At 42.1% G+C, this 72,089-nt stretch overlaps 2 protein-coding genes and 1 pseudogene across 4 annotated transcripts in view; 2 read left to right on the top strand and 1 right to left on the bottom strand.

Moving 5' to 3' along the window:
• Positions 1-22,680: 22,680 nt before the first annotated feature.
• Positions 22,681-49,571, bottom strand: LOC113907876 (phosphatidylcholine transfer protein). Of its 3 annotated transcripts, none has more exons than XM_027567585.1 (6): positions 49,340-49,550; positions 32,280-32,397; positions 29,569-29,648; positions 26,248-26,419; positions 25,024-25,091; positions 22,681-23,919 (listed from the first exon to the last, which is right to left on the bottom strand). In XM_027567585.1, exons 1-6 carry the CDS (start codon positions 49,478-49,480, stop codon positions 23,854-23,856), a joined length of 645 nt encoding a protein of 214 aa, XP_027423386.1. In that variant the 5' UTR covers positions 49,481-49,550; the 3' UTR covers positions 22,681-23,853. The 3 variants fall into 3 exon arrangements, with proteins under 3 accessions (XP_027423386.1, XP_027423388.1, XP_027423387.1); XM_027567587.1 differs by having other exon boundaries at positions 23,640-23,919; positions 32,280-32,394; positions 49,406-49,571; XM_027567586.2 differs by having other exon boundaries at positions 23,640-23,919; positions 32,280-32,394; positions 49,340-49,566.
• LOC113907877 lies at positions 40,495-40,999 on the top strand (annotated as a pseudogene).
• A 21,483-nt stretch (positions 49,572-71,054) lies between the features above and the next one.
• TMEM100 (transmembrane protein 100) overlaps positions 71,055-72,089 on the top strand; it is a 6,200-nt gene continuing 5,165 nt past the window's right edge. Inside the window, exon 1 of the mRNA XM_027624445.2 lies at positions 71,055-71,260. The gene's annotated coding sequence lies outside the window, so the exon portion shown is untranslated. The remainder of the gene's footprint in view (positions 71,261-72,089) is intronic.

Raw genomic sequence — 72,089 nt, forward strand, 5'->3', positions numbered from 1 at the left:
CCCACTCTTTAGAAGCAAGTCATTAGGTTTAGTTCACATACAGGGCAGGGGGGGAGGATTACACAAAGGTGTGACTACCAGGAGGTAGTGATCATTGGGAGCCATGTCAAAAAGCTGCCAACCATGGGCAGAGCACTGTATACAGATCTGGGGGAACAGCATTCCAGATGTTGGGAATAGCAATGCAAAGACCAAGGCAAATTTGAGGTGGAGAGAGAAGGCTGGAGAGAAATAAGAAAAGGAGGTAGAGCTTGAAAAGCAGGCAGGGGCCAGTTCCTAGGTCACATGGAACTGTTCAGGTCTTGGCAGTCTGGATTCAGCTATGAGCGGTAAAGAAAATTCCTTGGAGAGATTTGAGAAGAGGTTAAACTAACCTTTCTTTTATGAAATCGTGGTGGTAGTAAATGGCACATTCTATTCACTTATTTGTTTGGTTTGATTTACTTTTAACGACCTTTCTGAGGGGAAGCTGGCAATACCATGTCAGTTGGTTTCTATATTAAAAAATTATTTTATTGGTTCCTAACCACCCCGAATCTGACAAACTGGTGATCTATAAGATGATTCAAAATCATAACTTTTCTGGCACGTGAGCTCCTCTTTGCTGCATCTGGGGAAGGAGGATGCATTAATTTATTATTATCATCATTATTTACTATGATTCTGTGATTATTCACTGCAATCAACTGAGCCTGTCCCACTGCAACTTCAAGCAGAAGTCAGGGAACACAGGGAGTCGGAGGAGGAGCGGTACAGTGGAGGTGATCCGGACTGTGTATGTGGAGCCACGGGGGCAGTCCACCCACGGCCCCTGAGCGTTCAAGGAATGGAGGGTCTACTTCCTCCCAGAGAACGAACACACGTAAATTGCTGATTCCTTCTCCCGAGTCATCTGGGTCAGTTAATCCCAGCACAGGGCTGCCAGCTGAGCTCTTCCCTGGCCAAGCTGCTCCGCTTTGAAATTCTCCCCCAGGCTACCTCGCCCAGTGATGTCAGCCAGGGTGAGCGCCCTGCCAGGCCTCCCCTCTTACAAGATGATGTGCAAGGGGAAATGCACACTGTTTGTGCTCCGGAAACATCTGGTTGATCCGCTAGTCCTCAAGCGGGTCCCTGGCTGTTTTATAAGTTAGGGGAACAGAATAGGATGGGAAGACATGGAGCTTCAGTGATTACCCAACCCCGACAGTGAGTTACAAGCTGAAAGGAGATGTGAGGAAACGGCCTCCCTGGCAGGCCCTCTCCAGGGACCCGGCACCATTGCCGCACAGTCACATTTCCTAGCTTGTAATGGAAAACAAATGCTGTTTACAAGAGCTTAAAGTAGCTGAAATGGGAATGTGAGCCAAGGGGTATATGGAGGGTGAACTTCTACTTGAAAGCTTTCAGCAGTCCAGTAATTATTCAGTACCAGGCCTGAAATACAGGCTCCTGATGAGGACATTATTCTCTTTCCCTTGGAAAATGAAACACCACATTCATTGGTAAGCAGAATCCATGACCACTTAAAAACAGATCCAGCCCCTTGTAAGCTGTCTGACAGAAAACAAAAGTTGCTGTATGTCCTTCACTGAGCTCTATACCGTTTTTGTCCTGCTTGGTATCCAATGGCTTTTTCTCAGTTTATGAACCACTAGAGAAATCAGGTAAAATAGATAGGAGAAAATGGACTTGGTGTGCTGCCCCTTCCCCCCAACCAACCTCCATACCTGTCCCTGGGGGAATACAGTTTTTCTGAACATTCAAGATTCTGGCCTGCAAATGAAAAGCTCCTCTCTTCTCCTTCTGCTTTACCTCCTGCCTCTCCCCCCACCCCCCAGTTCAATCATTAAGACCTTTCCAGTGCGTGGACTTTCAGATAGTATAAGTCCTTCAAGGGTGTTGAATCCAAATGGGTAGCAAAAGGGATTTTTTTTTTAAATTTTAAGTAATAAAGCAAAAAACAAAAATAACCCTGAAAGACAAAACAATTCTAGCTTTAAAAAATTTCTGAAAGTTCATTTTTTCTCAAAGCCCACACTTCGGTGAGAATTAGGTGGAACACAGGATTAAGCATAAATTTTTTGGTGCCCTTCTTTCTGGCATAGTGGTCAGACTGAGATCATGGGGCTTTAGGGTTGTTGCTCCACCACGGATTCATTCATTCCTTCAGCAGAGGCTGAGTAATTTTTGCATTCTGTATATTGAGAATATAGTTGGGAACAAGACAAGGTTCCCTGCTCTCCAGTCTTTATACATGAACAAAGGTGAAATGATCTAATGTATGCAAAGTGCTACGCCTGTGCCTGACATTTCATAAGCGGTCAATAAATGGTAGCCCTTATTAGCTAATACCCCCAATTGCCCATATCTATCTGTTTCTCACTCCCTGGCCTCTGCTTTTGTCTGTGAAGAAAATCCTCACTAAGTTTTGTCAAATTTCTGTCCAAATGCAAGATTTATTGTAAGAAATTGGCTCACATGATAAGGTAGGCTGAGCTGTCCCAAGAAAATTCTGGAAACTAATTTTAAGTAGACATATCATAAAATATAGTTATTGTAGAAAAGCTCACTTATAAACTTCTGTCTTACTTAAATATACTTAATCTACTTGTTCATCACAATTATGTTTAGATTACTCATGAAAATTTCAGGAGACATGAAACAGCTAACCATCTAAAGTTACCTTTCTTGCTGACAAATGCTGTGACAGAATTTGATGTGAATTTAACATGAGCCTATTTGACTCTTAGTAAACTGAGGTGGAATAAAAGTATTATACTTAATACTGATAACTCTGAAGACATTCCTGTTTTAATTAAGCCAATAAACTTAAACTAGCTTTTATTTCCTGAGGGCTGTCCTAGATCATGTGAACTTGCAAAATATTTGAGTTAGTTTCTATATTTCTGAGAGTATATTTATATAACGCCTATTGTCTTTAAACCAATTAAGTTGAACTCTTTACAAATTAAATTTGGCAGGTCAAAAACAGAACTACCCTACAATCCAGCAATTACACCACTAGGTATTTACCCAAAAGGATACATGCACCCCGAGGTTTATAGCAACACTATCTACAATAGCCAAATTATGGAAATAGCCCAAGTGTCCACTGACTGATGAATGCATAAAGAAGATGTAGTATATATACACACGGACTATTACTCGGCTATAAAAAAGAATGAAATTTTCCCATTTGCAATGACATGGATAGGGCTACAGAGTATCAGGCTAAGCGAAATAAGTCAGTCAGAGAAAGACTAATACCATAAGATTTCACTCATACGTGGAATTTAAGAAACAAATGAGCAAGGGGGTAAAAAAGAGAGAGAGAGGCAAACCAAGAAACAAGACTCAACTCGAGATAACACACTGATGGTTACCAGAGGGGAGGGAGGTGGGGGGATGGGGAAGATAGGAGATGGGGATTAAGGAGTGCACTTATGATGAGCATTGGGTTATGTGTGCAAGTGTTGAATCACTATAATGGATGCCTGAAACTAACATCACACTGCATGTTAACTGGAATTTAAATAAAAACTTTTTTAAAAAACTAAGTTTGGCGATACCCATCAGAGGTACAAAAAAAAAAAAAACCTGCCCATGTATCTATAGCATACATATATAACTAGACATAAATACACAAATAGTTTGAACAGATCCTACAGCTTTCATTTTAAAATTTTAGCCATGAGACAGGTATCAAACGCAAAAGTTTATGAAAGGACACGGTTTATAAAAGGACAGCTGGATCCAAATGGTGTTTCTGGCAGATGGAATAAGCTTACCTGCTCAGCTAGCTTTTTATTTAATATGAAAGAGACTTTTAAGATTTTTCATAGATCTAGCTTTCAAAATAGCCTTTTCTTTTTTCCTCTCCTGATAAAAATTGTCTTGGTTCCTGGAAAAAACTGCCTAAAATACTTACATCACAATAGGCACAGAGGAAAAATGCAAGTTCCATCCAGACGGATTCTTGTTCCCTAAGTCCAGATCTTTTACAATATCTGCAAGCCTTTTGAGATGAATACAGGAGGTTTAGGGACTGGTAAAAAAGATAAGTGGATTTTGAATTGTTTTCGGAACCACATTTTTGTTCTGATAAAGACTCATTTGTAAGATAAGCAAAACTCCTTTTAATTCCTCAAAGAACTGAGTTGCATCCTGAATGATATGGAGACTGCTCCACCCATCCAACTACATTATCCTCAATTTGCATCTTTATTTCAGGGAGAAGACTTTCAACGAAGGTGAAAATCAAAAGATCCCTATGTTCTAGATTCAGAGCTGTGTGTCTTTGAAATGTTCTAGTGAGTCCTCACACAAGGTTCCAGAATGTTCTTCATTCTTTCTGGGTCCATAGTTTCATTTACCATAGGGAGAAGGCCTAAAACACATTTCCTGTCAGGCTTTGAATACCAGCTTCCAGTTTGGCCAATGTCTGACCACAGGACTACTTAAAATAGAAGAAAAATGAAAAAGGAATCCCTTTGAAGATCTTGTCAAGTTTCAGCATTGGATAGGCAATAAATTTTCCCAGCACTAATGAACAACCCCATAGGGACAAGAGGCAAGGTACTACCTTCCAAGATCCACAGCCACGCCTGGCGGAGCAAGATGGTGGAGGAGTAGAGACCTGGGTTTCGTCTGGTTTCAGGAATTCAGCTGAATAGGGATCAAACCATTCTGAACACCTACGAACTCAACAGGAGATCGAAGATAAGAAGAGTAACAACACTGTGAACAGAAAAGCGACCACTTACTGGAAGGTAGGACGTGCGGACAAGTGAATCCGAGGCGATATTCAGGAGGATAGACGGCGGGGGAGGGGGCCTCCGTCGGCTGCTTCTGGCAAGTGATAGAGCCTCGGAGCACAAAATCGGAAATTTTAGAAGCTGGCTCCACTGAGGAACGTCGCTCCAGTGGCTAAGCGGGGGGGTGGAACCCTCGCGGGACAGTGAGGTCTCAGGACCCTTGGGGTCACAGAAAGACCGGGGGTGCCTGAGTGCAGCAGACCTCCCAGGTATTGGAGCGGGGAAGCCGGGTGCAGAGACGGAGCTGAGGTGCGGGCTCTCAGCTGGGGGTCGCCATAAACTGTGATCTGCGGCCGAGTCGGGCTACTGTTCCTCCAGCAGGGACCCAACAAGCAGCAGAGACAGGGAGACTCCCCTTCCTCGCCCAGGAGGAGTGGCACGGGAGCACACCGCAGGGATCTGCTGGGTTTGGAGACTCCACACGGGGTTGGGTGCCAGAGATACAAACGCTCGATCACAGGTCGGGTGAGCACGGAGTGCAGCTGGAGACCGGGGAGACAGGAGGGACTGCTTTTCTCTGGGGGCACACTGAGGAACGGGGCCCCGAGTTCTCAGCTCCTCCGGGCGGAGATTGGGAGGTCACCATTTTCACCCTCATCCTCCAAAGCTGAACAGAGAGCTTGCAGGGAACAAAAACTCCTGAGAGCAAACCCGAGCAGATTGCTTAGCCCGCACACAGAAGGGCGGGGCAATTCCGCCTCCGGCAAAGATATTTGGGAACCACGGCAACAGGCCCCTCCCCCAGAAGATCAGCATGAACAGCCAGCAAGCCAAGACCAAGTTTACCGACCAAGGAGAATGGGACAACTCCAGCACTAGCGGAATACTGCACATAGAATTCATGGCTTTTTTACTATAATTCATTGGTTTTTCAAAGTTAATTTTTTTAAATGTTTTTTTTTAATTTTTCTTTTTCCCTTTTTCAAACAACATCTTATCAATCACTTTTTAAAAAAAAACATTTTTTATTTTTCAATTTTAGAGTCATATTTTTATCCCTTCATAGTAGTTACCCTTATTATTGGCATATATATATATATAAGTTGTTCTCTCTTTAAAATTTTGAGATACAATTTCTTCTAAGAGATCAAAATATACCCTAAATCACTAGTGTATGGCTTTGTTCTAGTCTCCTACCTGATCACATTCTCTCCCTTTTTTTTTCTTTTTTCTTTTTCTTTTTAAATCTTCTTTCCTTTTAAAAACAACTTCTTATCAATTCCTTCTATAAACTCTTTTATAATTTTCATCTTTATACTCATCTGCCATCCCTTCATTGTATCAACCCTTATTTTCTACATATATAAGTCTTTCTTCCTTTAAAATTTTAGCAGGCACTTTCTTCTAACAGACCAAAATATGCCCAATAGCTAGTGTGTGGCACTGCTCTATGCACTAGCCTTATCATATTTGATCATATTGTTTTCTTTTTTTGTTTTGTTCTGTTTTTGTTTGTTTTTATCTTTTTCTTTTTCCTTTTTTTTTTTTTTCTCTTCTTTCTTTCCCTCTCTTGCCCCTGGTTTCAGGTCTTTTCTGATTTGTATAGAGTATAATTGCTGGAGACGTTGTTAACCTGTTAGCATTCTGTTCTCTCATTCATCTGTTCTCTGGACAAAATGACAAGATGAAAAAAATCACCTCAGCAAAAAGAACAAGAGGTAGTACCGTCTGCCAGGGACCTACTCAATACTGACATTAGTATGATGTCAGACCTAGAGTTCAGAATCATGACTTTAAAGATACTAGCTGGGCTTGAAAAAACGGGGGAGTTATTAGAGACACCAGTCTGGAGAAATAAAAGAACTAAAATCTAACCAAGTCGAAATCAAAAAGGCTATTAATGAGGTGCAATAAAAAATGGGGGCAGTAACTGCTTGAATAAATGAGGCAGAAGAGAGAATCAGCAATATAGAAGACCAAATGATGGAAAATAAAGAAGCTGAGAAAAAGAGAAACAACTACAGGATCACGAGGGCAGAATTCGAGAGATAAGCGATACGATAAGACAAAACAACATTAGAATAATTGGGATCCCAGAAGAAGAAGAAAGAGAGAGAGGGGCAGAAGGTATATTGGAGCAAATAATAGCAGAGAACTTCCCTAATGTGAGGAAAGACACAGGCATCAAAATCCAGGAGACACAGAGAAACCCTCTCAAAATCCATAAAAATAGGTCAACACCCTGACATCTAATAGTAAAACTTACAAGTCTCAGAGACAAAGAGAAAATCCTGAAAGCAGCTCAGGAGAAGAGATCGGTAACCTACAATGGTAGAAATATTAGATTGGCAACAGACCTATCCACAGACACCTGGCAGGCCAGAAAGGACTGGCATGATATCTTCAGAGCACTAAGTGAGAAAAATATGCAGCCAAGAATACTATATCCAGCTAGGCTATCATTGAAAATAGAAGGAGAGATCAAAAGCTTCCAGGACAAACAAAAACTAAAGGAATTTGCAAACACAAAACCAGCCCTAAAAGAAATATTGAAAGAGGTCCTCAAAGCAAAAAGAGAGCCTAAAAGCAGCATAGATCAGAAAGGAGCACAGACAATATACAGTAACAGTCAACTTACAGGAATACAATGGCACTAAATTCATACCTTTCAATAGTTACCCTGAATGTAAATGGGCTAAATGCCCCAATCAAAAGACACAGCCTATCAGATTGGATTAAAAAACAAGACCCATCAATATGCTGTCTGTAAGAGACTCATTTTAGACCCAAAGACACCCCCAGATTGAAAGTGAGGGGGTGGAAAACCATTTACCATGCTAATGGACACCAAAAGAAAGCTGGGGTGGCAATCCTTAGATCAGACAAATTAGATTTTAAAACAAAGACTGTAATAAGAGATGAAGAAGGACACTATATCCTACTTAAAGGGTCTATCCACCAAGAAGATCTAACAATTGTAAATATCTATGCCCCTAACGTGGGAGCAGCCAATTATATAAGGCAATTAAAAACAAAAGCAAAGAAACACATTGACAAAAATACAATAATAGTGGGGGACTTTAACACCCCCCTAACTGAAATGGACAGATCATCTAAGCAAAAGATCAACAAGGAAATAAAGACTTTAAATGAAACACTGGACCAAATGGACTTCACAGACATATTCAGAATATTCCATCCCAAAGCAACAGAATACACATTCTTCTCTAGTGCCCATGGAACATTCTCCAGAATAGATCACATCCTAGGTCACAAATCAGGTCTCAACCGGTACCAAAAGATTCAGATTATTCCCTGCATACTTTCAGACCACAATGCTTTGAAACTAGACCTCAATCACAAGAGGAAAGTCGGAAAGAACTCAAATACATGGAAGCTAAAGAGCATCCTACTAAAGAGTGAATGGGTCAACCAGGAAATTAAAGGAGAATTAAAAAAATTCATGGAAACCAATGAAAATGAAAATACAACTGTTCAAAATCTTTGGGATACAGCAAAGGCAGTCCTGAGAGGGAAGTATATAGCAATACAAGCCTTTCTCAAGAAACAAGAAAGGTCTCAAATACACAACCTAACCCTACACCTAAAGGAGCCGGAGAAAGAACAGCAAATAAAGCCTAAAACCCAGCAGGAGAAGAGATATAATCGAGATCAGAGCAGAAATCAATGAACTAGAAACCAAAAGAACAGTAGAACAGATCAACAAAACTAGGAGCTCGTTCTTTGAAAGAATTAACAAGATTGATAAACCCCTGGCCAGACTTATCAAAAAGAAAAGAGAAATGACCCAAATCAACAAAATCATGAAAGAAAGAGGAGAGATCACAACCAACACCAAAGAAATACAAACAATTATAAGAACATATTATGAGCAACTCTATGCCAGCAAATTAGATAACCTGGAAGAAATGGGTGCATTCCTAGAGATGTATCAACTACCAAAATTGAACCAGGAAGAAATAGAAAACCTGAACAGACCTATAACCACTAAGGAAATTGAAGCAGTCATCAAAAATCTCCCAACAAACAAAAGCCCAGGGCCAGATGGCTTCCCAGGGGAATTCTATCAGACACTTAAAGAAGAATTAATACCTATTCTTCTGAAACTGTTCCAAAAAATAGAAATGGAAGGAAAACTTCCAAACTCATTTTATGAGGCCAGCATTACCTTGATCCCAAAACCAGATAAAGACCCCATCCAAAAGGAGAATTACAGACCAATATCCTTGATGAACATGGATGCAAAAATTCTCACCAAAATACTAGCCAATAGGATCCAACAGTACATTAAAAGGCTTATTCACCATGACCAAGTGGGATTTATCCCTGGGCTGCAAGGCTGGTTCAACATCTGCAAATCAATCAACGTGATACAATACATTAACAAAAGAAAGAACAAGAATCATATGATCCTCTCAATACATGCAGAAAAAGCATTTGACAAAGTACAGCGTCCTTTCTTGATCAAAACTCTTCAGAGTAGAGGGATAGAGGGTACATACCTCAATATCATAAAAGTCATCTATGAAAAACCTACAGCGAATATCATTCTCAATAGGGAAAAGCTGAGAGCTTTTTCCCTAAGGTCAGGAACGCGGCAGGGATATCCACTCTCACCACTGCTATTCAACATAGTATTCGAAGTCCTAGCCACAGCAATCAGACAACAAAAAGAAATCAAAGGCATCCAAATCGGCAAAGAGGAAGTCCAACTCTCACTCTTTGCAGATGATATGATACTGTATGTGGAAAACCCAAAAGACTCCACCCCAAAACTGCTAGAACTCATACAGGAATTCAGTCAAGTAGCAGGCTATAAAATCAATGCACAGAAATCAGTGGCATTCCTATACACCAACAACAAGACAGAAGAGAGACAAATCAAGGAGTCGATCCCATTTACAATGGCACCCAAAACCATAAGAGACCTAGGAATAAATTTAACCAAAGAGGCAAAGGGGATCTGTACTCAGAAAACTATAAAATACTCATGAAAGAAATTGAAGAAGCCACAAAGAAATGGAAAAACGTTCCATGCTCATGGATTGGAAGAACAAACATTGTGAAGATGTCAGTGCTACCTAGAGCAATCTACACATTCAATGCAATCCCCATCAAAATACCATCCACCTTTTTCATAGAAATGGAACAAATAATCCTAAAATCTGTATGGAACCAGAAGAGACCCCGAATAGCCAGAGGAATCTTGAAAAAGAAAAGCAAAGCTGGCGGCATCACAATTCCGGACTTCCAGCTCTATACAAAGCTGTCATCATCAAGACAGTATGGTACTGGCACAAAAACAGACACATAGATCAATGGAACAGAATCGAGAGCCCAGAAATGGACCCTCAACTCTATGGTCAACTCATCTTTGACAAGGCAGGAAAGAATATCCAATGGAAAAAAGACAGTCTCTTCAACAAATGGTGTTGGGAAAATTGGACAGCCACATGCACAAGAATGAAACTGGACCATTTCCTTACACCACACACAAAAATAGACTCCAAATGGTTGAAAGACCTAAACGTGAGACAGGAGTCCATCCAAATCCTAAAGGAGAATACAGGCAGCAACCTCTTCCACCTCAACCACAGCAACTTCTTCCTAGAAACATCGCCAAAAGCAAGGGAAGCCAGGGCAGAAATGAACTATTGGGATTTCATCAAGATAAAAAGCTTTTGCACAGCAAAAGAAACAGTCCACAAAACCAAAAGACAACCGACAGAATGGGAGAAAATAGTTGCAAATGACACATCAGATAAAGGGCTAGTATCCAAAATCTATAAAGAACTTATCAAACTCAACACCCAAAGAACAAATAATCCAATCAAGAAATGGGCAGAAGACATGAACAGACATTTTTCCAAAGAAGACATCCAAATGGCCAACAGACACATGAAAAAGTGCTCAACATCGCTCGGCATCAGGGAAATCCAAATCAAAACCTCCATGAGATACCACCTCACACCCGTCAGAATGGCTAAAATTAACAAGTCAGGAAACGACAGATGTTGGCGAGGATGTGGAGAAAGGGGAACCCTCCTACACTGTTGGTGGGAATGCAAGCTGGTGCAACCCCGCTGGAAAACAGTATGGAGGTTCCTCAAACAGTTGAAAATAGAGCTACCCTACGATCCAGCAATTGCAGTACTGGGTATTTACCCCAAAGATACAAATGTAGGGATCCGAAGGGGTACGTGCACCCCAATGTTTATAGCAGCAATGTCCACAATAGCCAAACTGTGGAAAGAGCCAAGATGTCCATCAACAGATGAATGGCTAAAGAAGATGTGGTGTATATATACACAATGGACTATTATGCAGCCATCAAAAGGAGTGAGATCTTGCCATTTGCAACCACGTGGATGGAACTGGAGGGTGTTATGCTGAGTGAAATAAGTCAATCAGAGACAGACATGTATCATATGACCTCACTGATATGAGGAATTCTTAATCTGAGGAAACAAACTGTGGGTTGCTGGAGTGGTGGGGGTTGGGAGGGAGGGGGTGGCTGGGTGATAGACATTGGAGAGGGTATGTGCTATGGTGAGCGCTGTGAATTGTACAAGACTGATGAATCATGGATCTGTACTTCTGAAACAAATAATGCAATATATGTTAAGAAAAAAAAAAGAAGATAGCAGGAGGGGAAGAATGAAGGGGAATAAGTCGGAGGGGGAGACGAACCATGAGAGATGATGGACTCTGAAAAACAAACTGAGGGTTCTAGAGGGGAGGGGGGTGGGGGGATGGGTTAGCCTGGTCATGGGTATTAAAGAGGGCACATTCTGCGTGGAGAACTGGGTGTTAATCACAAACAATGAATCATGGAACACTACATCAAAAACTAATGATGTAATGTATGGTGATTAACATAACAATAAAAAATTAAAAAAAAAATCCACAGCCACTCCCAAAACAATTGCCCTGAGAGTTGGAAACAGTCGGCAGGATCCCAGCCACAAAGGAAGAACAACCTACATTTCTGTACAGCCATATTATCCGGGTCCCCAACCTGACTGTCACCAGCCAAGTTCTCAGGACACAAAATGAGACAAACAAGAAGGCAATAGCTGTCCCTGGGAGGGAAGGTTTCGACCACCAATGAGTACCCGAAGTACACGTTAAACAGTCCCAATTTAAAGACCTTACTCTTACAAACTTTTTGCTTGCCAATCTGAATTTAGAAAGGAAGGGACAACGTGAAATGCTGCCTTTTTCTCTCACCCAGACACCACAGACATAGATGGAAATGGGAGGGCTAACTTTGGTCAGAATTCTTACCTTCCACGGGTTTCTGCCAGTTTTCTCCGGATCCCACCTGCAGGCTCTGGAGTGAGTGGGGTGTCTCAGCGAGTCTCATCCTGGCCACCAGAACCGGTGAGTAGGAGTAAAAATAGCTTTCCCTCTGCCCTTTAATGGTGAGTGCCTGCCTCTAGGGCACCTCTTAAGTGGAGAGGCTTATGTAGGTTAAAAGTTCTCCACTGTGGCCACAGTAACTCAAGATTACTTTCGGTAAGACTCGCCCGCTTGTTCAGCCTCAGAACATTTTATTCACCTGAGGCCGCACGAAGGCGCCGGTTCGTGCCCTGACCAATCTGCTTTCTAGGCTGGACCCAGTCCGCTCCCATCCGGTCCGGCTTCTAAAGGGTACCTGGCCGGCCCCCATCCGGTCCTACTTCTAAGCCGACCCGGTCCGCGCCAGCCAGGTCCGGCTTCTGAGTGGGACCCAGTACATTCCCAGTTTCGAGGACAGACCTAGACACCTCAGGCCTGCTCCGTTTTCTGAGTCCGGCCCAGTCTTCTCAGACTAACTCAAGGTTCTAAGCTGGACCCAGCCTGCCCCCATCCCGTCCGGTTTCTAAGCGGGATCCAGTTGGCCCCCGCCGGGTTTGGTTTCTAAACGGAACCAATCTGCCCACCGGGTCCGGCATCTAAGCTGGAGCCAGTCCTCCCCAGCCCGGTCCGGTTTCTAAGTGGGACCCAGTGCCTTTCTGGTTTCTAGGACCAATACAGGCCGGCTCAGAGCCGCTCCGTTATACGTCCGGCCCAGTCTTCTCAGACGCCGTGAAGGGTCTAAGTTGGACCTGACTCCAGTCTTTTCTAGTTCCTAAGTCAAACCCAGGTACCTGGTCCAGTTTCTAAATCAGAGCCAGTCTGACTCCAGCCGGTGACTGGACTCAGTCCAGAGGAAGAAATGCTCAAGTCAAGTCTGAAAGCCCCTCACGCAAAAGCTGCAGAGCCAGGATCCAAGAGGAACTTAAACCTCCAGAGGCAGCGGGAAAGCCACAAGCTCAGGGGGCGCAACAAGTAGGTGTGCCTGGTTGCTCCTTGCCCCGGTGGGCTGTGGAGGGTCTCCTTTTGTTTCCTCTTCTAACCAGAGCTGTTGAAAGATAAACTGAGGCATATTAAAACGTTTAAGAGCCTCTTTGAATAAAAATCAATTCAAATTGGGCATCATCCAACCTAACAGAGAGAAAGGAGCTCTGAGGAGCTGTACAAAATAAAAGATAAAGGCAGAAGGGAGGGAGAACAAGGAAGTTATGCTAGACAACAAAGCAGGTTGGTTATTTGTAAGGTCACTTTCCTTTAAGGGATGGCAGGGGGTTATCAGGCAGATTACCTAACTAGTGCTGATCAGGTGATTCCTGACTGGACTCGTTTAAGAGTTCATTTCTGGGCAACCGTAACTGTAATCAAGTTAAATCGTCGTTTGGTTAGTGGGGCTTAGCATAAGCAATTCCATTTTGGATCTGTTGTCTTTTTTTTTATTGTATTTTATTATGTTATGTTAGTCACCATATAATATAGTTTTTGATGTGGCGATCCACGCTTCATTGTTTTCATATAACACCCAGTGCTCCACGCAGTACGTGCCCTCCTTAATACCCATCACCTGGCTAACCCATCCCCCCACCCTCCTCCCCTCTAACACCCTCAGTTTCTCAGAGTCCATCGTCTCTCATGGTTCATCTCTCCCTCCAATTCCCCCCCTTCATTTTTCCCTTCCTTCTCCTAACGTCTTCCATGCTATTCCTGATGTTCCACAAATAAGTAAAACTATATGATAATTGACTTTCTCTGCTTGACTTATTTCACTTAGCATAGTCTCCTCCATGGTGATGTAAAGGTTGGGTATTCATCCTTTCTGATGGCTGAGTAATATTCCATTCTGTATTTGGACCACATCTCCTTTATCCATTCATCTGTTGAAGGGCATCTTGGCTCTTTCCACAGTTTGACTATTGCAGACATTGCTGCTATGAACATTGGGGCGCATATGGCCCTTCTTTTCACTACATCTGTGTCTTTGGGGTAAATACCCAGGAGTGCAATTGCTGGGTCATAGGGTAGCTCTATTTTTTATTTTTTGAGGAACCTCCACACTGTTTTCCAAAGTGGCTGTACCAACTTGCATTCCCACCAACAGCGTGAGAGGGTTCCCCTTTCTCCACAACCTCTCCAACATTTGTTGTTTCTTGCCTTGTCAATTTTTGCCATTCTAACTGGTGTAAGGTGGTATCTCAATGTGGTTTTGATTTGAATTTCCCTGATGGCTAATGATGATGAACATTTTTTCATGTGTCTGTTAGCCATTTGTATGTCTTCTTCGGAGAAGTGTCTGTTCATGTCTTCTGCCCATTTTTTGACTTGATTTTTTGTTTTTTGGGCGTTGAGTTTGAGAAGTTTATAGATCTTGGATACCAGCCCTTTATCTGTAGTGTCATTTGCAAATATCTTCTCCCATTCTGTGGGTTGCCTCTTTGTTTTGTTGACTGTTTCCTTTGCTGGGCAGAAGCTCTTTATCTTGATGAAGTCCCAGAAGTTCATTTTTGCTTTTGTTTCACTAGCCTTTGGAAATGAATCTTGAAAGGAGTTGCTGTGGCCGATGTCAAAGAGGTTACTGCTTATGTTCTCCTCCAGGATTTTGATGGATTCCTGCCTCACATTGAGGTGTTTCATCCATTTTGAGTTTATCTTTGTGTATGGTGTTAGAGAATGGTCGAGTTTCATTCTTCTGCATGTGGCTGTCCGTATTTCCCAGCACCATTTATTGAACAGACTGTCTTTTTTCCATTGCATATTTTTTCCTGCTTTGTCAAAGATTATTTGACCATAGAGTGGAGGGTCCATATCTGGGCTCTCTATTCTGTTCCATTGGTCTATACGTCTGTTTTTGTGCCAGCACCATGCTGTCTTGGTGATCAGTGCTTTGTAATAATAGCTTCAAATCGGGGAACGTGATGCCCCCGGCTTTGTTTTTCTTTTTCAACATTTCCTTGGCGATTCAGGGTCTTTTCTGATTCCATACACATTTTAGGATTGTTCCAGCACTTTGAAAAATGTCATTGGAATTTTGATTGGGATGGCATTGAGGGTATAGTTTGCTCTGCGTAGCATAGATATTTTAACAGTGTATATTCCTCTGATCCATGGGCATGGAATGTTTTTCCATCTTTTTGTGTCTTCTTCAATTTCTTTCATGAGTGTTCTGTAGTTCCTAGAATATAGATCCTTTACCGCTTTGGTTAGGTTTATTCCGAGGTATCTTATGGGTTTTGGTGCTATTGTAAATGGAATCATTCCTCTAATTTCTCTTTCTACAGTTGTGTTGTTAGTGTATAAGAAAGCAACTGATTTCTGTGCACTGATTTTGTATCCTGCCACATTCCTGAATTGCTGTATGAGTTCTAGTATTTTGGGGGTGGAGTCTTTTGGGTTTTCCACATAAAGTATCATGTCATCTGCGAAGAGAGAGAGTTTGACATATTCTTTGCAAATTTGAATACCTTTTATTTCTTTTTGTTGTCTGATTGCTGTTGCTAGGACTTCTAGTACTATGTTGAACAATAGTGGCGAGAGTGGGCATCCTTGTCATGTTCCTGATCTTAAGGGAAAGGCTCTCAGCTTTTCCCCATTGAGGATGATATTCACTGTGGGTTTTCATAGATGGATTTTATGAACTTGAGGAATGTTCCCTCTATCCCTGTACTCTGAAGAGTTTTAATAAGGAAAGGATGCTGTATTTTGTCAAATGCTTTTTCTGCATCAATTGAGAGGACCATATGGTTCTTCTCTCTCTTATTAATGTGTTCTATCACATTAATTGATTTGGAATGTTGAACCACCCTTGCATCCCAGGGATAAATCCCACTTGGTCGTGGTGGATGATCCTTTTAATGTATTGTTGGATCCTATTAGCTAGGATTTTGTTGAGGATTTTGGAATCCATATTCATCAGGGATATTGGTCTGAAATTCTCCTTTTTGATGGGGTCTTTGCCTGGTTTGGGGATTAAGGTAATGCTGGCCTCATAGAATGAATCTGGAAGCTTTCCTTCTGTTTCTATTTTTTGAAATAGCTTCAGGAGACTAAGTATTATTTCTTCTTTGAATGTTTGATAGAATTCCCCAGGGAATCCATCAGGCCCTGGACTCTTTTGGGAGGTTTTTGATCACTGCTTCAATTTCATTGTGGGTTATTGGCCTATTCAGGTTGTCAATTTCTTCCTGTTTCAGTCTAGGTAGATTATAGGTTTCCAGGAAGGCATCCATTTCATCCAGGTTGCTCAATTTATTGGCATATAGTTGTTGATAATAATTTCTAATAATTGTTTCTATTTCCTTGGTGTTAGTCATGATCTCTCCCCTTTCATTCATAATTTTATTAATTTGGGTCCTTTCTCTTTTCTTTTCGTTAAGTCTGGCCAGTGGTTTATCGATCTTAATTCTTACAAAGAACCAGCTTTTAGTTTCGTTGATCTACTGTGTTTCTGGTTTCTGATTCATTGATCTCTGCTCTAATCTTAATTGTTTCTCTTCTAATGCATGACTTAAGCATCGTTTGTTGCTTTTTCTCTAGTTTGTTAGGTGTAAAGTTAGTTGGTGAATTTGGGATTTTTCTATTTTTTTTTTAGTGAGGCTTGGATGGCTATGTATTTCCCCCTTAGGACCACCTTTGCAGTATCCCATAGGTTTTGGACTGATGTGTTTTCGTTCTCATTGGTTTCCATGAATTGTTTTAAGTTCTTCTCTGATTTCCTGGTTGACCCAAACATTCTTGAGCAGAGTGGTCTTCAGCTTCCAAGTGTTTGAATTTCTTCCAAATTTTTTCTTGTGACTGAGTTCCAGTTTTAAAGGATGATGGTCTGAGAATATGCAGGGAATAATCTCAATCTTTTGGTATCTCTTGAGACCTGATTTGTGACCCAGTATGTGGTCTATTCTGGAGAAAGTTCCATGTGCACTCGAGAAGAATGAGTATTCTGTTGTTTTAGGGTGGAATGTTCTGTATATATCTATGAGATCCTTCTGGTCCAGTGTGTCATTCAAAGCTCTTGTTTCTTTGTTGATTTTCTGCTTAGATGATCTGTCTATTGGTGAGAGTGGAGTATTGAGGTCTCCTACAGTTAATGTATTGTTATCAATATAACTCTTTTTTTGGTTAACAGTTGGCTTTTGTAGATGGCTGCTCCCATGTTGGGGGCGTAGATACTTGCAATTGTTAGATCTTCTTGTTGGATAGACCCTTTAAGAATGACATCGTGTCCTTCTGTGTCTCTACAGTCTTTAGTTTAAAATATAATTTGTCTGATATAAGAATTGCTACCCCAGCTTTCTTTTGAGATCCATTGGCATGGAAGATGGATCTCCATCCCTTCACTTTCAGCTTGGATGTATCTTTAGGTTCCAAATGAGTCTCTTGTAGGCAGCATATGGATGGGTCCTGTCTTTTTATCCAATTTGCAACCCTATGCCTTTTTATGGGAGCATTTAGGCTGTTCACATTGAGCGTGATTATTGAAAGATCCAAATTTATTGTCATGTTGCCTGTGAAGACCTTGTTTCTATAGATTGTCCCTGTAAATTTCTGTTCTATATCACTCTTGGGGTCCTTCTCCTTGTATAGAACCCCCCCTTAATATTTCTTGCAGGGCCAGCTTAGTGCTCACATACTCTTTCAGTTGCCGGTCTCGGAAGCTCTGCATCTCCATCCATTCTAAATGACAGACTTGCTGGATAAAGTATTCTTGGCTGCATGTTCTTCTCCTTTAGTACCCTGAATTTGTCTTGCCAGGCCTTTCTGGCTTGCCAGGTCTCTGTGGATAGGTCTGATGTTATTCTGATGTTCCTCCCTCTGTACATAAGGAATCTCTTCCCCCTAACCGGTTTCCTTGATTCTAAGATTTGCAAGTTTTACTATTACATGCCAGGGTGTTGGCCTGTTTTCCTTGATCTTGGGAGGGGTCCTCTCTGCCTCTAGGGCATGAATGTTTGTTTCATTCCCCAGATTAGGGAAGTTCTCAGCTACGATTTGCTCAAATATATCTTCTAGTCCCCTCTCTCTCTCCACCCCCTCAGGGATCCCAATAATTCTGACATTGGAACGTTTCATGGTGTCACTTATTTCTCTGATTCTATTTTCATGGATTCCGAGTTGTTTTTGCCTGACCTCCTCTTTTCCCTTTTTGTCTATTGGTCTTCTAAATCACTAATTCATTCTTCTGCCTCGCTTACCCTCGCTGTTAGATTATCCGATTGGATTGGATCTCATCGATAGCCTTTTTAAGTTCCGCCAATACAGCTTTCATTTCTGCCCTTAGAGACTCTGTGTTGCCATTAATCAATTTCTCCAGTCTGGCTTCCGTCTTCACAGTTGCTACCCTGAATTCCATCTCTGACAACTTGGTTATAGCTGCATCCATTTGTAAATCTGTGGGATAAGTCATAGTCTCTGAGTCTTTCCTATTTTGGGGGTTCCTCCTCCTAGTCATTCTGTTGAGGGGTGGTTGAGGAAATGTATAGAGTCCAAATTACTGACCACAACCCAAGCAAGATGCACCTGTTTTCTAGGGACCTTAGGGTTGCTGGCCTCTTGTTTTCCCAGCCTATCTTCTGGGGGAGGGGCCTGCCACACTGTTTCTCAGGCAACCCTGTTTGGGCAGATTTGCCTTGCCCCCTGTCGCGGGGGATGGGCTCAGTGGAAACTGGTTTTGGGGGGCTTTTTTTCTCTGGCAGCTTTCCCTGGCAGGTTTCAGCGTCTCTTCCGTGAGTCAGCAGAAGAAATCATTTCCAACCCTCTGCCTCAGAGCAGTGAGATTGCAGTCTGTTCTTCAATGAGCTCTCCAGGCCACACTATCTCCGTTTCTGTCTGTGCTGCTATAAACTGCAGCGTCCTCGGTTGTGTGCCCCTCAGCAGTGCTCGCAGTCCTCACCTTCAGGTCGGGGCATGTCTCTGCCCTTTGTGCCTCTAAAACCACCAGCCGCCCCCAGTTTGCAGGTGCGGCCCCATCGCTCCAGGTTTCTGTCCAGAGGGCTGCTCTAAAGTCCTCTCCCCATTGCTACTGGTCTGCGAGTCTGTGCCCTATCCCCAGCGTGGGAGGCTATCACTCACTGGTGGTATAGGATCCCAACGACCAGGTTCCCTCCCCCTTCCATTTATCCTTCAATATCTGCCTGCGGAATCACGGCTCCCCACTTCGTACCTTGAAACCAACCCCTCCGATATTCTGTTTGTAGAAATCTAGATCTATCTTCTTACATCTCAGGCTGATTTCGTGGGTGTTCAGAGTGGTCTGGTAGATATCCAGTTCAATTCCAGGGACCGGTTGGAATAGGGTCCCCTGCTCTTCCGCCATCTTTTCCCTTCAGCAAGGTGTCTGTTGTCTTCTTTTAACAGCAGTTTGCCACAAACTCCTAAAATACTACGTTTTCCTTTCATATGCTGGTGATCACTTTCTCTCATTATCATGAATTGTGCATGTATGTCACCTCCTGTCTAGACTGCTAAGTCCCTAGTGGAAGAATCCGTTTTACCTTTATGGCCTCACTAACACTGAACCTGGCTTATCATGTTAATTCCACTTAGTTGTTCCATTATTATATCTTATGAAATAGAATACATACAATGTTTACCCATGCAGACACATACAAAAATACACTTGGATTAGCAATATAAATAATTTTTCTGAAGCCCTCCCTTTTGGTTAGTTCTAAACTCTGACAACCTAAACAGTATTTCTGTCTTCTCAAGAAAGAAAAGTTCTTGTTTTGTGGCTGGGGCGGAGTGCAGAAAAAGAAACTTTGGAGAAACAGGTCTGCTTATACTTTTGATGCCTTTCCTTTTTCTCTCCTTCTACTGGATCTTGAAATGGTTCTGCTCATGTGGGCTGCATGATGCGGCCAATTGGAGGGTATGTCATATACTCCAGAATGGGCCAGGAGAGACAGACGGGATGTGCGTGGATGTTCCCTGCCTCTCTTTTTTCTGGTTAGGCTTCAGGGGCTGATGCTCCACTTTGGAACCTAGATTTGGGTGTGGGCTACTCTGCCTGCTGCCTGCTGGTGAAGAGGGTTCCACGTGACAAGTCTTAAAGCACCGCAGAGAATACCCCCATGATGGTGTTGGAGGGACTGTTAAGAGATGGTGAAGAAAGAACCATGGGGCAAAATGAGCAGCCATTATGAATGAATAAACTCATCAGGTCACTGCTGATGTTAGGTCAGTCCTTCAAAGCTTATTGGTGTTCTAGATATAAAGTCGAAAATCATGGCTCTCTCAATCACCCATTGCCCGTCTACTTCAGACCTGGCTGAGATGCCTCTCCTTCACACCCATTGCTTCAGCCATACTGGCTTTGGTAGTTCTTCACATGTGACTGGCTCTCCTGCTGGAGGAGCTTTATGCCAATGGTTCCTTCCATGCAGAATAGTTTTCTCTCCAACCTTCATGCAGCCAACTACAACATATTCTTCCCTGACCCCTCAAACTCAGTTCCCCCAGTTTTACAACATCTGGCACCCTTCACTTGCCCTTTGTCAAAGCTCACCAGTCTTTTAACAGACTGCCCAGTTTCTTCACTAGACCATTAGCTCCTTGAGGGTGGACACCAAATCTGCCTCATTCATCACAGGAACTGCCATGTCTGTCCCCTTGCCAGGTGGACACCAGACTCATGATATTATCTGTTAGGTGAAAGCATGTCTCAACGCTTCTAAGGATAATTCTCTGAGCTGACTGGGTGGTGCTACCAGAAACATGAGAACTGAATGGGTTCTTTCTGCTTTGTCTCTCCCAAATCCAGCTGGGAAGTAGGAGGTTTGAAGGACAGCATTGTAGATGGGGACTCTGGGTGAGGACTCTCACTGTGAAATAGGAACATTTTCAAGGGAACAGACCTTTTGCCAGAGCTCCTCAATTCCAGTGTGGTTAATAACTTAATTGTTTTGCAGTGTGAATAATTCACCTGTGGAAAAAAATTAGCTCCAACAGTAGTGCTGCTTTTTGCATTAAAATCCTGAAATCCTGGGGCACCTATGTGGCTCAGTTGCTTACTGTTGATTTCCACTGACTGTTGATTTAGCCTCAGGTCATCAACTCAGGGTCATAAGATAGAGCCCTGCATCAGGCTCATTACTGGGTGTAGAGCCTGCTTAAGACTCTTTCTCTCCTTCATGTGCCCCTCCCCTCTCTCAGGTGCTCTCTCTCTCTCAAAATAATAAAGATTTTTGAAAATCCTGAAATCCTGACTAATCTCAACTGGACTCCGTCCAGACTGTGCCATTTCTATTAACATTAAAAAATAATCTAACTAAAAAAAATAAAAAATAATCTGTAACTACACCAGCAAAGCCTCCCCTTAACAAATAAAGGACCAGTGAGAACCTTAGGAATCTAGAACCCCCCTCTCCCAAAAAATGATGACTTGGTGAAATAATTGGACCTGAATTAAATTATTAAATAATAGTAATGGTGGTTTAATGTAATCAAATTAAACCTCCATATCTGGATGGGTTTGGCCTTCTGGGTGTGTCATTTGGTCCATCTTCTCGAAATCATTTAGTCACTCATTTGCCTACTATACAGTCCCCTAGGGGGCAGTAATCAAAGTGAAATAACTCTTTCTACTCACACAGAGCTTATTGTCTATTTGGAGAGACAGGCATGGAAAAAATAAGTGAACAACATTTACTTTCAAATTCCAAAGGATACACCCAGCCCTGTGGAGAGGCACACCCTGAGGAATCAGGTACAACCTCTGAAGTATCTGTTCTACATTTTCTGCACCTCTGGCATTTACTTACCGACTCATGGGTTCTCAGTTTCCCCCATAACCTCATATTTTAGTGCTGTGTAAACTGTCTTTTCCAAATTAGCACACATAAATGCCAAAGATTCAAAACTCTAATTATTGCAAACTTTCTTTTTTTATAACTACTTTACTTAGACATGCCATATTCGTAGTGTTCTCGGAGTTCTTAGCAAATTCTCAAACACTGTTTAACTGTGTTATGCAACCATAACACTGTCATGGTTGCATGATGCCAATTCATGTTGATTCTGTGCTCAAAAACTGTAATTGTAGTACTTGTGTTTCAGTGACTCTATACATAAAATTTCAACCTGACCCTCTTTACATAGATTTAGATTTCATTTATCTAAAATTAAATGCCAACTACATTACTGATAGTGATATTTTTAAAAATGGTAAATGTATGAGGTAGTCAGTTATTTGCATAAATCTATCCATATGACCACAATGACTGGGGAAGGGACAGGCACATGGTTGAGAGAAAGTCATAGGATGGTGTGGGATCTACTGGAAAGAAATTGTCTTTTTTTGGCTCAGCATGAGCCTGGGAAGATGTACGCCTACCTTTTGCTGTCAGCAGCGGTCCTGCCAACAGACACAGCCCAACATCAAAGATAACCTGAAGACGAACGTAGTCAAATTCTAACGTCAGTTTGAGTACCTGTATCAACCCAAACATGAGGCCACTCTACAGCTGGTCTTGCATGCTAAAATTCTTTTTTATGTTCAAGTTCATTAGTTAAGGTTGGATGTGCCTTGCAAACAAATGAGACCTTACTGATTCTATCTCACAGAAGGATCAAAGTAGAAAGAAAGCTGCAAGCAGGACAATTTAAGTTCTTCTGTATTTATTGGTATTCAATCTGTTTTTCCCAAAGAGAAGACATACAGTCCGACATAGCCCATTTTAATAAATCCTCTGCTTCTGGATTTACATCCTGAATTTCTACGACCTCTCATCAAGGTTCAGTACCATCACACACAGTGGTTAAAATTTTTCCCTGAGATCATGAAGGCTGTGTTTTTAGCCACAGAATATTTTGCCTTACCAAAATTCAGGAGAAAACAGAAAACTGGAAGTCTTTTGGTAGTAGAAGAGGCAGGCAACTTAGGTAGAATCCCTGAGAAAAAGGTGTAGAGTCAACTAATCCACTAACTAATATTTCCCTGACTGTGAACTATTATCCATTCAGTGTTGCTAAACATTCTAGAAGGGGAATACATTTTATTATCTAGAAAGACACTTTATTACAGGGCTGTGTGCAGAGCATCTTGACTTTTGCTAGCTGCCAGAGCCATCACGATGCCTCAGTTTCCAATAAAGTGCAGAGTTAGTATGAGCAACCTCTCCTCAGTGGCATGTGGGAAAGAGAAACCCAGACATGGATGATGAGAAGAAATGGTTATCACATTAAGTGCTTAGGCCTCCAGTGTTTTTTCAGAATGGTTTGAAATCAAAACAGCTCATGATCCTCCACAAGTAGGAATGGCAGAGAGACTCACTGGATTATCACCTCAAACCTCAGCCAAGTCAGTATACCAAAGCATAAGGGAAATGGCCATTAGCCCATGTCTTCCAGTGCTGGTGCACGGAGAATCCACTCTGAAGGGGATGGGGCTCCCAGCAGCCCCTCCTGGGTTGCGAGAAGCCACATTCTGGGAAGGAGCCAGCTCTCTGGGATCAGTTGCTCTTGGATGGTTCCTCACCCACCCATCTGCCTAAAATGGCACAATGGAATGACTGTGTTCTCAATTGAGGACTTCCCTCTTTAAAGATAAACAAGCACAAGTTTCCCTAATCTGATCCATATTCAACAGTGGAAGAAGGCAGCTAGTCCCAGGGTGGGGAGTGGGAAAGGAAGCCAGGCGTCAGGCAAACACACTCAGGGACGACATGCTGGATAGCTTGCAGGGCTCTGAAGACGGAAAAGTGAAAGGAAAGCCGAGCATCAGCAGGCTGTGGCACTTCCAGATCATCATTCCATGGACACACGATCCCCCCTCTTAGGTTTTCTTGAGGTAGTTCTGACAGGCTTTCGCCATGTCCTTCAAGAAGTTAGGAACGCCATTCTGCAAAACAAAGGACACCATCACTTCTGTGTCCTTATGGTCATTTCTCCCGATTCTTTGGGATATGGCAAAGGTAAACAAACATGACTCTGAGAATAACAAATATGACAATAGGGCCCCTGTCCGATTTCTATAGAACATGGCCACAGATGACAGAAGACCCAAGGCACAGGTGACACTAGATAGCAGGGGACACTGTTGTGTATCTTGGCTTTTCCTAGTAAAAAGCTAAGATGATTCTGAGACACCATTTTTTGAAAAGAAAAAACACAGGAAATGGGATTGGGTTGGGCTATGGGATTCTAACCCAGGAATCAGAGAAAGGACTTCTTTTACAGAATTAGGAAACGGTGAGGATGTGGGGCAAAGGGCAGACTATGTTATTAGTTAGTGCTGAGCATTGTGCAAGACACCGCCTTAATTTACCACTACTCTACAGGGTGGTAATACCTGTCCCCATTTTCGAAAGGGAAGAAATCAACAGCTTCCCTAGATTATACAAACAGAAGCTGGAGCAGGACTCAAAACCACATGTGTTTGACTCAAAGCCTGTGCACTTTGCACTCTCCCAGGGAATGTGCTGAGCCCTCCCACCGGTAAGTAGCCCTCCTACAAAGCACTGAATGGTTCCCATAAAGCCAGGTTCTCTGGGGGTCTCTAGTGATCTGGCCACCACTGCAGTCTCCTCTCCTTACAGAGAAACAAAACAACAATAACAAAACTGGAGGCTTCCAGGCTTGGACACGTCTGGTTGTCTCTCGAGCCAGGTTGGCCTGTCATAAGCAGACACAGGGTCCAAAGGCACCATTTTTCATTTTTCCTACAAGGAGCAGGCTTGTATCCGGAGGATGCAGAGAGTGATCCTGGCAGGGTCTTGCTGGCAGGGAGGGTCTAACATTCCAGCTAAGGATTCTTCTCCTCTGTCCCAGCCTCTACATCCTGGATGTTGGCAACCTCAGTCCTAACTGTAGTGACTCAACCAAGCTGCTTCAATAAAAGAGCTTCATTAGGCTTGAGACACGGTGTCTCTTCAGCCTGACAGCCCCGTGGGCTAAGTCAACATTTGTCAAACACACTTCCCCCTCCTGCCTCCTGGGATCTCACCTTGGCGACCCAGTTTATGAGCCAGGACGGAATCTGGCCACCCGGGTTATCGAAGTAATACATGAAAACTAGAAGGGAAAGAGAGGACAATTCAGGAGGAGAAAAAAAATGTTAGAAATACAACAACAAACCCTGCAAAGCTTCTGCCTCTATCTTCAGGCCCCCGAAAGTAAGGAGGGAGGCAACACAGATTCAGGAGGACTTCTGTCCTCTGCCTTGCCTCACAAAATACATATATATTTATATTATAATATATATATTTATGTTATACACACACACACACACACACACACACACACACACATATTTTTGAAAACATAGCCACAGGCAGATTTTGCTGCTACTTATTAAATGCCTGGGAAGTGCTAGACACTTGGATATAGTCTCTCATTTATTTCTATCGGGGCGCCTGGGTGGCTCAGTCCTTAAGCGTCTGCCTCCTTCGGCTCAGGTCATGATCCCAGAGTCCTGGGATCGAGCCCTGCATCAGGCTCCCTGCTCCGCGGGAAGCCTGCTTCTCCCTCTCCCATTGCCCCTGCTTGTGTTCCCTCTCTCACTGTGTCTCTCTCTGTCAAATAAATAAATCTTTAAAAAAAATTATTTCTATCATTAATTATCAGTCCAAAGGAGTTGGTAAAATTAAACCCCCACTTATAAAGGACAACATGGAGACAGAGCAATTAGGGTGGCATGTCCAAGGTGACAGATCTGAAAAGCTTCAGAATTACGATTCAGAGGTTACCTCACACACAAGGCCACACTAATTCCCATACAACAAGTGGCTGGCTGCCCCCACTCTGCTCACAGCTTTTCTCCGTGCAGGCTGGAACTCAAGGCAGGCAGGTCCTGAGTCGGCTGAGCAGGAGGTGCATCCTCAGGGGCAGTCGTGCCAGCCCTCTTGCCCCACCCCACCCCCAGGCCCAATGTATGTATCCCCAGGACTAGCCTGAAGTGAATTTTTAAACTTTCTGGTTTGATTTCCTCGGGATAATGCAAGAGTCAATAAAGAATGGGTTGAGTCAGATTTAACCATCTACCATGCACTCAAGCCAGGTTTCTGGGGGTGAACTGAATCTCCCCAGGTTTTGATCCCTTGTTTGTTTTACAACCGTGCCCATTCTCTGACCTCAGGGAAAAAGCATCATGCATTTTACATGCCTAACAATCAGCATGGCCTACGTATAGTGGCCCCAGCTGCTTTGCCAACATGCTCCCCGGCTTTACCTTTGCTCCCCTTCTTGCCATCACTCTCGATCGCTAGGCTCTGCTTATACTGATTCACCCGGACCACGTCAGACCTCTCAGGAATCTGCGGCACAGAGGTGCTCTGGGCCAGGACCACGTGGATCTTCTGCCCGTCCATGTCCAGGTCTCGCCGCTGCCGGATGTAGACATACTATACTGCTAGTCAAGGCATGATATCAATGCCAGCATTTCAGATGGGTGGAAGGAAACCCCACGAGCCAGAAGCAAAGCGAGATGATTCTATTTCTCCCACCTGGCACTTGCTCCCTAATACTGTTCCTTTATTCCCTGCCCTGTCTCCCTACCTGCACTGCAAGGTTGTACCCCATACAATTTGATATTCTCATTTGACAGCATGCATTACCTACCTGTGAATGATTCCTTGATGCTTTCAATTATACGGGGAAACCACTCCTCCTTTCTCTAAGAAGGCACTGTGAGATATTAGAGGACTGATCACTCAGCAGCAGTGTGATTCTGCATTAGTTACTCAACCTTTCCGAAGCTAAGGGGGTTAGATTCCCCAGCAGGCACGCCTGGTGGGGGGCACTGGAGAACGACTGGGGCAGAATAAGTACCCCATAAACACTGGGATCATTCCCCTTTGTCCTGTCCTCCCCCAAAGCTCTAGTTAGTGACCTCTATGCACAAAGGATGGTCAAGCACTGTTACTTACACCTAGTGGTCAGAGGAAGAAACATTGGTACCTGAATATTTGGTAAGCAGATGTCCTCTCTGGGTTAACGCTGGTTAACCACCCAGAATAACAAAGCCATTTCATCTCTATAAACACAGAGCACTCACTATGTCTATGGTACTGCAATAGGGAAGATAATTTACTCCTAAGAAACAATGAGAGTTACCATTTACTGAGCCCTTACCATGTGCCTTACATATAGCATCAGTTTTGATCCTGTAAAGGTCCCTGTGAGTTTGGTGTAGGTATCCTCATCCTACAGATGACAATATTGAGGCTCAGAGAAGTAAAGTAACTTGCCAAAGATCCCATGGCTCAACTGGAACCGGAGTGCAAACCCAGATCTGGCTCCAAAACCTAGTTAGACTTTCATAGCTGGACAGGCCTCAGCAGAATTTTAGGTTTCACACTAGAAGGGATTCAAAGCCTAAACAATAAAAAATAAAAATAAATAAATTTTTAAAAAATCACTCTATAACATAATATCCTCACTGTAACAGCAACAATGATAGCCCCATGCCACCACAGAGTCTCTGCAGCACCCAAAGGGGTCCAGGCCTCACTCAGGCACCCTGTGGGATGCGCTACTGACCCCGATTCTACGGACTGGCAAGTAAAGTTCTTAAATGTTTTCGGGGAGAAATGATGTTGCTTTGGCTCTGGCTTTCTGCCACCAAGATCTTTCACTTCTTCCTCACAGCAAAAGTTATCCCACTCTCTCCCAAAACTTGCTCATGTGGCAGATACCACCTGACACTCCATTGAGGAAAAACCAACCTGATATATTGATTAAAACTTGGCAGAGGTCTTCGAAAGGTTGGAAGGTCCAGCCTACCATACGGCATATGACCAGAGAACCACTGGTTCACTGAGGCCCAGAGAAGTGAAGGGACTTTTCCAAAGTCACACAACAAATCAGAGAATGAGCTCACATTCAATCTGGGATCTTTGGCTCCAAACGAATGTTCTTTTCCACTACACTATTCTCTGTTCTCAAAAATTTAACCACTAGTGGAGAGAAATGCATATAGAAAGATTAAGAAACCCATTATCAGATTGTGTGGTATTGGAAAAACAATTATGTAGAACTTGAAGTAGGCCCAAGTGTCTACCCCTAAGACCTAACCAGCAGTGTCACAGTGAGGTCAGAGAGATGGGATCATGCCCTGGTCAAGGTCACCATCTCTGGGAATAGCTGGACATGGGTCCCGAACCTGCCTCTGCCACCCACGAGTTGTGTGAACCAGAGCAAAGTTCTGGACTTCTCTTTGCCTCAGTTTCCTTGACCATGAAATGAGGATGATGATACTTCGCACAGTTGTTGGCAGGATCAGGGAAAACCACATAAAATCTAAGGGTTAGAGTAATCCACAATTTGTTGAAATACATACCATATGTTGTACAAAGTACCTAGTAGTATGTAAGCAAGAAATAAACCCTTTATGGAGTTTACAATCTAATTGGGGCCAAGGAAAACACATACACTTAGACACAAAAACACATACAAACAATATACATAAAACACAGCCACATGCTCCTTCTCTTTCAAGAGAATAATTATTTAGGAAATACAGACTTATACAAAGCTAAGGCTAGAAAAGATCCCCGTGATCATCCAGTTTGGTGTTTTCCAAACTCTTTTTTTTGAATCCACAAGACCCTTTGTTGAAAGGATCTTCTATGGAAATTCAGTGTGTAACATACTCAGCTGCTGTGATTGAAGAGGACAGTGAAGGAGTGGAAATCTCACCTATCAGTCATCCTGCCCCCACCCTGCCTGTCCTTCAAATTTCCATCCCCCTTCCTAGGCTAGAACTAAGAGGGCTTCTTAGAACCTTGGAGTGTCAGCTAAAACTCCCCACATTCCATTCAAATGTTTTAATGATAAATGAGGGTAAGAAACATACACCCAGTATCCAGAGCCAACAGTCAAGTAGGGATCACTGTGGGGTCAATAAAACAGGAGGCGAGATGAGGAGAGCTGGAAATTGGGGGCCTGGGGTCCAGTCCCCACTCTGCCACTAATCATCTGTACATATGCCTCTGTCACTTTACCTCTCTGGGTGCCCACTTCCACCTCTAGATTGAGGGAATGTATTTTTGTTTTCTAAAGACTGTATTTATTAATTTGACAGAGAGCGAGAGCAGGAACACAAACAGAGGGAATGCGAGAGGGAGAAGCAGGTTTCCTGCTGAGCAGGGAGCCCGATGCAGGGCTCTATTCCAGGACCCTAGGATCATGACCTGAGCTGAAGGCAGATGCTTAACACTGAGCCACCCAGGCACCCTGAGGGAATGTATTAAACACTCTTTATAAATAATTCTTTCCAGGTCCCCAATTCTGTGGTCCAACAATTTCAAGCCTTAGAAAACTTCTCAGGAAAGTCTGAGCTGCCCTCCAGTGACCACAATCACAGAGGCTCCACATGGTCAGGCCCAGACATCACACACCGAGGTCTCCAAAAGTCACACAAGAAGCAACAGTTTTAGCAGATGCCTTTTAAGAATCAAGAACAATGCTGTCCACACCTGCTGGGCATGCCACCATTGGGCAATGGCCAAAGGGCACAAGAAACACTTAGAAAGCCAAGTAGGAAGGATACATCTCTGTTGGACATAGGAAAGGGGTACTTCACTTGCCAGTAGACCACGGTTTTTCCATTGCATTCCTTTTCATAGAGTTCTAAGGTGAACAAAAGAAGTTAATGTATCTGGAAACTTCTCGGCTCCAATTAACAAGAAGCCTAGGTACGATGACCTCTGAGGATATGATAACCCACTAAGAAGGCACAGAATTCTAGAAAAAAATCAGACAGATTCATTAATGCTGAAAGTTTGTTGCCCAAGGGCAGAGTCTAGTAGACATAAAAACACGGTAAAAAAGAAAATAACTCAACAAAATGTGTCCATTGTATAGCATAAGCAAGATTCTCAGAATGCAATAAAACAAAATCAGGCATCCAAAAATAGATGTTCAGGTTTTAAAATCAGGGCAACCACCAGATGTCACTAGAATCCCAATAGTTTTGCTTTTGAGACCTCTCCTTAGATTGCTTCACCTTTTACAGCTAGCCTGGGACTGAGTCACCCAGTCTAGTGTGTTCAGCTGGGAAAAGAAGGTTCCAGAGAGGGCAGTGTCCTTCCTCAACAGCTAGGAAGTGACATAACTGTGGCTAACCCTGAGTGTCTTCCTTCTCTCCTGTTTCTTTACATTTTACCATAGCTACAATGACCAGAATTCTTAGTATTCCATCATTCTACTGTGTGCAAATAGCAGCTGACTCTCAGCTGGAAAAAGCAAAGAAATCAATGACATACACACCCTCTGACCCCGAGCTGTGCTGTAAGCTTCAAACCAACCATTTAGAGAAGGAGCCAAGCCAAGGCTGCTGAAATAACCATGAGAACCCCTTGAGGAGCTCCTGATGAAGGAAATGCATTATTTAATCCAGCTTTGGAAAGAAAATCTATTAGAAGCAAGGTCATGGATCAAAGATCTTGCCAGGGCATTGGTGCCACAAGAGGCTAAAGACAGCCTTTGAGAGGAAGGGAAGAAATGGACATGTTACCTTTGCACGCTCAGCATCATCTCCCCTTTCCTGGACCAGCAATTTAAATTCTCCTTCAGGGCATCATTGTTTCCCTCCTCCTGACTATGTGGTTTAAGCAGAGTCCTTAAATTAAACTCAGCATTAATTTCTGGCTGGGAAAATGAGCAAGACATGGCCCAGTGATTTGTTCAGGGATAGTGCATCTGGCCAGGGTCTTACCTTGTCACTCTAACAAGTTTGGGCCAAAAAGTGGTTCAGTAAAGACTCTCAGGTAACTCACAAATATCTAGAAGGACCAGAGTTAGGCTTAGAACTTCAGGATTATTCCAGAGAAGGCAAACTACTGCTGTGACTAGATTAGACATGATAGCATGAATGGCTGATGCCAAGTACCAAATATCGGAGGCACTAGAGTGGTCTCTCCCAAAGTCAGATACCTTAGCCCTACCATCACCAAAAAATTGATTGTGATGCTGCCTGCTTGCTCATGTTGTTCTCTCTCAAATTGAAGCTGCATGTTGTCTTATTGGCAACATCCATATTACATCACTGAACCATGGCTGCTAAGGAGATTGGGACAGAGAACATCTGGCTTCTCCTTTGAATGGAGGAGCATCACAATTCACCCTAGATAGGAAGGGCATTTGAAAACACTAAGAGACCAAAACCATGACAAACATCCACATGATGCCATGACAGCAAATTGTGGGACTCTGGCTGCCATGAGTAGGAAAGTGGAATGCTCATTCCTGTTCCTGTGGGTTATTTATATGGTGAGACTATAAGTCTGGATCATCTGGCGGCCATCTTTGCCATGACATAAGAATCTGCCTGAGAATTAGGTCAACTCAGGAGAAAATGGAGTCCAGATGGAGAAAGCATTTAAACATTGGATGCAGTGTCCTGGAAGTCAGAAACCCCTGGACTTTTCAATGGCATGAACCAATAAACTCTTTTTCCTTTTCTCACACTGGCATTTGTTAATTTCTTATTGCTTGCAACCAAGGGTCCTGACTCTAGCAAGAGTCTTTCAGAGTTGACACACCCCTGGGCTCGCTCTGCAGTTCTAGTCCACTGTGACTGAATGACAGAGGCCACTCCCAGCTCTGAGTGACAGGAGGATCACCTCTTTCAAGCCTTTCATAGCTGTCCATTGCTTTCAGTGTCAAATCTAAGCACTGTAGCCTGGTGGCCAGACTGGGCCCCTGGGGATCTGGACCTTCCTCCCACCCTAGCTCTAGATTCTGCTACCCCAACAGTCCAGTAAAACCAAATTGCTCAGTTTTTGAACATGCCAACTGTTTCTTGCCTTCCTTGCTTTACTCAGGCTGTTCCCTGGGCCTCAAATAGCCTCAAACCACTCACCCCCTCACCCTCTCAGCTTCTCACCTATATGCATTCTTGTTTTGTGTTTTTTTGTTGTTTGTTTGTCGCATTCCTGTTGTTTATAAAACTTTGATTCAACTTCCAAAACAAAGCTTGGATACCACCTCCTCCAAGAAGCCTTCTGTGACTACCTAGATATATGGGATGATGACAAACTTATAGTGAGAAAAAAGTAGGCCTCGGAGCAAACTGGAGAGTGGCATCTGAGAGTATGCAAGGAATCACAAAGGCATGTTTCAGCCCAGCACTTAAGACTGTCTTGCCAAAATTAAAAATAAAACACAGTAGAAATTAAACCTGTTGCTTTCTACTGGCTAGAATAACAATAGATTCTACTTTCTAGATGATTTTTTAAAAAAATAATAGGTGTCACTCACCTTTAACAAACTGGTCCCACTGTTTTCTGTAGTCTAAGTCCATATAGACATCTGCAAGAACAGCCGGTGGGCAATTGTCCAGAACACCAAAGACTTTATACTCATAAAGTCCAGTCTGCTATAAAAACAGAACAGGCAGAAACAACCTCTTGATTCCCAAACTGAGAGACAACTGGATTACACAGCATATGAAAAACTGTTCATGCAACACCATTATTGACTACATCCTCTATGGTCTTGGTGACACAATGATGACAAAGCAGATGAGGCCCCTGCTCTAGTGAGTCTTATATTTGCTTGTAGACATTGGTGGTGGTAGTGGCTATAAATGCTATGTAGGTAATCTGAACAGGTTATAAGAAAAGTTATAAATTTAGTGGTGCCTGGTTTGGTGGCGTTTCCTATATAATTAGGTGGTCAGGAAAGGCCTCTATGAGAGATAACCTTTATGAGAACATCTTATTTTAAATATAGAAGAAGCCAGTCATGGGAAGATAAGTAAAACTCATTCCTGGTAGGGAGAAGGCCCTCTGGTTGATGGACTGGCATGATGAAAGAAGAGAAAGGCACAGCATCCAGAGAACTATGGATGGGGGAGAGTGGTAGGAGCTGAGGTCTCAGAGGTAGTGGGGGCCAGACTCCAAACGGCTTTGTAAACCAGGGTAAGGGATAAGGATTTTTTTCTAACTACTAAGGAAAACCAATGAGTTACTTTAAATGGAGATAATAATAAATAAAAAGATGATTCTTTCTGCTTGGTAGACAGTAGATCATAAGGGAGCAAAGAGATGGATTTGAAAACCAGTGCAATGGGTACAAATAAGAGATGAAGGGGATCTGAACAAGGAGGTGCGACAGTGATGGAGAGAGAAGCCCAGTGATTTAGGGATATATTTAGAAGTACTGTCGACAAGAAGTGCTGGCAGACTGCCTGTGGGTAAAGAGAAAGCGAAGAACTGTGTCTTAGAACCTCTGCTTGAACAACCAGGTAAATGGGAGCTCCATCCTCTGGGGAAATCAAGAGTTCTACTTTTGAGTTTCAGATGCTTATTACACATCCCAGTGGGAGTGTCATATAGCAGCTAGCAATCAGGGGACAGGTTACTATTTTAGACATCCACAGGGCGTAATGAAACCCAGCACATAGTTTTTATCAATTCCAAGACAGAATTTTTCAACAACTTCTTCCTTTAACTTAAGAACCAGTAAATAAAAGAAGAAACAGCAGTGTCAAATCACATTAGTCCCCTTAATTCAGAAAAAACACCAGAGGGGGGGCGGAGCAAGATGGCGGAGGAGTAGGAGACCTGGATTTCCTCTGGTCTCAGGAATTCAGCTGAATAGGGATCAAACCATTCTGAACACCTACGAACTTAACAGGAGATCAAAGAGGAGAGTAGCAACAACTCTCTGAACAGAGAAGCGACCACTTACTGGAAGGTAGGACATGCGGAGAAGTGAATCCGAGGCGATATTCGGGAGGATAGACGGCGGGGGAGGGGGCCTCTGTCAGCCGCTTCTGGCAAGTGATAGAGCCGCGGAGCACAAAATTGGAACTTGGAGAAGTTGGCTCCGCTGAAGGACGTAGCTGCAGTGGCTACGCGGGGGGGGTGGAATCCTCCCGGGACAGTGTGGTCTCAGGACCCTCGGGGTCACAGAAAGACCGGGGGTGCCTGAGTGCGGAGGAGCTCCCGGGTATTGGAGCGGGGAAGCCGGCTGCAGAGATGGAGCCCAGGCACGGGCTCTCAGCTCGGGGTTGCCATAAACCGTGATCCGCAGTCCAGTCGGGCCACTGCTCCTCCAGCAGGGACCCAACAAGCGGCAGAGCCGGGGAGACTCCCCTTCCTCCCCCAGGAGGAGCGGCGCAGGAACGCACCGCAGGGATCTGCTGGGTTTGGAGACTCCACATGGGGTCGGGTGCCAGAGATACAAATGCTCGGTCAAAGGCCGGGTGAGCACGGAGTGCGGCCGGAGACCAGGGAGATGGGAGTGACTGCTTTTCTCTGGGGGCGCACTGAGGAACGGGGCCCCGAGTTCTCAACTCCTCCAGGTGGAGATTGGGAGGCCACCATTTTCGCCCCCGTCCTCCAAAGCTGTACCGAGAGCTTGCAGGGAACAAAAGCTCCTGAGAGCAAACCCGAGCACCTTGCTTAGACCAGACCGACAATTCAGCCTCCTGCAAAGACATTTGGGAACCAGGGCAACAGGCCCCTCCCCTAGAAGATCAGCACGAGGTTTACCGATCAAGGAGAATGGGAGAACTCCAGCGCTAGGGGAATACCACACATAGAATTCATGGCTTTTTTTTACCGTGATTCCTTAGTTCATCAAAGTTAATTTTTTAACTGTTTTTTTTTAACTTTTCTTTTTCCATTTTTCAATCAACATCTTATGAATCCCTTTTTTAAAAAAATTTTTTTATTTTTCATTTTTAGAGTCATATTTTATCCCTTCATAGTAGTTACCCTTATTTTTGGCATATATTTATAAGTTGTTCTCTCTTTAAAATTTTGAGATACAGTTTCTTCTAACAGATCAAAATATACCCTAAATCACTAGTGTATGGCTTTGTTCTAGTCTCCTGCCTGACCACATGCTCTCCCTTTTTCTTTTTCTTTTTTTAAATCTTCTTCTTTCTTTTTTCTTTCTTCTTCTTTCTTTCAAACAACTTATCAATTCCTTTTATAAAATCTTTTATACTTTTCATCTTTACAGTCATCGCCATCCATTCATTGTATCGACCCTTATTTTGTACATATATGTCTTTCTTCCTTTAAAATTTTAGGAGGCACTTTTTTCTAACAGACCAAAATACGCCCAAAATCTAGTGTGTGGCACTGATCTACGCACTAGCCTGATCATATTTGATCATATTCTGCTTTTTTTGTATTCTTCTGTTTTTGTTCTTATCTTTTTTCTCTTTTTTTCTCTTTCTTTTTTCTTTCTTTCCCTTTCTTTTCCCCTGGTTTCAGGTCTTTTCTGATTTGTATACAGTATATTTGCTGGGGACGTTGTTAACCTGTTAGCATTTCGTTCTCTCATTCATCTATTCTCCTCTGGACAAAATGACAAGACGAAAAAAATCACCTCAGCAAAAACAACAAGAGGTAGTACCATCAGCCAGGGAACTACTCAATACGGACATTATTACGATGTCGGACCTAGAGTTCAGAATCATGACTTTAAAGATACTAGCTGAGCTTGAAAAAGGCGTGGAAGTTATTAGAGAAACCCTTTCTGGAAAAATAAAAAAACTAAAATCTAACCAAGTTGAAATCAAAAAGGCTATTGAGGAGGTGCAATCAAAAATGGGGACACTAACTGCTAGGATAAATGAGGCAGAAGAGAGAATTAGCGATATAGAAGACCAAATGATGGAAAATAAAGAGGCTGAGAAAAAGAGAGGGAAACAACTACAGGATCACGAGGGCAGAATTCGAGAGATAAGTGATTCGATAAGATGAAACAACATTAGAATAATTGGGATCCCAGAAGAAGTAGAAAGAGAGGGGCATAAGGTATATTGGAGCAAATAATAGCAGAGAACTTCCCTAATGTGAGGAAGGAAACAGGCATCAAAATCCAGGAGGCACAGAAAACCCCTCTCAAAATCAATAAAAATAGGTCAACACCCCGACATCTAAGAGTAAAACTTACGAGTCTCAGAGACAAAGAGAAAATCCTGAAAGCAGCTCGGGAGAAGAGATATGTAACCTACAATGGTAGAAATATTAGATTGGCAACAGACCTATCCACATAGACCTGGCAGGCCAGAAAGGACTGGCAAGATATCTTCAGAGCACTAAACGAGAAAAATACGCAGCCAAGAATACTATATCCAGCTAGGCTGTCATTGAAAATAGAAGGAGAGATCAGAAGCTTCCAGGACAAACAAAAACTAAAGGACTTTGCAAACACGAAACCAGCCCTCCAAGAAATATTGAAAGGGGACCTCTAAGCAAAGAGAGAGCCTAAAAGCAGCATAGATCAGAAAGGAACAGAGACAATATACAGTAACAGTCACCTTACAGGCAATACAATGGCACTAAATTCATACCTTTCAATAGTTACCCTGAATGTAAATGGGCTCAATGCCCCAATCAAAAGACACAGGCTATCAGATTGGATTAAAAAACAAGACCCATCCATACGCTGTCTGCAAGAGACTCATTTTAGACCCAAAGACACCCCCACATTGAAAGTGAGGGGGTGGAAAACCATCTACCATGCTAATGGACACCAAAAGAAAGCTGGGGTGGCAATCCTTATATCAGACAAATTAGATTTTAAACAAAGACTGTAATAAGAGATGAGGAAGGACACTATATCCTACTTAAAGGGTCTATCCACCAAGAAGATCTAACAATTGTAAATATCTATGCCCCTAACACGGGAGCAGCCAATTATATAAGGCAATTAATAACAAAAGCAAAGAAACACATTGACAACAATACAATAATAGTGGGGGACTTTAACACCCCCCTCACTGAAATGGACAGATCATCTAAGCAAAAGATCAACAAGGAAATAAAGACTTTATATGAAACACTGGACCAAATGGACTTCACAGACATATTCAGAACATTGCATCCCAAAGCAACGGAATACACATTCTTCTCTAGTGCCCATGGAACATTCTCCAGAATGGATCACATCCTTGGTCACAAATCAGGTCTCAACTGGTACCAAAAGATTGGGATCATTCCCTGCAAGTTTTCAGACCACAATGCATTGAAACTAGAACTCAATCACAAGAGGAGAGTCAGAAAGAACTCAAATATATGGAGGCTAAATAGCATCCTACTAAAGAATGAATGGGTCAACCAGGAAATTAAGGAAGAATTAAAAACCTTCATGGAAACCAATGAAAATGAAAACACAACTGTTCAAAATCTTTGGGATACAGCAAAGGCAGTCCTGAGAGGAAAGAATATAGCAATACAAGCCTTTCTCAAGAAACAAGAAAGGTCTCAAATACACAATCTAACCCTACACCTAAAGTAGCTGGAGAAAGAACAGCAAATAAAGCCTAAACCCAGCAGGAGAAGAGAAATAATAAAGATCAGAGCAGAAATCAATGAAATAGAAACCAAAAGAACAGTAGAACAGATCAACGAAACTAGGAGCTGGTTCTTTGAAAGAATTCACAAGATTGATAAACCCCTGGCCAGACTGATCAAAAAGAAAAGAGAAATGACCCAAATCAACAAAATCATGAATGAAAGAGGAGAGATCACAACCAACACCAAAGAAATACAAACAATTATAAGAACATATTATGAGCAACTCTATGCCAGCAAATTAGATAACCTGGAAGAAATGGGTGCATTCCTAGAGATGTATCAACTACCAAAACTGAACCAGGAAGAAATAGAAAACCTGAACAGACCTATAACCACTAATGAAATTGAAGCAGTCATCAAAAATCTCCCAACAAACAAAAGCCCAGGGCCAGATGGCTTCCCAGGGGAATTCTATCAGACATTTAAAGAGGAATTAATACCTATTCTCCTGAAACTGTTCCAAAAAATAGAAATGGAAGGAAAACTTCCAAACTCATTTTATGAGGCCAGCATTACCTTGATCCCAAAACCAGACAAAGATCCCATCAAAAAGGAGAATTACAGACCAATATCCTTGATGAACATGGATGCAAAAATTCTCACCAAAATACTAGCCAATAGGATCCAAGAGTACATTAAAAGGATTATTCACCACAACCAAGTGGGATTTATCCCTGGGCTGCAAGGCTGGTTCAACATCTGCAAATCAATCAACGTGATACAATACATTAACAAAAGAAAGAACAAGAATCATATGATCCTCTCAATAGATGCAGAAAAAGCATTTGACAAAGTACAGCATTCTTTCTTGATCAAAACTCTTCAGAGTAGAAGGATAGAGGGTACATACCTCAATATCATAAAAGCCATCTACGAAAAACCTACAGCGAATATCATTCTCAATGGGGAAAAGCTGAGAGCTTTTCCCCTAAGGTCAGGAACGCGGCAGGGATGTCCACTCTCACCACTGCTATTCAACATAGTATTAGAAGTCCTAGCCACAGCAATCAGACAACAAAAAGAAATCAAAGGCATCCAAATCGGCAAAGAGGAAGTCAAACTCTCACTCTTTGCAGATGATATGATACTTTATGTGGAAAACCCAAAAGACTCCACCCCAAAACTGCTAGAACTCATACAGGAATTCAGTCAAGTAGCAGGCTATAAAATCAATGCACAGAAATCAGTGGCATTCCTATACACCAACAACAAGACAGAAGAGAGACAAATCAAGGAGTCGATCCCATTCACAATTGCACCCAAAACCATAAGATACCTAGGAATAAATTTAACCAAAGAGGCAAAGGATCTGTACTCAGAAAACTATAAAATACTCAGGAAAGAAATTGAAGAAGACACAAAGAAATGGAAAAACGTTCCATGCTCATGGATTGGAAGAACCAACATTGTGAAGATGTCAATGCTACCTAGAGCAATCTACACATTCAATGCAATCCCCATCAAAATACCATCCACTTTTTTCAAAGAAATGGAACAAATAATCCTAAAATTTGTATGGAAGCAGAAGAGACCCCGAATAGCCAGAGGAATCTTGAAAAAGAAAAGCAAACCTGGCGGCATCACAATTCCGGACTTCCAGCTCTATACAAAGCTGTCATCATCAAGACAGTATGGTACTGGCACAAAAACAGACACATAGATCAATGGAACAGAATCGAGAGCCCAGAAATGGACCCTCAACTCTATGGTCAACTTATTTTTGACAAAGCAGGAAAGAATGTCCAGAGGAAAAATGACAGTCTCTTCAACAAATGGTGTTGGGAAAATTGGACAGCCACATGCAGAAGAATGAAACTGGACCATTTCCTTACACCACACACAAAAATAGACTCCAAATGGTTGAAAGACCTAAACGTGAGACAGGAGTCCATCCAAATCCTAAAGGAGAACACAGGTAGCAACCTCTTCGACCTCAGCCGCAGCAACTTCTTCCTAGAAACATCACCAAAGGCACAGGAAGCCAGGGCAAAAATGAACTATTGGGATTTCATCAAGATAAAAAGCTTTTGCACAGCAAAAGAAACAGTCCACAAAACCAAAAGACAACCAACAGAATGGGAGAAAATATTTGCAAATGACATATCAGATAAAGGGCTAGTATCCTAGAGATAAATTTTGCGGTAGAAGGTATTACCATTTTAAGGTTCTTTATGCTTTTTATAAGCCTTTAAGAAGTTTGTACTAATTTATACTCTTGCCAGTAGCACAGGAACATCTCAAAAGGACTGGGTACTGTTGTTAATACAAATAATTTGATAGGAAAAAGCATGAAACTCAGCTTGATTTGGACAAAGTTTTTATTACTGATCTGTACGATCTCCTTAAAATTAGAAATATAAACTTTCTGCATATATGTCTCTAAAATTACTAGTACTTCAGTAAATGATTCCAAATAAGTTTACTTAAGAGGTTACTGGCTTTCCTGAAGCTCCTCCAGAAAACCATTTCTAAGAATGTCTCATTTCTTTATCATGTTGTAAAACACAGTGTATACTTTTCTAATGCTCCATTTATTAATAAAATAAAAATTATTCAGTGGTAGAGAATCAGTAATCAGTGTAGAGTACAATGACCAGAAGAAACAGAAGATGTGGCATAGCATACAGTAGCTTCTTTCTTGCTAAGAGAACCTCTATGGCAATGAACACAGCTAACTTCGCAGGACTGAATATGGATGTTTGGAGCTGTAGCAGCTATTTTGTAATGCAGAGGTAACAAACAGGAGGAGGAAAAGTAAAAAGACCCAAGCGTATTACTGGCATCACTGATCAGCTACACCAGTGCCAGCAACTACTGACCTCTGCCCTACTTGTTAAGTGAGAAAAATAAACCCCTTTAAGTCACTGTTAGTACAGTTTCCTGTGGTATTGCAATGACACATATAAGAGAGGAAGCTTTGTGTCATAAGATTCATATTTATATTGTGCGTCACGTGGGTATTTACCATGTATGCTCAGACCACCCTTCAGAGTAAATCTGTCAATCTAGAGCACACCATACCAGATAAATACCAAAAAGTCTTAAAGATATCCTATTCAAACTCAGAAAAGAAAAAGAGAAAATTGACCTGTAGAGGAACATAAATGTGGATTACACCAAGCATCTCGTCAGAAACCAGCCATGTAGCTTTTATGAAGATGGTGTCAAAGGCTAAGAAGGAAGCCCCCTGCCCCTCCCAAAGCTGAAGCCAAAACAAAGGCTTTGAAGGCCAAGAAAGCGGTGCTGAAAGGCGTCCACAGTCACAAAAAAAAGAAGATCCGCATGTCACCTACATTCCAATGACCCAAGACACTGCATGTGCGGAGACAGCCCAAATATCCTCAAAAGAGCGCCCGCAGGAGAAACAAGCTTGACCACTATGCCATCATCAAGTTCCCCCTGACTACTGAGTCAGCCATGAAGAAAATAGAAGACAACAACACACTTGTGTTCATCGTGGATGTCAAGGCCAATAAGCACCAGATCAAACAGGCTGTGAAGAAGCTCTACGACATTGACGTGGCCAAGGTCAATACCTTGATCAGGTCTGATGGAGAGAAGAAGGCATATGTTCGACTGGCTCCTGGCTATGATGCTTTGGATGTTGCCAACAAAACTGGAATCATCTAAACTGAGTCCAGCTGGCTAAATCTAAATATAAATTTTTTCACCAAAAAAAAAAAAAAGAAAGAAACCAGCCATGTAAAAAGAGAGTGGAGTAAAATATATACTATACTGAAAGAAAAAAAAAGCCACCAACCTGGAATTCTATATCCAATGAAACTGTCCTTCAAAAGTGAAGGAGAAATAAGTTTTTCAGACAAATAAAAACTGAGGGAATTCATCATCAGCAGACCTATTATGGAAGAAATGTTAAAAGATGTTCAAAGGGAGGGAAAAAATTAGATAGGTCAGGAACTCAGATCTACATTAACATAGAAAGGACCTGTTTTATTGATTTCAAGCTTCTTGAAGGTATGAACTTTGTCTTACCCATCAGGTATCACCAGGGCTTAGCATAATGCCAGGCACACAATAGGTCCTAAAGACCACTTGAATGAGTACATGAACAAATAATTTGGAGTTTTCTTTTCATTAACCCAAAAGTAGCTATGGAAACATGTCTATCCTAAACTAAATGGCAAGATAAGGTTGTTAGGTCTATCTCTAAGCTTTTCTGGGTCTTAAAAACACAGTAAAAGTCCCAGGCTAAAATTCAAAGGTTTGTATTTGCACAGATGCTCCCTTTCTTATAAAAATATATTCATTTGCACAATTTCCCTGAAGGATAAACTAGCCTCACAAAATAATGTCAGGGGACGGTGAGCTTGTGAAGTAACAAACTATTCCCACGGGAGGCCCACTAGAATTCCCCTTCCCCCCATACACAGTGACTCTAATGTCAAGAGCAGGTCGGAAGACCAAGCAAGAACCATATTCCACTCCACACTGCTCCAGTTCTGCCCCTGGTTCACCCTGATATTGGTATGGTATCATGTCCAAGGATCCAGAATTGTCCAAATCCTTACTTCCCCTCTCAAAGTGTCCGCAAGGCCCCATGACAATCAGAGTTTTGTTTTATTAATAGTCACCTCCCGTGAACCCCATGTAGGAACTTGGTGAAAGACAAGATGAGGCATGAAGCTTGGCTTATAGCCAGAGACAGAGTTGGGGGGTCTTACTCACCCCTCTCCCCTCAGCCCCCCAATTTAAATCTTGGGACCAACATTCTCATACAGCCTCCTACCACATGCTCATCCTGAGAGAGAAGTGAGGAGAGGAAGACCTGAGGCTCTGACATATCCATCCCACTGTGTGCTCAGGAAGATGGAAAAGGAGAGGGAGAGAGAGAGACAGTATGAGCAAGAGAGCAGAAGAGCTAGTCTCCATCTGTAGCAGGTAGAAGAGTGCCACACATGGGTGCTTGGCATTCAGACACGGCAGCCCTGCCCACTAGTGAAATATGGCTTGATAAGTGTCTTAGGTTCAGTAACTGTTCTATCGCTCATGTCGGTAACTCCTCTCAGCAGAGAGGCAGAAGGCTGAGAGAAGGGGGCCGAACCATCCTATAATCTGGGAAAGAAGACACTCATGACGCAAATCCGTTTATCTCACCTGTGGGGGTAGTACTGGAAACTTTTCATTCATTGAGGTAAATCTGTTCTCATGGGAGTTAAATCTGTATTTCCCTCCTAACAGGCCTAAAGGCCTGTTACCCAGCCTGGCTAAACACAACTTTCCCAAGAGTGCCAGGGTTTTCTGTTTCAGTCAGTGCACAGTATTAAAAAGAACAGTTCCTGGAAAAGAACTGTCTGCTCCTCACCACACTCTTTGATTAGAAGACCCTATTAAGGACAAAAGCATAATGCAGGCAATCCCTTCTCACAGTGCCAGACATTCAGATTTAAAAATATTAAGTTAAACCATTAACCAGATCAGCTCAGACCACTATTTACTTGGTCTAAATTGAGGATGTGAAGCTCGGCAGGCTGGTTTCAGACTGTCTGTTGGCATGTCACAGGGTCTTTTGGGATCGTTAACACAGCACAAAGCTCCAACAAGATCTGACTGTAGATCACTGGGAATGCTTCTGTAAGTGACCTGTGGCCCTTCTTTACCAGGGGGACTTCTCAGCACAGCTCAGAGGTCAACATTCACTCCCAAGTGGCCCTAACTTAAAAATCGGGAAGAGTGAACCTTCAAACGGACATTGCTTTTGTCTTACAATATTCCTTTTTTCCACTCTTACCTTTCCGTTTCTACAGCTTCTCTAGGGCACTCCCCTCATCTCGACATCAGAACCCCCGCCCTCCGTCTCCCAGCACCATGCTGGATGCTTCCCAAACATCGGTGATACTCAAAGTATAGTCCCTGGACTGGTAGCTTCAGCATCACTTGGTAACTGATTAGAAATAAAACGTAAACAAAAGAAGAAGAAAAAAATATAATGCAAACTTTCATGCCCCACACCAATCCACTGAACCAGAAACTGGGAGTGGGGTCTTGATTCTGAATTTTAACAGGCCCTGTGGGTGATTCTGCTGCATGCCGAAGTCTGAGTACCACACTGCCATATATCATTTCATTTCACGATTGTTGAGAGGTCAATATCATCCTGAAAGTTAACTATTGTCCTTGTTTTGAAAATGAGGAAGCTGAGATTTCATCAAGAAAAAGTAACTTTATCACCCTGCTAATAAGTGGGGACTGGCTCCTGGCTACTCTCCAACCCTAGCTTTACCCCAGTCCTGTACCCTTCTGGCTCTTCCTGGAAAACAAGGCAAGCTCGGCCTGGCTCAGGGACTCCCACTCACTGTTCCCTCTACTACAATGATTTAAAACCCAGCATGTCCACCTGAATCTCATGGGAAGCTATAACATTAAAAACAACAACAACAAATCATTTTATTATGAAACATTTCAAACACACATAAAAGTAGGGAAAACAGAAGTAGATCAACCCCTATAATGAAAGGGGAGTTTTTCAAAAGGACTACCCAAGCCCCAACCCAGATCAATTAAACCTCGGATTCCAGGATAGGGCTTGGTCATGTCTTTGGAGCTCCTCAGGTGATTCCAATGTGCTTGAGCTTTGACAAACACTCTCTGGCCATTTCTCCTCCATATTTGCATGGCTATCTCCCACTTCATTTCTATCTCCACTCAAATGTTACCTCTGCAGGGGCAGCTCTCCAGATTCCCTTATCTAAAACACAACACATCACCCCTGGCCACCACTGCCATACCATCTCTCTATCCCTTCATCCCACTTTACTTTCTTCATAGCATTTTTCACCCAACATTTCATTATATACTCTGGGTTTGTTCTCATCAGTGAATGTCATTCATTGTTTAAGAACTCATTCATTGAAACAGTAGGTGCATCTTCCTGTTCACTGCTTATCCCCAGTGTTGTGAGGGCAACAGCACACGGGAGGCATGAGATGAATATTCTCTGAATGAAAAACTGAATGATAGTGGAAATAGTGGAGATTTTAACCCAGGATGATCTGCTTCCAAAACCCATGTTCTTCCCATAATACCACGTGGCAGCTCTGGGCTAGCTTTCCTTAGTCTCCAGAAAGAGAAAGTAGTTCTTGCCTTGAAGCAAGCTGTAAATTTGGTGCTGAGCTTATCAAAGCAGGCTGGTTCATGTTCAGTTACTAGTTCTGAGGTCTTGTGTGGCTCACTTCACAACTCGTGGTCTTATTTCCATCCGTAAAATAGGAAAATAAGCCTGTTTTATCTTCCAGACTGGTTTATAGGGATAAAGGAAACTTTTATGTGACAGCATTTTGTAAATTAAATCACCATATCAAGGTAAGTTATTAACATTACAACATGAGGAGGAAAAAAGAGAGGATGGAAACAGAGCAGGCAAACAGAGTAAAGAAATGAACGGAAAAGATGAGGGTGTTGGACAGAATGGTTTCAAAGAAACTTTCAAAGTCCAAAAATTCTGTGATTTAATAGAAAAGGAGAAAATGAAAAAGTATCAAAATACTATATATCAAAAGTAGCCATCTGTCCAAGAACATGATTCAGAATTATTTGTCTACCAAAAAAAAAAAAAGCTACAACCTTTTTAAATTTTAAAATATAATTTATTTGTTACAGTGGAAAACTCAAATGCCTCTATACTTATTTCAATCTTTTCAAAACATGTAATAATAGATGACATCAGAGCTCACCAAGGACCAACATAAATGGCTATACATGATCCAGATGTAGGACTGGCTTTATTACAATGGGGATATTCATCTACAGAATATGGTCCTCGGGGCACCTGGGTGTCTCAGTCCATTAAATGTCTGCCTTCGGCTCAGATCATGATCCCAGGGTCCTGAGATGGAGCCCAACATCTGACTACTCAGCGGGGAGCCTGCTTCTCCCTCTCCCTCTGCTGCTCCCCCTGGTTGTGCTCTCTCTCTGTCAAATAAATAAATAAAAATCTTAAAAAAAAAAAAAGAATATGCTCCTTCCACAAGTCATGATAAATACTTTGATAGAGAGGGTCCCTTTCGCATGGGCACTACATGTAAACTTACTGCTGCAAAACTCACGTAATCCAAGAAGATTTACCAGATTACCAGTCTCACTTTCCCTTTATGGGTCTTACAGATGCCAAGAAAAATTAGAGTAATTAACAAGAAAATGGGGAAAGACAGAAGGGGGGATCAAGGCACTCATCTCAATAGAGTTGAAATCTTTAGATGGCTATTAAGAAATAGGATGAATGAAGCAGAAAGATATTGATGGGGGTGAGGCAAAAGCCTTAATGCAGCACCTTCGAAAATTAGGGAACCCCTGGTGGCCCTTCAACATTAAAGGGTCCCAGATAAGTCCACTCTGTTTACCCCAGTTGTTGGAATTTAAAAAGCCAGAAAGCAAAGATGTCAGTAAGAAACCTCACCTGGACTCACCTGCACAAATGGTCAGGTAGATTAATCGAGATGAAGATTGATGACAGAGGGGCCCCAGTCTTCTGGTGTGACCCCCCAGTTGGGGACCTGAGGACCCAAGGCCATATGCACTCAGGTGGGTAAAATGGTTTGGGTGGGTGGAAGAAAAGACACATTAATGGTAACAGGCAGAGTGGATTAAACACCACTGGACCATAAGACAGATAAAGGGCTTTGCGGCAGATAGGTGCAGGTCTACAGAGAGTGTGGGACAAGTTGATTTCACATTTGATAAGGTGTGGAATTCAGATGAAAAGTTTTCCTAACTAGAAATTAGAGGGAATTCCCTTCTGGGAGGAAGGTAAAACATGGGACTCGAGTCAACCTGGAAAGAAAATGAGGCTTTAGCAAAGTGGGCCAGGCAGCAAATAATGCTGGAAAAAGCTAGAACCCAGTAAGGATTCTAGGGAAGGGCTCATACCCTGACCCAAGAGGGCCTCTTGACATTTAATACAGATGGAAATCAAAGTGGCCCTAGATGGCCCTTCAACCTAGCTGCTGAGGCTCAAGGGCACACCTACTGGAATCCCACGGCCCTTTAAACTTAGAGAAGTTATCTGGGAGTACCTGTAATTTACATCAGTGTACCATGAATGCCTTCATCCCTAGAACAGGTTGAAATAAGACATATAGTATGGTTAATAGGGGTGGGAACCATTCTGAAGACCACTCATGTCCTCCCCACCAGAGAGAAGTGGGCCTGCTACATAACAATACACAATGAAAACAATACACAGTACAAAGCCAGTCACTGTCTCAGCTCACAGACACAAAAGCAAAAGAGCACAGGTCCATTGGAGGGGTAAAAGGTAGAGTGGTCTGGGTTGGCTAGAGGACAGGGGGTAGTGCAGATGAGTCAGGGACATAAAGCTGGAAATGTAAGTTGGGACCAAACTAGTTTAGTACAGAAAGTCAACAATTTCTGACAGTACAACTTATAATTTTTCCACTTTACAAAAGCACAAAAGCAATATGCATTCAGTAGAAACTGTACTTTGAATTTGGAATCTCGATCTTTCCCAGGGCTAGTGAAGTGTGATATGGTACCTTCTCCTATTGCTGGGCAGGGACAGTGAGCCACAGGGTCAACAACTGATACAACTGTTCTGCACCCATACGATCATTCTGTTTCTCACTTTCAGTACACTATTCAATAAACTACATGATATTCAACACTTTAGTATGAAATAGGCTTTGTGTTAGATGATTTTGCCCAACTGTAGGCTAATGAAAGCATTCTGAGCACGGTGAAGATCACCTAGGCTAAGCTATGATGTTCAGTAGGTGAGGTGTATTAAATGCATTTTTGACCTATGATATTTTCAACTTATGATGGGTTTATCAGGATGTAAACCCATCATAAGGTGAGAAAGATCTGTATAGCCTACCTGGAAGCATTTGCCTTCTCTCAGAGAGGGAACACAGGAAGGAGCCTATTTACGGCACAGGTCTGGAAGTGGACAGCTGAGCTCTGATCCTAATTCAAACCCTCAGCAATCAACCTGTCCACATACTCATTTTCGTACAGGTAAAAAGGTGATAATTACCGTATCTTACATTAAGACTGACATGAGGCTACTAGGTATTTATCCAGAGGATACAAAGTGCTGATGGGAAGGGGCACATGCACCCCAATGTTTATGGCAGCATTATCCACATAGCCAAAATATGGAAAGAGCCCAAATGTCCATCGACTGATGAATGGATAAAGAAGATGTGGTAAATATACACAATGGACTATTACTCAGCCATCAAAAAGAATGAAATCTTGCCATTTGCAACAACATGGATTGAACCAGAGTGTATTATGCTAAGCGAAATAAGCTAGAGAAAGACAAATATCATGATTTCACTCATAAGAATTTAAGAAACGAAACAGATGAACAAAGGGAAAGGCAAGGAAAAATAAGATAAAAACAGAGAGGGTGGCAAACCATAAGTCTGTAGTTAAGAGAACAAACTGAGGGTTGCTGGAGGGGAGGTGGGTAGGGGGATGGGCTACATGGGTGATGGTATTAAGGAGGGCACTTGTTGGGATGAGCACTGCGTGTTGAATGTGAGTGATGAATCCTTAAATTCCACTTATGAAACCAATAATACACATACATATTAACTATTAACATAGTTAATATGTTAACTACTTTGAATTTAAATAAAATAAGAATTAAAAATAAAAAGACTGACACGACGATTCAGTACCTGTAAAGCACTTAAGCAGTGCCTGGAACATAAGAAAGCATGCCACGGGTGAGCTATGACACTAGTTACTCTTAGCATTAATTCCGCAACCAACAGTGCCACTGAAAGGGGAGTGGTAAGACCACAGCCTCTCCTTCAGGGGCTTGAGCAGACTGTAACGTGTAGGAGGGAAGGGATCAGGAGGGAAGGATCAGATCCTGAGAAGGCCAGGAAACTAGTTAAAGAGGTCACTGCAATTCTAGGTGAGAGGTACCATCCAAAGTGGCAGCCACAAAGGAAAGAAAAGGGAAGGGAAGGGGGCCAGACATCAGCCATGTCTGAGCAGTCGCATTGACAAAACCTGGCAAAGGCCTGGATGTGGCTGGTAAGGAAAATGGAATAGTCAGAAGAATAAAGGATTTTGTCTGAAAAGATGTCCACTTTTGCACCAAGGCAACAACTGAAATTACACTCAGAAATGAATTCTGCCTGCTCTAGGCTGTGAGCTTTCATCTTGTCACACCCAGTGGCTCTGCAGCACACACGTTCAGAATGCCCCCCTACTCCTCTGCCAGGAAACCCTGATTTCACTTACCCTGCCTAAGGGTGACTTTTTAACCCGTGTGCCACGCAGTTGCTACCACACAGTGTAACTGATGACAGATCTCAGGGGCAAGGCAATCTTTCCACCTGGATAGCTAGCTACCTGGTTTCAAAGGCGTCCGGGAGCGCCTTGCTTAATAACCAACTCCATTCCTTCAACCCTTTAAGTTCATCTTTCTCCCTAAAGCTTCAGACTAAATTATGAAGTGCACCTTGCAAAGAAGGGGCGGCTGCGAAAAGAAACAAGCCACTAAAATGAGATGATAGTAGCTCCCTTCTCAGGCACGCTGCTCCCCACTCACACTATCACCCTGCACACCCACCTAGTCTCCGAAAAGCCCAGTCTCCTCTCCTCCTGTATGCAAACCCTAAGGTTCGTCCTACACACACACACACACACACACCCACACACACACACCCACACACACACACACCAGCGGCACCCACCCGGGAGGGGGATCCACGTCCCTTGCACGCAAGTACAGGGGGCCAAGACTCAGCCGACCACATTTTAACTCTATCCTTAACTTCCAACAGTCCACTCCCACCTTGGCCCTCAGAACCGAGGTTGAAATGGATGACCTCCCAACCAGGGGGCAAAGTCAGCTGCAGGCACTGCCCTCGTGCTCGCTCCTCCCAGCTCTGCGTGACTAGCTCAGGCCCTGACTTCCAAGGCTACAGCCCCGCACTCCCCCCCGGGAAGCTTGGCCCCGGCGAGCGACAGCTCAGCGTCCTCCAGAGGGCCGGAAGCTACCTCGTCCAGCCGCCTGTAGATTTTGAAGCCTTCGTGCTCCAACAGCAGTTGCCAGTCGTTCCCTACCCGCCCGAACTGCTGGAGCTCCTCACAGGCCTTCTGGAACTCCTCCCCGGAGAAGCCGCCACACGCATGCTCCATCTTTCCACAGCCCAGCTCCTCTGCCTGCAGGGGAGGCCTCAGACCAGCTGCGTGTGTGTTCGGGGGCGGGCCGAGAGGGTGGTCCAGCGTGATTGGCAGGGAACAAAGGCGTGACGGGGAGCTGTTGGGACTTTTGGCGAAGAAGGAGCCTAGAGGGAGGCGTGGTCACGGAGGGGCGGACGCAGGGAGGTGGGCGGGGCTGATCGGGAGCAGCCAGGGTGGGAACGGAAGTAAAATCAGAAAAAAACTGGACTTGATCTGCGGTAAGATGGAGGGGCTGGGCTTTAAGTGAAGAGGCTTCTAGACGGGACGGAAGGGAAATGGAAGAAACTAATGTCACCTCAGAAACCTCTCCAGGGCCCATCTCATACTCCTCCCCACCCGCATACCCTCCAAACTTGCTTGGGTGTCTGTCCCTCCTTTACCTTCTCTGAAGAAGGCAGGGAAAGAAAGTCCCTGAGGCGATGGGTACACTCTGGAGGTGAGATGGACAAAGCAGATATGCTTGAAAATCTCAAGCATGCTAGATGCTAGCATGAATGCTATTCAAGGGTCAGATGCTAAAACTGAATGTTCAAAGGTCTTTTTGTTCCCCCAGGTCCTTTGGGTATTACTGTATGTCCTACCAGCACACTGTATTTGGCTTTGGATAAAGGAGGTAGTTTAAACAATATAACATGGGCGCCAATAAATTCTGAAAACTCATGTTTCCTAATCTGTAAATGGGGTAAGAACTGTGCAACCAATGTGAATTGAGGAAGTGACTACGTAAAATAAACACAACATGTTTGCACATGTTTGGGCAATGCCTATCAAAGTAACTAAATGTTCAATAAAATTTTCCACTTATTTTACATTACTGTATTGAAATGTTTCTCCTTCTAAACTTAAAGACTTGAACCTGAGGACAAACTATGTTCATGCCAATTTCCAAGAAGTGAAATAAGATCAGATGTGGCAGCATAGATAAATTACTCTTTTATTCAATTCAGTGCTGGTTCTGTCTTGTTTTATGAGGATGAAAGGAGGGATGTGGTATTTTCCTAGACTAAATGCACAAGAGATTAGAGACATACTTTCCTACTGTTTTTATAATGCCTTTTAAGTTCTCTCTTCTTTATACAAACTGTAGTAAAACTAAAGTGCAATTGCTTGAATAAAGCAATTTCATCAAAACCCATGGGCTATGAACTATTTTCAAATATCTTCAAGGAATCCCATTATAAAGGTATGCTTTGATGAAGCTGCACCTTTATCACTGTATAACAATAGATTAATGAAAACAACATGAGAGTGTAAATGACACTGCACAAGATATGACATATAGGGCAGAAATTCAAATTGCATGCATCATACATGTTTAAAAGTGTGTTTACCTACTAGACTCGGCAAGTCAATACACATATATATGGGTATGTTGAGATCTATACCATGTTTGCTTTATTATAGTTAATAAAGGAAAGAATCATATTAGCAAATAGCTTTTATTTGGTGCAACCTCTGAGGTCTAGAAAACACTTGGAGAGAGGTCTAGATCAGCCTGTTCTCCTTTAGCACTTGCCTGTTTTAATAGGCCATCCTGTTTCCTTTGTGAAAACACTCTCTTGAGGAACTTCCAACAACATGACAGCTGAAGCTCCTGGCCCCAAACATGGAAATTCTGGGCAAAATATACCAAAAATAGTCTTAAATATACAGTTTAGCTGAAAATAAAGCGTATACACCAGATTTCAGAAAGGCAAGAGAGAATGAAAGCCAGGGACACATGCACATTGGATATCTTTAGAAGGGATTGACTACCCCCCCCCCCACCCTACACACCCCCACCTTGTTTCTCAGTGGAGGAACCTCCTTCCTTTAGAATAATACTCTTGGCGTCACTCATTGGCTCCTTCCTTCTCGTGAGAAGAGGGGTGATTTATGAGTTTAAAAAAAGGAACTGCTAGGCATGTCTGGATCAAGCCCTTCTGGCTGCTCCTTTCTGGTACCTCTCCACTTATAGAAAATGTGCATTCTCATCTGCCCTAGGTTATACAGTAAACTCAAGAGTGCAGGCTATACTACTAGAATTGAGACTTTCCCATGGTGTCTGTGCCTGGAGGCCAAGTTTGGTTATAGGCAGTGTTGTAATTCCTTTGTTGCCTCTATTCTATAAACTGCTTCATTGTAGTAAAGGTGAAATGCTCATTTCCATTGTCAGACTTCCCCATCTATCTAAATGGATTCAGAACACAGGTGGGGAAGAGAGGAATTTGGAGTTTCCTAAGTTCCAAACAGACAGAAGCTCTAGGGGCTGGGGCTGGGGTTCTAATACTCACATAGGGACTGAAGACATGCCAGTGGGCGGTAAGTGGTGGGAGGTTGGATGGGGGACTCCTTCATAAAGCCTGGATCCCTTGGGGTACCTGGGTGGCTCAGTAGGTTAAGCATCCGACTTCTGGTTTCTGCTCAGTTCATGATCTCGGAGTCCTGAGATCAGGCCCTGAGTTGGGCTCTACATGCTCCGGGTGTGGAGTCTGCTTGAGATTTTCTCTCTCCCTCTGCCTCTCCTCTCCTCCCTTGCTCCCTCTAAAGAAAATAAAAAATAAAGCTTGGATCCCTCAAGATCTGCCCCTTCCATTCCCAGGAAACCAGAAAGTCCCCAGCCCATACACCATGGAGCCCTCAAAGAAGCTCATGCTTTTCCTGAAGCCTTAAGCGGAAAGAAATAAAAAGACAAGTGGGAGAAACTGAACCCCAAATGTATGCCAGAGGTGGGACCTAAATTCATGTTACCTATACTGTATAGGAGCCACAAAGAGATAAATTAACACCAAATCTGATTCAGGGCCATTGAAATGGATCCTGTGGGAATTAGAGCCAGGGACACTTTCACAATTGAGATACATGGAATTACCCAGGAGAAAACAACACCCACGGAAGATGCATATACACTAAGTGAGTTATGAAGATTTGAGGAAACAACTCTCCATGTGAGAGAGTTAGCAGATGTGCAAACAGGACTATCAGAACCAAAGAACTACAGATAACAACAGGCCAATATGAGTAATTTTCAATATGCATTTCTGACAACTAAAGCGATGAAGGTCTAGAAACGGAACACTAAGAAAAAGAAATGAGTTGAACAAAGAACCTTCTGCAAATGAAAATACAATAGTCACTAAAATTAAAACTTTAAAAGAGAGGTAAAATTGTTCCAGAGAAATAAAGGGATAAGAAAGTGACTATGAGGCAATTCTCTAGAAAGCAACAGGGAGATAGAAAGAAATGGAAGACATGGAGGCACCTGGCTGGCTCAGTCAGAGGTGCATGCGATTCTTGATCTCCAGGTTGTGAGTTCGATCCCCACATTGGGTATAGAGATTACTTAAATAAAATCTTTAAATAAATAAAATCACAATGAGATACCACTATGCACCTACTGGAATGGCTAAAACTAACAAGACTGATCAAAGCAAATATTGGCAAGAATATGGAAGAAATAGAAATTTCATACACTGCTGGCAGAATGGAAATGATAAAAGCACTTTGGAAAATTGACGGTTTCTTTAAAAGTTACAGGGTGCCTGTGTGGCTCAGTCAGTTAAGCATCTGACTCTTGATTTCAGCTCAGGTTATGATCTCAGGGTGGTGAGATTGAGCCCTGCATCAAACCTCACAAACTCCTATTAAACATTCATTAAAATTGATGATCCTGTAAGCCACAGAGGATATTTTCAACAAACACTAAAGAATATATATCATTCTTTGATGACAATGCAAAAGCAAAAGAAAGAAAAAAGAAAAAAATAGCTAATCCCTGCCCCCATATATTTGAAAACTAAACAAACAAAACAAATACGTACTTATTCTAGGAACCTAGCCAGCAATTAAGCCCCTGCATCAAATTCCTTTCTGCTTAAAACACCTTGGAAGAGTTCTTGTTTTCTGTCCTTACTCCTGTGTGATATCTTATTCATAGATTAGGATATTTAATATTTTAAAGAAGACCATCTCTATCAATTTAAACTATAAATCCAATGAAATTTAAACCAAACTCCATTAAGAGCATTCAAGGAACTTAACACACCAATTCTAAACTTCACAGTAAAGGTATAGGAATCAAGCAATTTGAAAAAGTAGGAAAGCAACTTTTTAAGGTGTGTGGGGGAGAAAGCTGCCCTATCAGATATGAGGATAATATAAAGAAAATATGGTAATACTGACTAGGAAAAATAAATAAATAATGAAACAGCTTTTCATCTAAAAAATACATACACACACTGAAACTTAGCATGTGAGAGAGAATGGACAATTTAAAAAAATAGTATCGGAGGCACTGTATGGTGATAGGTGGTAGCTACACCTGTGGTGAGCAGAGCATAATGCAGAGACTTGTCAAATCACTACATTGTACCCTTGACATTTATGTAACATTGTGTGTCAACTATACTTCAGTCACAAAAAATGGTAAAGAAAAAAATGATATTTGAACAATGGACTATCCTTAAACAAAAATGAAATTCCATTATCATATCATATACAAATGTGAATTACAGATGTTTAAAGAACTAATTGCATAAGGCAAAATGTTGAAATTTTCAGAAGACAATATAAAGGTAAACCTTTATGACTTAAGAGTTAAGAAAAGATTTCTTAACTCTTAAGAAATGAGTGGGTGGGTGGGTGGGTGGCTGGGTGGCTCAGTCGGTTGTCTGACTCTTGATTTTGGCTCAGATCATGATCTCAGGGTCGTGAGATCAAGCCCAGCATTGGGCTCCACACTGGGCATGGAGCCTAATTAAGAATCTCTCCCTCCCTCCCTCTGCCCTTTCTCCTCTCTCTCTTAAAAAAAAAAAAAAAAGATTTCTTAAAAACATAAAATAGCACAAACCATGAAAGAAAACATTAACTGATCTACATTAGAAAGCAAAAACTCCTGTTCAACTCACTATAAATAAATCAAAACCCAACACACAGATTGGTAGAAGACATTTGTTACATAGACAACAAAGGATCAGTATTGATTATATACATGGAATTCCTATAAATCAATAAGAAAAACCCATATAATGCAATTGAAAAATATGAACAGGGAAAAAATCCAAACAGCATATAAACACGTGGAAAATTGTTTAACTTCCATAATAACTGGGGAGATGCAAAATAAATCACATTTCATTTCTATTAAATTGTCAAAAACTTAAATAGTAGAAGTTGGTAAATATACAAGGAAATGAAAGCTCTGACATAAAATGTTCTAGTTAAAATGTAAATGTAAAAACCGACTGGGTGGCTCACTCGATTAAGCATCTGCCTTCGGCTCAGGTCATGATCCCAGGGTCCTGGGATCTGAGCCCCACGTTGGGCTCCCTGCTCTGCAGGGAGTCTGCTTCTTTCTCTTACTCTCCTTATGCTCTCTCTCTCTCTCATAAATAAATAAAATCTTTAAAAAATAATAAAATATAAATTGTAGTTTGAAAAACAACTTGGGAAGACCTACTAAAATTGAGTATCCACATACTACCTGGCCCAGCAGCTCCACTTTGGTGAGTGTACCCCTGAGAGAACTGCTAATATTGTGTTAAGATACACATTGTTCTAGTGGCAAAAACATTGGAAACAACATAAAATATTCACCAAACACAGAATAAATAAATTGTGGTATATTCATTTTATAACTTTTGAAATAAAAAAAAGAATCTATTTGTATATTATGGATAAATCTTGAAAACATATTTGAATGAAGAAAGCAAGTTGCAGAAGGATGTACAGAGTAAGAAACTTTATAGCGTTTAGTCTGAAAACTTAACAATGTGAATGGGAGGGTGTCTGGGTGGCTCAGATGGTTAAGCGTCTGCCTTCAGCTCAGGTCATGATCCCAGGGTCCTGGGATCGAGTCCCGCATCAGGCTCCCTGCTTGGAAGGGGGCCTGCTTCTTCCTCTCCCTCTGCTGCTCCCCCTGGGCTTGTGCTCTTTCACTCTTTCTGTCAAATAAATAAATAAAATCTTAAAAAAAAAATGTGAATGGGAAGGGTTCATGTTAACTTCAAAAGTAGCTGTACCATTTTATTTCTTTAAAAAATTATGATGCAAATAAGGCATGATATTAATATATGTGCTGGGTAGTAGGTTCATGAACGTTATATTATTCTCTGCACTTTTCCATATTTGAGATTTGTGTAATGTAAACAAATTAAAGAAATAATTCTAATAAAGATATAATACTATCATTCTCATTAAAAACAGAAGAAAAAGAAACACACTATTCTGGAACACCATGTAAAATGAATGAGTGAGTAATAAATGTTCACAAATGCCTAACTTTGCACAGAGAACAAATATAGATTGCCTGTTGTGATTGATCAGTGTCGTGTGTGTGTGTGTGTGTGTGTGTGTGTGTGTTTAATTGTTTAATTGGGAGACTAAAAGTATATCTGTCCTTACTTACTAGTAAAAGCTGCTAGGCACCACGCAACTGAGAAGAGAACGAACTACAGGGTATCATGGATAAAACAAATGGGTAAAGATCAGAACTTCTCACTTTCCGTAGGGATGTTTTTTACAGTATAGAACGAATTTGGTTTGTGGATTTCCAAGACAGAGTCATGGTCACATGACTTTTTTGCAATCAAAAGATTGGCGTTCCAGTCACTTTAAGAACCAGGCAGATCACTTTAATTTTTTACACCTATTTTCTCAACAGTGATATAAAAATAATACCTATCCCTGGATTTGCTGAGAGGATTACAAAAATAATACAAATGAAAGCACTCTGTAACGTGAAAGCGGACCCTTATGGAATGTATTCTCTCAATAGTTACTGCTACATTCTATAGCTGAGTTGAATTTAATCTGTCTCTATGGTGGTCCAAATCAGTTTACTTCTTTTCTATTTGACTTGTACTGTTGAATGTCTGCTCCTACGAAAATGCTCAAGAGTTTTGCCTTGCTAGGGCAGTGGAGAAGCAGAATAGGATGATGACGCTGTTACTGGGCTCCAAAGCTTATAAACTAACAACTGTAAGTAGCTTAATAATAGCTTAAGCCTGCTGAGTACTCATTATGAGCCAGAAACTATGCTAAGTGTTTTCATTTAATCCTTGCAATACCCCCTCTGAAATCAGTTCCATTATGATCTCCAGGTTTTACATGAAGAAACTGAAGTTTAGAGAAATGAAGTAACTTGTCCAAGGTCACATGGATAGGTCAAAGGCAGAGTTGAGGCTGGGAGCCAGTTCTATTGGGTATGAGAGCCTACTTTCTCATACCTGCGTCACCTACTACCAACATAGGATCTATAGACATGAAGCAGTGAAAATAGCTGCTAACTCAATTATATCTGTAAGGGTTTCCACTCTTAAGAGACTTTTTATGAACCATTCTAGCCATAAAACTATAACATTTAATGCCAGGAAAGGATTTAGATATTGCCTTTAATTTGTTCTCGTTTATGAATTCATGTACTCACTTCTTTGATAAATACTGATCATTAGTAAATATTTATCAAAGAAGTGAGTACATTAATAGATAAAAGAATAAATTAAAGACAATATCTGAATCCTCCTTAAGTATGAGTTTTTTTAGAGATGATTTTATTTATTTATTTATCAGAGAGAGAGCACAAGCAGGGAGAATGGCAGGCAGAGGGAGAAGTGGGCTCCCTGCTGAGCAAGGAGCCCAGTGCAGGACTCAGTAGATCCCAGGACCCTGGGATCATGACCTGAGCTGAAGGCAGACACTTAACTGACTGAGCTACCCAGGCGCCCCTAAGTATGAAATTTTTTGCTTTTATGGCCATAACAGCAATTGTAGGGTACAAAGAAGTAAGACGCAAATTCTCATCCTTAGCTTGCCATCCTCATGAACACATGAACAGTTAATTTGAGAAATTATTTTACGTATGTGTTATATATTATCTAGCCCACCACTTTTACTTTATGGAACCAGTTGCCATACTGTCTTGGTGACTAGAGCTTTGTAATATAGCTTGAAGTCTGGAACTGTGATGCCTCCAGCTTTGTGTTTCTTTTTCAAGATTTCTTTGGCTATTTAGGGGTCTTCTGTGGCACCCCTTTTATTTTATAAGAGATAATTAGAATAAGAGAATGAAGGCATAAAGAGATAATATCCTGGATAACCACCTGGTTATTTGGTTAGTCAAACCATTGTCACAGATCCATACAGACTGAAGGCTCCTAGTCAACTTAGCCTGCTAACATAAGGAAAATAAGACATACAAATGAGGTATTAAGAAAAATGAGTTTAGGGGCACCTGGATGGCTCAGTCTGTTAACCGTCTGCCTTTGGCTCAGGTCACGATCCCAGCGTCCTGGGATCGAGCCCCGCATCCGTCTCCCTGCTCAGCAGGGAGCCTGCTTGCTTCTCCCTCTCCCACTCCCCCTGCTTGTGTTCCCTCTCTCACTGTGTCTCTCTCTGTCAAATAAATAAATAAAATCTTTAAAAAAAAAAAAACCTTCCTTTAAAAAAAAAAAGATGAGTTTATAGTTTTGCCTATTGGGACAGATACTGTATGTGAGCTTTATTAAAACTGACAGTTCAGAAAACCGGGTGTTTGAATTCTGGAAGGGATCAGAGAATAAAGTCTTCAACCACCTTCCTTCCAGTAAAGGGATTCCAGAGATGAGTTGGAAGTATTGTATTTCTCAATCCCTTCCGCTGCCCTGACTAATCACTGTAGGGGATCTGAGTTCAGCACTAGGGCGTTTCAGACAAAAGTTTAGGGTTTCACTTGGGCTGTGGTGACCAGGCTGCGCTCTGATACTCATCAGCATAAACACCGCGGCCCTTTTTTTCTGCACACCTGGAGTCCTCTCTCAGAGGGCAGGTCTCAAGTCTGGGTCAGAAGCCTCGCTGTCTTCTCCGGGAATATAGACTGAGTCCTTCGTGAATTCAGACGACCTAGCTGAGGCCAGTTGCACCCGGGCAAAGGACTCATTCAGGTCACCTCTCCTTGCCGCCATCTCCCTACGGTGGCGTGCCCATCAGATCTTTCTGGAAGTTTGAAAACCTCCTACTGATACTGCTTTCTTTCCTTCAAACCCCGCGCAGTTAGTCAACAGTTTTTGCTGTTTATACTTTCCAGATAGCTCAGGTTTGTTTACTTCTTTCTATCGGCACTGCCCACTCTCGCCAAGGCCACCACGGCTGTTCCCCTGACGGCCCAGTGCTCCTTCCACGACCCCCCCCCCCCCCCCCCCCCCCCCACGGAGAGGCCCAGAGCACGGTAACACAATTCTGCGTCCGCTGCTCCGGGCGCTCCTCTCCTGACAAGCATCCACGGGCTTCACATTGTGTAAAACAACATTCCGAGTTCTCACCCCAGCTTACAGCGTCCTGTGCCGTCTGACTAGCCCTTCCTGGGCGCCCGGGCCGCACCTTCCAGGTTTCCCCTCACTGCCCTCCAGCCTGCCGGTCCCCAGTGTCTGGGGTCCAGCCACATGTCCGCCCTCCCCACACTCCTCACTCATTCCCATCTTTCACGTGTCAGCCTGAATCTTTTCTCCAGAGAATCTTCTTCCCCAGCCTCTTTTATGTGCTCACTCAGCCTTTGGCTTTTCTCTTTTTTCTTTTTTTTCTTTTTCCTGTACAAAATTGATTTCCAGGGGTGCCTGGGTGGCTCAGTCCGTTAAGTGTCTGACTCTTGATTTCGGCTCAGGACATGATCCCAGGGTCGTGAGATCGAGCCCCGTGTTGGGCTCCCCAATAGGCCTGGAGCCTGCTTAAGATTCTTTCTCTTCCTCTTCCTCTAGCCCTCCCCCCTAAAAAAAAAAAAATGATTTCCACTTGTGATTGGACCCGTATCCCAGTGGGGGCAAAAGGAAAACAATAAAAGGTAAACAAATAAATGCTAATTTCTTTCTAGCACTGGTCTTGATCTGTAATTAGCTGAGCATCTGTCTCCTCCATCAGAACATAAACTCAACATCTAGACGTGTCCATCCCTCTCACCAGTGTGTCCCCAGTTATTAGAACACACCTGGTATGTAGACATCTGCTGAGTGAATTAATCAAGGAATTCTGTTGCTCTGCATTCTGATATTCATTATTATATGATATTCGTCTATTCAGTATCGGAATATATACACACATATATATGAATTGTATGTGCATATATTCTGTTGATCTTCATATATATGTGTGTATATATGTATAAATATATATAAGTGTATATGTATAAACTGATCACCACACTAAAGTCTTTTGTTAGTTCCATTCGTTTTTAAGTTGTTCTCAGTTTTCTGTATAGACAATCATATTGCCGGGGGAGGATAAAAGGATAAATTCACCATAGCTTTTCCAAAAGCTATACCAATTATTTTCCTATTTCATGTTATTAAATGGACTAGAACCGTGGTTTTCAAAATGCCTGAGGAGATACCTCCATCCTTTCATGGGAAGGGGGCAAACTAGCAGGTCAACTTCCAGTCCTCCATCCCTGCTTCACAAGTAAGAGCTAAGCTTTTGCTGGTTTTCCTTATTGGAGCTCTGCAAAAAAAAAAAAAAAAAAAAAAAAAAAGTTTACAAAAGGAAACTTTAAACTATGCCTTCACTATTCTTGAGTTCTTTTTTTTTTTTTTTAAGGCTTTTATATTTATTTGACAGCGAGAGAGCACAAGCACGAGCAGGGGGGGAGGGGCAGGCAGAGCGAGAGGGAGAAGCAGGCTCCCCAACGAGCAGGGAGCCTGATGCGGGCCAATCCCAGGACCCTGGGACCATGACCTGAGCCTAAGGCAGATGCCCAACTGACTAAGCCACCCAGGCGCCCCTATTCTTGAATTCTTAATTTTGATTAATCCTCAAAGTCCTATAAATATTGAAGACTGGCATTTAGTATTAGGGAGAATTGCTTGGCTTGTATTTCTCTCTAAAATACATATTTTAGACTCTTGTAAGAGCCTTTGTTCTTATGGAAAGTTTGTTTTGTCTTTCATGTTCAAGAGCTTTGCCTGGTTATACCTATAGGCATGTGTCCCATTTACTTTCAGTGAACCATTTTTAAACTTTAAACTCAAGTATTTATTTAGCTCAAAAATTTCTTCTTCTGTTGCTCTTATTTTTGCTTGTGTTCTCGTGGTTCCAGTTCCTGCTATGGAATTCCTACTTTGCACAAACTACATCTTTCAGACTCCTTCTTATTTCCTATCTTTTTTCTCCCATTATTTTCAATTATTTATTAGTTCCTGTGAGTCTTGAGAAAACTCTCAAGTTTATCTTCAGCTTCCCACTAATTGGACTTTTCTCAGTATAATAGAGGATATTCATCCCTTCATTGGGAGTTGAACATGGCAAATATATTTCTAATTTTCACCCGGGCTTTCCAGACCTCTGATTTTTTCTTGTTCATGCTGTCAACTCTCATTCTGGAGATGAAATATCTTGAGTCTTGAGTCTTATTGGGAAAAAGACTTTAAACCTTTCTAAAATGTTCACTCTTTGCTTATGACAAATATATTTTAATACAATTTAGTAGAAAAGCAGAAGCAGTGCAGGAAATGGAAACAGGCAATAGAAATATTTAACAATATAGCATATTGAGATCTTGGGGACTGGTGTATCATTTTTTGCCCCTAATATTAATTATGAAGGATTATCAATTTTTGCTTTGGCTTCTGACCTATCTTCATGGGCAATATGGGGCATAAGAGTAAAATTTTAAAAAAACAAACCAACCCGGAATCAGAAAAGCTGAAATCAAACTGTACTTTATAAACATATAAAGGTATTATGGGATATCCTTGCAATGGAACACGAGGTAGCCATTTCATGATCCATTTTATTGACATGGAAAGATGTTTACCATAAACAGTGCTAAAAACAAGTTTGTCAAAATTATATACAGCATAATTCTATCTTTGTAAGAAAAATAACATACATCTTATGTAGAGAAAATAGAATAAAGATACAGCAAAATGTTGATAGTTCTATTGAAGGCAAAGTTAACAATTTGATTTTTTATTTTCTATTTATATTTATCCCTATTTAGTTTTTACATTATGACTAAGTTTTCCTGGTATTATTAAAATTGAAAAAAGAAGGCACCGTGATTCCTTGAAGTGGTAATTTGTGTGTTAGGACTTTTCAGTCGTGGGCTGGGGAAAATTGTGAAACTTTTGTTCGAGTTAAATTTGCTAATGCAATACACACATGCAGTCGGCAGAGGGCGCAGAGGAGTAAGAGAAGGAAGTGAGGTGAAAGAGCTGGTTTGTAGCCGGTTTTATGGTTTCGTAACCTAAAGGTTATTTTGATATCCCTTTCACTCATGTATCCAAAAAATTTTCAAATTTTCGCGATCACTTATATTGCGAAATGTTTGGCATTTATGTTATCTGTAGAGTCAAAAATGTACTCCAAGTGGGTAAAGGGAATAAAAACAATGGTCTATTTTATGCCAGGCACTGACACATACTTTATATACTGTCGTCTCCTATGAAAAATGTAGGTTGATAAATTTCATCCGACATTGTAGACAGATTAACACAACCTTGATAAGGTTTTAATTTAAAAAAAAAAAGTCCACAAAGTTTAGAGATACAAAATCTCACAGCCATAGACCACTTTATAGTTTATTAAGTGCTTGCAGATTTATAATTTCATTTTATGCAACATTCTGTGAAATAGGTCGTGTTTTTAAAGATGAAGAAACAAACAGGTTAAGTGGTTTATGGAATGTGGTGGCAAAGTTAGAGATTCTCCCCACCAGGTCTGTGAGTCTGGGCATACAGTTTCCACTATGCTGTTTCCCTAGTAATCTAGAAATCTTCAGACATAATTAACATCTTGGCCCCAACTGGGCAAACAAATGATATGAGCAATAGTTAATACCAATACAAATCAAAGAAGTATATTCTTCCTTTTTTTTTTTTTTTAACAGGATTTGACATTATAATTCCCAACTCTGGTTCTTGGATTAATTAATCTAGGTTTGGTGTTTTCAACATGCTGATTTGGAGACATGCTTTCAAAATATGAAAAAATAAAAACAGTGTCGTGAGATTATATCCTTTTTTGTTTTTTTGTTTTTGTTTTTGAGCAACAGTACTCTTTCTTTTAAGAAACCATCATGACTATGGATGATGGTGGTGTTCTTTCTTTTTTTTCTTTTCCTGTACTTGTTTAGCAAAACCAAAGTTTGAAATCCTATGTCAGTCTCTCTCCACCCACTGTAGTTTTTTACTCATCTGAGTCCCCAAGGAAGCACCATTGTTTTGATCAGCAATGAGCAATCCTAGACTCTCAGGTTGCAACAGGCTGCCAAGTTTCTTAATAAAACCATCCATGAGCTCTTCAGGTAAACTAATAGACAGGTGCATTTATATTGCAAGTTTTCCAAAATTCTCGAATAGAAAACATTTTAGTGGCTAATGAGCACTGCACATTTTCTCAACAGCTGTCTTCTTACAAACAAATCCTGGTAATCTGCCTAAGAAGTTTTTAAAAGGAAGTTGTAAGGAAAAAAAAAAATCAAGGAATAGAATAGAGCTATTTTCAATTTGCGTGAAAAGAATTGTCCCTTGGGGGTGAAAAAAACAAAACAAAACCTTGTTCATCCTTCTAAACCATGTGCTACTGTAGACCTAGAAAAACAGAGCTCACTATTTTAAAAACATCTGTCACCTCTTTCAGATGAGACATCCCCAAACCCTGTATTGAAAGGAAATTATTTTAAGCTTAAAGAGAGGATCACAAAGTATAGGAAAAGATGGAAAATAAAGATTAGCTGTGATGCATTAAGAAAGCAACAGAATGATTGAGATTGACTTTTTGAGATCGTAAGAAGCTGCAAAGAGAATAGTAATGAGTGAGTCCCCTGATCTGTTCAGGCTTCACTGTTCCCAAGTTGAAAATGAAAGAGCTAGACTAGATGATTTTCAAGCCCCCCTTGCAGCCCAAAGGATATATGTCTGGCACTTTGTGATTCATTTGCATAGAATTTTACAATTTGTCAGTGCTTTCCGTTGCCTCCAAGTTCAGGCCATGAAATGGTTAATGGAAAGCCCCAGCCAGCTGCTGGTGGAGGGGAGCTGGTGGTGGCAGAGTCCACATTTCCCTGCAACAGGGGTCCTTCTTAGCTGAATTCAATCTGGAAACTAATCCCTTCTGCTTAAAGGCGGGAGCAAGATATACAAACCAGCCCACCACAGTGCTGGGAGAACACAGAAGCCACAGTGATGGAATGCCCAGAATGTAAAAGGAAGTCATAAAGGAGGTAAACAGAGAAGGAGAGAGAGAGAGTGAAAGAAACAGAGAGAGAGAGAGAAAGAGAAGCCTTTCTTGAAGATAATGAAATAATCGAAGAGGCATTTCATAGTGTGTATTAGAGGGAAAAAAAATCATCCTTCAGAGTGGATGAATCTCCCTACTAATACTGTGAATCCTGAGCAGTTGCAGATGTAAAACCTGTTTAATTTCCTACCACTGATATTAAAGGTCAGCATACCGGGAAGCAGCCATCTTAGCACAAAGCAGAAAAGAACCAGAACCAAATGAGGGAAACCAGAGCACAGAGATGCTACCTGATTTGTCTGCAGTCACCACATTTTAAGCAATAGAGCCGACCAAGATAAGCTAAAATCTAGGTCTTCTGACACCTGGCACCTCAAAGTTTTGCTGCGGAGGAGATATGTATTATATGCCTACTGTATGCACTGGGTGTTATGCTTTGGCACAGGGGTCATGAGGATAAATTTTGTATAGCCCCTGCCCCTGAACTCTTAGACTCTCAGAAGAGATAAACAAGCAAACAGCTACTTTCTACATAATTTGGTGAGGACTATATGTAAGTAGAGCCGTGTTCTCAATCTGGTACAATTTTGCCCTCAGGGGACACTTGGCAATGTCCAAAGACATTTTTGGTTCTCAGCTCAGGGGTTGCTACCAGCATGTAGAGGGCAGAGGCCAGGGATGCTGCTAAACAGCTTGCGATGAGCAGGTCAGGCCCTCTACAAAAAAGAATCATCCAGCCGCAAATATTAAACATGCCCAGCTTAAGAAACCCTGGCTTCGAGCAGGATGTGGACACAGTAGAAGGGAACTGAAGCCTACCTGATCCGAAGATGGAGGAAGACTGGAAGGGATACTTGAGGTAGTCAGGAAAGAGGAGTACACATCATCCTGAGTCTCTACGAGAAGGAACCAGCCAGTCGTGAGGAACATGAAAAAGTGTGTTGTGGCTGTAATCTGTGACTTGATCCAACCTGAAGCAGAGGCTGGAGAGGAAAGGGCTTTGTGCTTTGTGTGTCATGCGGAGGTTCCAAACTTTAACAAACAAAGAGAAACCACCGATGGGTTTTATCCAGAGGAGTAGTGTGGTTAGGCTCAAATACTCGATGGCTTGCTATATTAGCGTCAAGCAGAGGATCTCAAGCTTCATTTGGGACATGTATAAAACAATGCAGATTCCTGACCTTTCAAAGACATACACCTTCACATACACACACATGCACACCAAATATCCCAAGGCTGTCATGCAGTAGGTCTGGGCTGGAACCCAGAAACCTGTATTTTTGACAAGTACCCTGTGCGGTTCTGATGCGGGGAGTCCAAATCCTTGCTAGGGTACAGAATATACTTGATGATGCTAAGACCATGATCCCACCACAAAGAAAATAAAAAGGAATTTTAGAAAGAGAGGAATATATAGGCTATCCTTTTCTCAGTTCTAATCCATAAACCTGAGAATGTGAACTGGGAACACTAGGAATCCACTGGGTCACACAGCAAATGGCACAGCTGCTCTTTCTGGATCCTGTGGCCTGGGAGGGGAGAAGCGCGAACGAATTGCACACTCCATGTGACACCCTTTTGGCAGCTTCTGGAAAGCCCAGTTGCTTCTACAAAACCTGTCAAAATTCTCTGTCCCAGAGCCTCATTGGTATAGCGGTCCCTGCTTCCTGTTCCCAGAGAGACTCACCCTTAGGCTTTCCTATCAGTCCTCCCTAACACCAGGTGCTCCTGTGTCCTGTCACATAAAACCGTGAACTGAGGTCTCCGACTTACGTCATGTCATGTCAGTTACAGCAGAGGAAGGCTCCCCAAGTGGGAATTTGGACCCCTGCTGCTTGACTTCCAAATTCAATTGACTATTTATCTTGTTATTGATCTCCTTGGACACCCCACACTCCCTACTGCACTGGCTTTGGATCAGCAAGCGTGGAAATTAGTGTGTGATCGCTGCAAACCTAGAATTTCTGACTGGAACTGAAGAAAACCTTTGCACTGCGGTCAGCCTCTGAGCCAGATGTCTGTGACTCTCTTCACTGGGAAATAGATGAATATCCACAGTAAGAGGTCAATGGCTTTGCTGACAGATGCTGAACCAGGGACTTTTTTTTCTTTTCTTTTCTTTTCTTTTCTTTTTTTTTTTTTTAAAGGCTTCCTACAGCTGTTCTGGTAGCTTGGGTGATAGGGTTAGCAGTTTCCCCCAAGCTGTCTTGTCTAAGTTCTCAGATATTATGAGCCCAAATTGGATTTTTAAAAATAGAATAAAAAGAAAGAATAGTAAAAGATCTACAGATGGGACCCTGAAGTCCGACAGACAGAACTCTGAAAGAGAGGAAAGAAGATTCAGATCCAAGTTTCCTGATTTTCTGTTCATGGCTGTTTTCATTGCACAACCAGAGTGGAGAGTCAGAGATGTTCATTTTGTTGTGGAAGGGATCCAAAACCTTACCCTGTGACCCTAGGAAAAAAGATCAAGTTAAACTGGAGCTATAAAGAAAGTTTTCCAAACTAAGTTTAACTTGGAAAATAAATACCAAGAAATAAGGGTAGAGAGGTTCTCCTGAGACTCCTGAGCCCATCAAATTGGAAGTCATCCAAAGTTATTGATGGCAGATTTACCCACCAAGCGCAAGTGGCCAGTTGGAGTTGAAAGTGAGCTTGGGTGCCCTTCAAGACACAACAGAAGAAACATTGTGTTCTCGTTCTGCGGTCACACCACTGTCTTGGGATCATTAGTTTGACCAAGCTTTACAACTGCTTTTACAAAGACAATGATGCCTGTTTCCTGTATAGTTTATTTAAGTAAACAAAAAGGAGACAGCAAGGTACCATCTCCTCTCTGAAGCAAAACTTTAAAATTTTTATCTAAAGAAAGAAAGCAAGAAATCTGTTCTCTGCATTGTTCCATAAGATAAGCTCATAAGATAAATAGTTCTATTTTGAACTAAGTTCAGCTGGGCAAATGGCTCCCTTTCCCACTACCCACCCACGTTGTGGATATCAGATTGTGAGTGGATTAAAATATTTTCAAACAGTTTCTTGAACTGGCCCTTCTCTCCATCAGTGGCCCCCACAGAGTTTCTATGGGAAGCTGATTGTGTGTTTCTTCTGGCAAAACAATCATTTCAAAACTCAAGAGTTTATTTTGGATGAAGTATAAACTCCTTGTGAGCAATAGAAAGTGTGCACATCAACTGAACACAGAAACAATATTGCACAGGGATTAAGAGGGAAACTTTGGAGTCAAACGGGCTTTGATTCTAACCCTGGACTCTACCATTTTCCAAACGGTGACTCCCCCAGGCAAGTCCCTTCATCTCTTCTTTTGTATAGTGGGACTATTTGTGGCATCGACCGCCTGGATTATCTGTGAGTATTAAATGAAATAATAAATCTATAAAAGGTGTATAGCATAAGGTAAGTGCTCAGTAAATGTTTGTTTATTATTAGGTGAAGCCTGTGGCTGGATCTACATGGTACCTACCATCCAAAGAATACTGAAAAAATGCCAGTAGTAATTGAATAATTAATGTACTTAGCACTAAATAGCAGGTCACTTTGAAATTTTCCATTTGAATAATGTTCTGAGTTCCCAAGTTTATATTTGACTTCAATGTACAGTCATTCTTTTATTTATTTGTTCATTTATTTGGCAAAGACTTTCTGAGCATACACAATTGCTGATACTATCCTTGAGGATGTGGGAGACTTTCCAGTCAACACGATCTTGGTAAACCCCAATATGAAGGCTTGCTTACATTGCATAAGGACCAAACATGACATTTCTAAAGAAATCCACAGGGGACTTGGACTGCTTTTTTTTTTTTTTTTTCCATTAGCTCAGGGGGAACATAAAATTAGTTCTTGGTAAGACAAAGGCTGTTCTCGACCTGTGATATGGGGAGATTGGAACTTCCTTATGTAGTCTTCTACATGAGTAGTCCCTTGCTTGGGGTAGTGATCAATGCAGGAGAAAACACTTTCATTCCCGGAAAACATCTGTGGGGTGATTTTCTCATGGTGCACGGTTGTACAAAAGGAATTGCTATTTATGTTCTTGTATTCACAAAGTTTAAAATTGCACTTTAAAATGGGATCAATATATTCTTTGCATATAGTCAGGACAACCAAAGGCTCAAACTGGAATTCTTAAAATAATTGACTTTCTTGTTGTATGAAAAAAAGTTAGCAATGTCAAATCATGTGTGTATATTGTACACGTGTCAGCAATTGTGTGTATATGTATAGAATGAGGTAATTATAAATTCATTCATAATTTTAGAGGCAAATTTACCTGTGAGCTACTAAGGACATTATTTGGCAATTCAGACAATGGTTCATGAATTAGTAGGCAGGCAATAATGCCTCTCCACTGGAGAAGTGGCCAGGCATGCTAACAAAATTAAGCGTGCGTCCTCCACCCTAACTGCTCTTTGTGCTGGCCTTCTATTTCTGGTGACAGTATCACCAAGCTCTTAATTACTTAGGCCTTAAAACCTTACAATTCCCATATGGTGATTAACATAACAATTAAAAAAAACCCTTACAATTCCCTCTCCCTTGATCACCTCTCCCACAGAAAATTCACTGCCAATTTCTGCTGATTCTGTCTACTATGGTGTCTTTAGACCTGCCCACATTTCCTAATATCAGGCCCCTAGCACCTTTCACCTGGACAGTCACAGAGATTTCCTAACTGGTGTCCCAGTCATACATACTCTGACTTCCCACAAGTAGCCAGGCTTCTTGTGATAATGCAGAGAGCTGACCATGCCATTCTGCTCAAAAAACACATTGTTCTCAGAATACAGTCCCAACATGACACTGAGGCCATAATCTCACCATAAACGCTTTCCAGTCTTATTCAGACTGCTGTCTGTCCCCGGTGCTCTACAAGTCAGCCACACAGGCGACTCCAAGCTCTTGGCCAGGACTCGCACTTTTCTGAGCTATGTTTATATGCATCCTTCCACCTAGACTCACCTTCTCTCCTTCCCTACTTATAATACTCTCAACGTCTGCCTGCCATCAGGCGTTCCCCTCCCACTCATGCCAGGCTGACTTAATTTTCCCTGGGCTTCCCATAGCAGTTTGTTATTCCCTCTAGTAAAAAGGTTACTCACATAGGTTGTTTTGTGGCTTTCCTGTCCTAGGCTATGAGCTCCCTGAGAGCAGAGACCATGCTTTGTTTACTAGATCGTACCTTCTCAACTAGAACATTAAACAAATCCCTGGCACCTGAGAAGAGTATAGTAAATACCAGTGGAACTTAAATGTTCGTGAAAGCACAGGAATGGCCTGGGTGACATGTGAAATGTCCCTACTGCCATAGCATCTGGCACAGGCTCCACTGGTACTAGGCCTGTGTCTCAAACCTCCCCAGATCTGCTTAGTAAGAAGACAGCTCGATTTCAAAACCCAGATGCATATGAGGCAACACGCATGGTTTCATCATCCTAGAAGCAATAGGTATGCCTTCTCAAAACACTTTTCCAAAACTAAACCTAGTGAGACTATGTCATCCTGAACCCAGGAAAATGGGACTTCCTCTGAAGTTAGGAAGAGACACGCAACCTCATAAATAATACTACACAACAGTCTTCCCAGCACAACACAGGAAAAAGCAGCGCTTGGGCTTGAATCCTGGTTTACCTCTCTCCCTAGTAGTAGCCCAATTTGCTATAACTCTTTACCTTCGAGGTGCCTCATCTTAGGGCCCAAAAGAATAATAATACATAAATACAAAGGATTATACAAGATACATGGGGATGTATCAGGAACACAGCAGTTTCAACATATATTCGGATTTTGAAACAAGAAAATCATTTCTCATCTGAGGCTGGAGTGCCCATTAGCTCTTGTTGAAGTGAGAGGTGATTTACTCAGCCCTCCCTAAGGTTCCACTGTGTCATTTGATTTAGCAACTCTGTTTTTTTATGTTTATATGATCGTTCATAGTTACTCAGAACAAAATGGGTAAGAGAATGGTGACCAGGATGTGTATCTAAAAGGTGTATGTTTTCCTTTTTATACTCACGTGGACTTCATGAGTTTCTGGTAGCTGGAAATTGACCAGCAAATAGTAAAATATGTACTTATATCTAAGGCATACCCACTGTTCCTCTTGGTGCTATCAGATCTCTCTATTTAATGTCCTAGAGCTCAAAGAAAAGTGCCTGGGGGTGGGGAGTGGTGTGGGGGAAAGCAGTAATAACATGACCTGTTATCCAAAATGAACACACAAGCACAGATCACTTTCCAAAATGTTAGTGATTTCAGAACATAAACGCAGACACACCCTTAAAAGAAGCATTGGAAAGGAGAAAAACTGGCCAGCTTCCCAAACCTCACTGAATCCAACTGGACTGGGTGATGACCCAGATCAAAGGCATGCAGTGATTGGATGGAGTGCCAGAAGGAACTGGCATCTTCAGAGCTGCTGGAAATTAGCCAACCGAACCACACCAAGCAAAGGCAAACTTAAAGCAAATATGGGCTAGTAATTGAATACACACGGGGGTGCTCTTCACAAAATGCAAAGTGTGTGTGTTCCCAAAGGAGCAATTTCCAGGTCTTCAACAGGATAAAGTCAATGGCAAAATCAAAATGCCCCCCTTTCCAGCCCAGAGACTGAATCTTGGCTTCTATCGAAGGGAAAGGGGCGAAATCTCTTCTTTGTCATCACCATCTTCCCTGCCCTCCTCCACTTCTGTATCCCCTGCACCTAAAGAGCTTTGTTTCTAATCTCATTTCTGAGTGAAATAAGATTTTTTTCAAATTTGGGGAAATTCTCTCCAGACTAGCAAGCTCTGCTGTTTATGATGCCTTGGTGGGAATGTTACATGTTGCAGGGTGGTTTCAATTTCCCAGCACCAGACTAATGTTGAAGCCTGGAAATGAGGTGCTGATTAGGAGTTCAGTTCCTCAGAGATGTGATTTTCCAGTAAACCATCATTTCCATGGTGCCTTGCCATCCTCTGATGAAGAGCGCAGATAAGACCACTACTGACTGGGGCTCTAGGGAAAGGGTCCACACAAGAAACTACATGCCATTTTCACCACGAATCCTCCTCTTCAATTACTCCTCTTCTTACATGCATATTAGGATGCAAGAGATTAGTTTACATCCCACTCCTCATGCCCACATACCTCCTGAACCCCACACCTGCCTGGAAGTATAGAACAAAGATGACAAATTCTTTTCTGCAGGTTCCAAGTAGGACAGAGGAGTATCAGGATGGGGGCTTTGGGTAGGGAACATCTTGAAAATGAAAGCCTGAATGAGGCTATAAAGAGAGTAAAACAAAGCAGGACATTCTTTTCAAACTTGGTTCCCTTTTTAAAAATATGGATGACATTCTCATAGAGGGAAACCGAACAAAATGCAGCGGCACTTAAAGGATTTCCTCTCTCCAAGTTTTCTCCGGTCCCTTAATTGTGTTTAAGCCTTGTTGAGTACTTTGTTTACAGTCCCTAGTGTGGTGATTTGCATCCCCCTCTCTGGGTTGCTGTTGGCTGAGGCAGGCAGCTGTCTCAGTCGGATTCTGGCTGGGAAAGGTAAGAATCTTTGCCTTGTTTTTTGAAAGATCTGGGAGAAAAATGTTGAATGCCTACCGAGGTGTAGTAGGGGCTGGTGGGAGGCATTGACTTAATTCATGCACTGGAAGCTTTCTGAAAATTCCCCAAACTTAAAAGAGTCTCCTGGAGCCGTGTGTTTTAAAAAGAACCCGAAAGATTTCTTTTCCCTTCTGAAAGGCTTTTAGAAAGAAGACTGGTTGCATTGTGAATAAGATTCTGCATTTGGGGGCAGGTGTCCCTTAAGGAATTCCCAAGGGGGTTTAGTATCTTATAGGCACAGAGTGGAAGCAGGTAAAAATATTCAAAGACATCAGCACTGATCACTAGGAATTCTCCCTGAATTTCAACTCGAAGGGATAAAAGTCAGTTGAAACTGCGTGTGTCCGTGAGTGTAATGATTGGTGCCTATTCTTCGTATACAACTTCTGTTTTATCCCAAAGCTTTCTTCATCTTTGTATTTATCAATACAAATCATTGGTTGTCTACTTAGAGTCTGGAGATGTGCATCTGTGTATCTAGGCATATGCACACTCTCTGTGAAGAATTAGGGTGAATGAGATGCTTGGAGCCTGGAAAGGCTGAAGAATGCTTTGGTGTTACAAGTAATGACAGACTTGCCCTCGTTCCCAGCACACAGATACACTCACTGTCCCTTATTACAGATTCAGCCAAGGGCTCACTGCGGAAAAACGGTGCCTCTGGTTTCTCTCTGGTGAAAGTTTGATTCATTACCTTTGATTTGGTAATAGGGGACTATGATCTTCAACAGGGTAGGGTGATATTGAGAGCTGCAGTGGGTTTATTGGA

Source organism: Zalophus californianus, chromosome 16 (genome assembly GCF_009762305.2).
Source record: "Zalophus californianus isolate mZalCal1 chromosome 16, mZalCal1.pri.v2, whole genome shotgun sequence".
Lineage (NCBI taxonomy): Eukaryota > Metazoa > Chordata > Mammalia > Carnivora > Otariidae > Zalophus > Zalophus californianus.

Excerpts from the sequence above, each read along its gene's own strand:
- LOC113907876 (XM_027567585.1), bottom strand. The coding sequence starts at position 49,480 with ATGGAGCATGCGTGTGGCGGCTTCTCCGGGGAGGAGTTCCAGAAGGCC. Across the intron at positions 29,649-32,279 it reads GTGGGACCAGTTTGTTAAAG|AACTCTATGAAAAGGAATGC; the intron begins GTGAGTGACACC and ends TGTTCACCTTAG. Across the intron at positions 23,920-25,023 it reads TCATAAACTGGGTCGCCAAG|AATGGCGTTCCTAACTTCTT; the intron begins GTGAGATCCCAG and ends TTTGTTTTGCAG.